General features: G+C 39.3%; 3 protein-coding genes across 13 annotated transcripts in view; 2 read left to right on the top strand and 1 right to left on the bottom strand.

Annotated features, from left to right (window-relative positions):
- The window catches only part of LOC108424044 (muscleblind-like protein 1), a 172,115-nt gene extending 159,747 nt beyond the window's left edge, over positions 1-12,368 (top strand). For 5 of the 9 annotated variants that reach the window (XM_037530909.1, XM_017691795.2, XM_017691794.2 and 2 more), the window contains 4 exons: positions 2,481-2,516; positions 4,964-5,055; positions 7,337-7,407; positions 8,496-12,368. In XM_037530909.1, coding sequence (XP_037386806.1) covers positions 2,481-2,516; positions 4,964-5,055; positions 7,337-7,393 — 185 coding nt within the window. In that variant the 3' untranslated portion in view covers positions 7,394-7,407; positions 8,496-12,368. The remainder of the gene's footprint in view (positions 1-2,480; positions 2,517-4,963; positions 5,056-7,336; positions 7,408-8,495) is intronic. The other 4 variants (XM_017691798.2, XM_017691800.2, XM_037530908.1 and 1 more) reach the window with 3 other exon arrangements.
- Positions 12,369-20,504: 8,136 nt separating this feature from the next.
- pcsk7 (proprotein convertase subtilisin/kexin type 7) lies at positions 20,505-61,681 on the top strand. Of its 2 annotated transcripts, none has more exons than XM_017691793.2 (16): positions 20,505-20,616; positions 27,196-27,665; positions 31,007-31,141; positions 31,730-31,895; positions 32,623-32,713; positions 33,048-33,102; positions 37,525-37,663; positions 38,614-38,714; positions 47,106-47,273; positions 47,923-48,027; positions 48,110-48,212; positions 57,954-58,110; positions 58,563-58,657; positions 58,758-58,866; positions 59,647-59,764; positions 60,676-61,681. In XM_017691793.2, the coding sequence occupies exons 2-16, from the start codon at positions 27,246-27,248 to the stop codon at positions 60,901-60,903; spliced, it is 2,190 nt and encodes a 729-aa protein (XP_017547282.1). In that variant the 5' UTR covers positions 20,505-20,616; positions 27,196-27,245; the 3' UTR covers positions 60,904-61,681. The 2 variants fall into 2 exon arrangements, with proteins under 2 accessions (XP_017547282.1, XP_037386997.1); XM_037531100.1 differs by lacking the exon at positions 20,505-20,616 and adding an exon at positions 25,966-26,114.
- A 1,204-nt stretch (positions 61,682-62,885) lies between these two features.
- On the bottom strand, positions 62,886-70,545 carry tagln (transgelin). 2 transcript variants are annotated; one of them, XM_017691790.2, is made up of 6 exons: positions 70,330-70,545; positions 66,374-66,416; positions 65,357-65,545; positions 65,055-65,226; positions 63,913-64,015; positions 62,886-63,646 (listed from the first exon to the last, which is right to left on the bottom strand). In XM_017691790.2, exons 2-6 carry the CDS (start codon positions 66,383-66,385, stop codon positions 63,499-63,501), a joined length of 624 nt encoding a protein of 207 aa, XP_017547279.1. In that variant the 5' UTR covers positions 66,386-66,416; positions 70,330-70,545; the 3' UTR covers positions 62,886-63,498. The 2 variants fall into 2 exon arrangements, with proteins under 2 accessions (XP_017547279.1, XP_017547280.1); XM_017691791.2 differs by lacking the exon at positions 66,374-66,416.
- Between the last annotated feature and the right edge of the window lie 1,364 nt (positions 70,546-71,909).

Here is a 71,909-nt window from a genome sequence, read left to right as displayed (position 1 = left end):
ATAGGCAGGGCTGAACTGCTGTAGGCCGGATAGGCAGACACATGCAAATACATTGTCTTTAGTGACATCACAAAAATCTCTGCATTTAAATGGGCTGTTTTTTTCAGCTAACTTAATGCATATGAACTGGTTTTGAAACTGTAATAGTGATTACATACTACATCAAACCTTGGTGTAGGAATAGAGAGGAGATTTCACTTTTCTCTGATATGGACCCTTTAATCTTAATGACTGAACCATAAGCTTACAGTTAAAGAGTTAAAACCTCCTTTCCTAAAATGACTGGCTGACCCAGTACCTGCTCTCTGCAGGCCTGATCCTGTCTTAATATTGCAGTATACCTCAGTGGGCTCAGTCAAGGTGAACCGTCACTATCCCTCCCCCAGTCTGTTTGGCAGCACCGGCGCCAGCCCGGCCCGACCCAGCCCCAGCAGTCATCTCACTCCAGCCCGCTGTCAGCCCTACCTGCCCTAAAAATAGCACCGCATCGATTTTCACCACACTGATACTCCCGTTCCCCCCACACCGCAATACACAGCACCCCCTGCCCCCTACCCCTGACTAACACCACCCCACCAGTCCTGTCACAGCCCGTTAAGAGCGTGCAAATGGACAGCACTCTGCAAGGACAGTTAGATCAGTAGCCTAGTTGGAGTTTCCCAGCAGCTCCTGTAAGAACTTTACAGTTTCTGCTTTGGCTGCTGCTGTTAGAAGGTCTATGTCAAATTCATTGCCTCAGTTTCTATGTATTGTGCATTATGTTCAGATGTAGTTTGTGTGTAATGTTTGATTGTGGTGCCCAGGGCCTAATTAATATGCAAAGGTGCATTAAAGGAGCTACACGTGAGTTTCAAGAAGTTACATTGCTTTTGTTTGCAATTTCCAATTGTTTCAAGTGACCTGTTCATACTTCACAGAATATTGGTAAATTCCCCCATTCGACAATAATAATAAACTGTAGTGCACTGTAGCACTGCTCGACCTTTAATACCCCTACAGCCAAATAATGCTTGACCTTTAATGCCCCTACAACCAAATAATGCTTGACCTTTAATGCCCCTCAGCCAAGTAGTTCTTTTCCATTAATACTCCCTCAGCCAAATAATCCTTAACTATTAATACCCCTCAGCCAATTAATCCTTAACCATTAATACCCCTCAGCCAATAAACCCTTAACTGTTAATACACCCACAGCCAAATAATATTTATCCATTAATACCCCCTCAGCCAATTAACCCTTAATTATTAATACCCCCTCAGCCAAATAATACTTAATCATTAATACCCACAGCCAAATAACCCTTAACTCAGTAATTAATCCTTAACCAGTAATACTCACTCAACCAAATGACCCCTAATTATTCATTCCCCCTCAGTCAAATAATCCTTAACCATTTATACCCTTAACCAGCCAAACAACCCTTAACCACAAATACCCCATAGCCAAATGATCCTTAATCACAAATACCCCACAGCCAAATAACCCTTAGCAACAAATATCAACATGCCACCTCAGACAAATGACCCTTAACCATTAATACCCTCAAGAGTCAAATGACCCTTAACCACGAATATAAACATACAATCTCTGCCAAATGACCCTTGACCAGAAATACCCTTCTCGGCCAAATGACCCTTAACCACAAATATCCCCAGCCAAACTTTATACAGCTTACATAGCGTTATTAGCTGGCTTTGTAGCAACTTAAAGTTAACTCACAAGCTGCCACCTTCTAGTCATTTAATTGAGTTAATGATAATGTGGTGGAAAATGTGCCCTTCAAATTCAAAATACCTGGTTTAATTAGCAACAACAACATAGTCCAGCTCATTTATGTAGCTTAATAAACTGCAAATATAATATTATGCAGCAACTCTAACAAAGTGTGCTACATTTGGAATCAAAAGCATTCTTGGTAAAATTGGTCTAACTTAGCAAATTTGCTGTAAAAACCTCATTTCTGGCCAGAGCATGTACAGGTCATTTATTCCACTTCATGCAAAATCTTTAAGGCTGTGCAATTATTCATTGGCATCCAATGGATTGATTGCAAAAATAAACAACTATATTAATTAAAATTGCCTCAAGAACCAGAACACTTAGAACTAATCTGAAGCACCACGTTGAGCTGCTGACACATGTTGACTACAGCTTAATGCTTTGAACTGATTTATGAAGTTAATGGGATTGGAAACACGATGATCTTACTTGTAGCTCTTTCAATGTGACTAATACTGTGCCATAATGGAATGTGCTATGAAAGAATACACCCCAGTTACTCACTGCACCTCCGTAACAACCATTAATTATCATGTATTAATTGTTCAGTGCCTTAGAAGGTTTATTCCCCTGTTCCCGTTAACATTATTATCCTGTTTTATGTTTCCATTCTAATGACACATGTGACGGGTTGTGTTGATTCTTCTCCCCCTCCTTCTGCCTTTCCACTTCACTTCCTGTTGCAATGCATGATGGGCAGGCTCAATATTGTGCATGACACCTGCAGCGAGTGTTGGTAGGTGCCAGCTTTCTTTCTTGATTATCTTTAAACCCTTCCTTTTTTTGTTCCCCAGTTACCTACACTCCATTTCAATCATCACTTAGTGGAGCATTGTGCATCAGAGGGGCTAGATGTCACATTATTGTGCCAACTGACATCAATTAACTCCCGAGTCATGACATTTACCTGACATTTTACTGAGAGGAAATAAAAACACAACAGCAATGATTTCTGAGCTCCTCGTAGTGTAGTTGGAATAAATATGCCGGCGAATTTCAGACTGGTAGCTGGTAGATTTCCATTCGTGAGGTTTTAAAGTAAAAGAGACCACAAAGCAAAGCCATAAAAGGTAAATATCTTTCAAATTAACAGAATATTTTGGTAAAATGTCTCATTTGCACATTTTTCCCCTTACCGAAAATATAGTCGATCAGCCAAGACATGTTTGGTGACTTAAGGCCGTTTCTTCGGCTTCGCACTGGAGCTATGAGGCTAATGTAGCTAACAATCATTGAATCCATAAACACAAGCCCAAATCCTCAAGCACTTGTCTCAAGCCACACCATTAAAGGGGAATTCCAGTCAAACCTTCTGCATAATTCAATGATTAAGATGTAATCAAAGTTATTCAGAGGGGTTGACGCAAAATGCGATGTGATCCAAGGAATTGTTCGGAGTGGTGGTGAATACATTCATGGCGGAGAAGTTCATGCAGGGGGTTTTAAGCCAAAGAAAACTTCATCATCATCATCAAAATTCACTGGTGGTTTTGGATCGTAAATAATCAGGTTCCTAAATTGGTTGGTGCCGATCCCTGGTTCCTAAATTGGTTCGTATGTTTCTCTGCAGTTAACCATGTCACGTCAAACCACTCTGAATGGCTTTGTTTACATCTCAATGCCGGAATTATGCGACAATTTTCAACATCAAGTTAAGCAGTCCTTTTTAAATAAACAAGGTAAAATGGCAAGCTGGGGTCTCAAATGGCATCCAACTCACTACACAGTGCACTGTATAGGTCCTAAAATAATGGCTTCTGCACCCAAACTGTACATTATACGTCTAACAAAGAGAAATTTGGGGTTCAGCCATATTTCCTGCTGAACATATAATACATTACAGGCGAATAGAAGCCAAAGTAACTCACAAAGTGCATGTAGGGAGGCTGTAGGGAGGCATTTCAGATCCAGCCTCACCGAAGGAAGTTTTTATAGATGTCAAGGATTGGCTGAGCTTTCAGCTTTGCAGTGAAGTTTTTTTCCTTTTTATAAATAAGAGCAAGTTACACTGTGGTCTAAACCACATAGGCAGGTCTGCAGGATATTGCTTTTGTGAAGATGTTTTTACCAGTAAGGAAACCTCAGGGCCTTTCAGGCCTTTAAAGAAGATATAATGATTTCTGGAGAATTTAAAAGTAACCCTTACAGTACCAAAACTGTATCAGTTTCATTTGATTTATTTGAATAATCTCGATTGTTTTATTTATTATTAAAAGTGGTTCAAATCTTGCTACGCTCAATTATTGAAAAATTATGGAAAACAGTGGCAGGAGCTCTATGGCAGGACGGTTTACTGAAAGAGTCCCTGTAAAACTCATCCATATGAAGAAAATTCTATATCTTAATGTCTCTTTAACAAGCTTAAATAAAACAGACAAAATTTGTTCATGTGCATTAGCATTAGCTTAGCACCAACATACTATCAGAAATTCTTTAGGGTGACCATCAGAAATTATAGTAAAGGTATTTGTTTCATAGAGTCTGGACTTCGGGAATGATGGATTAGCTCTAATAATCAACTTCATTGAGTCAGCAACTATGCAAATATAAGTTATGTCTAGATATTTTTTCTAGGTATTTAGATTTTTTGGGGAAAAATTCAGTTGCTTGCCATACCAAGAGCAAAAATTGGGCATGTATGGAATTTGGCAGACATCTCCTTTGAGACCTCACATCTATAAAAATAGAGATCACATTAAAAGCATGGCCCATTATTCTTGTTCTACTGACTCTATTAGGCACAAAGTGCTTTGACCCCTAGGACTGCCACTTGTGATGGAATTTGTGGTTATCCACATTGACCTCCAGTGCTAAACTAAAGGGGCAAACTCCAGACACCAAACATGTCTTTGCCATTTGACTAGGTTTGGGTAACAAAAAAAAGAAGAACGATTCAAGCCATTAAGTAAAAAGTGTAGTTCTAAAAAATACATGTTCAACCTTTTTCCCTTAATTTTGTGCTTTCATCCTCAGTGAAATGTTGCTTCCTCGCAATGGCAGCATGATTCATCACTAATGTGCCCTTGACCAAATGACCTGTGGCATGGCTTGTACTTTGTGTAACCCCACCCCCACCCCCCCACCTCGACCATGCTCATCTGCCTTCACTGAAAGTAATCAAATTGATATCACATCTGCACTATCCCCTGTTCATTTTGGTTATTTGGTTTTCCCTCCGAAAAGTTCCCATGATGCACGGTGCTTCGCCAGCCACTGTGTCAGCAGCCACCACATCTGCCACAAGTGTTCCCTTCGCAACAGCCACAGCCAATCAGGTTTGCTCCTTTACCGCTTTCCCTCTGCCTCCGTTTAGCTTTCTAGCATCTCACTCAGCTCAGTTTTCTTGCTGTGTGCGTGTGTTTGCATGTGAGAGAGGTTGCCGGACGTGTTCTTGGGTGTGTATATGTGTGCGTGTGTGCGTGTGTGTGTGTGTGTGTGTATGAGGCTGCATCATATTGTATGTGTTGACCTCTGTCCTGTCAACCTGCATGCGAATGCAATCATTAACCACTCAGTCAAAGACAAATACCACATTTCATGCTAGGCCTGATTTTCAGACTGAGTGGATTGCCGTGTTTACTCATCAGATTGTTGCTGACAGCTTTCAGCATCACGCCTGATACATATGACATTAATAATACATAATAATGCATCATTACAGAGGACATCACTCATACAGAACTTGGCTAGTAATTTAAAGGGGCATTCCAGTGTAAACCTAGCATTTGTTTTGTATATTCTATAATTATATATTTTGTATATTGTATAATATTCTGCAGTACAGCACTGCATCCATCTCTAAAGTGCTTGTAGCTTTTAAAAAGTTCCACCCACCTTCAAGATACATCATCAAAAGTGGGTTTTCTCATTTTTACACCAGAAAATCTCACTCTAGAGACAACTTTGGCACCTCTGAAGGAGGCCAATAAGCACGTTTACAGATGTAGAGATGGTTTCATTTTTAATGTCCAGAATGCCCCTTTAATTTTGCATATAACATTTAATAATAAATGCAGATTGCAGTTATTGTGTAGACTATTAGAAACACCTACCTTGTGCTACCACTCACCGACCACTTTATCATAAACATCTGCTTTGTGCTTCCACTCACTGGCCACTTTATCAGAAACACCTACCTTGTGTTTCCACTCACTGGCCACTTTATCAGAAACACCTACCTTGTGTTTCCACTCACTGGCCACTTTATCAGAAACACCTACCTTGTGCTTCCACTCACTGGCCACTTTATCAGAAACACCTACCTTGTGTTTCCACTCACTGGCCACTTTATCAGAAACACCTACCTTGTGTTTCCACTCACCGGCCAATTTATCAAAAACGCTTACCTTGTGCATCCACTCACTGGCCACTTTATTAGAAACACCTACTTTGTGCTTTCACTCACTGGCCACAGATAGATCTTACAGGTCTTTATATAGATGTACATCAGATATCCATCCGTCATACACAATTGTCTCCCTTTTAGTCATTGGTCAATTTCCGATCACAGGCCACTGTTATCCAGGTATTATTTGGGTAGTGATTCATTCTCAGCATAGCAGTGGCACTGACATGGTGGTGTGTGCGGTGTTGGTATGAGTGGATGAGACACAGCAGTGCTGCTGGAGTTTTCAAACACTGTGTCCATTCACTGTCCACTCTGTTTGACACTCCTACCTTGTTGGTCCACCTTGTAGGCATGAATTCATAGATGGTAGCTCATCTGCTGCTGCACAGTTTGTGTTGGTCATCCTCTAGACTTTCATTAGTGGTCACAGGACGCTGTTGGCTGGATGTGTTTGGTCAGTGGACTATTCTCAGTGCCACTGCGGTGCTCAGAATGATCCATCACCCAAATAATACCTGCTCTGTGGGGGTCCTGACCACTGAAGAACAAAGTATGCAGAGAAACAGATGGACTACAGTCTGTAATGGTAGAACTACAAAGTGCTCCTATGTGGTGAGTGGAGCGAGTGAGTGTAGAAACAAGCAGGTGCACTTCATGAAGTGGCTGGTCAGTTTAACATCTATATCAGGTGGCATTTTTTTTCTGAGCTGAAATGACATTGTAGCTCAGTGTACATCACAGTGACATAACGATGATAATATGACAGCTCTCCAAGTGGTTGGAGAAAGGTGTCCCTGAGCAAGTGTCATTTTACCATTTATAAAATTTAAGCTGTCACATCATCAGCATTATGTCACTGTGACAGGCACTAAGCTACCAAGTCAGATGGAATAACATACTGTCATTCCTCCACAAAAACTGTCATATGACATCGAAGATGACAAAAGCAGATGATGCTTATTGGAAAAAGCCTTCAGTAATGATTATGTAGATTTATGTCAGTTGTTATGGCAAGCCTATGTAGGTGTTATGTGGCCTTATGAGCACTGAAAATGTTTAAAAACAGAAATTTTGCTATGCAGACAGAAGAATAAGCTGGCTATGTATTGCTGTGGCGATAAAATTGTAAATGCAGTGCTAAATGCTCAATGATCTTGGCCTCACTGCTTTCAATTAATGTTTCTCTTTTATTTTGTTCTTGCCTCCAGATTCCAATAATATCTGCAGATCATCTGACTAGTCACAAGTATGTGACTCAGATGTAGGAGCATTTCAAACAGTAAGTTGTTTTATACTGATGTGCATGTAGTGTTTCATTTTTTCCCACAAGGCCCCCTTTTTTGACATTCGTGTAGGTTTATGTATCAGTTATTTTTATTATTTTTAGTGGCCTCTCTTTATCCCTTTGAAATTAAACCGTTTTTGTTACTGTGCCTTTAAGCCTGATATGTGTATCTGATTAACTGCCTTAAAATGCACAGAGATACAGAAAATGCACTGTTTTGTTTCTTGTCATCACAATGAATTCAAACAGTCCTCATTCCAGCCTTTCTTTATCACTTAGAATTAAACCAGCTCTTTTTCTTACTGTTCCTCTAAGACTGATATATGTAAATGAGCTCTCTTCTGATCAATGAGAAATTGCAAAAACTGATGTTGTTAGTTTCCACATTTGGGCCATTCATGGAAGTCACAACAAGACGACAAAACCTCGTAACTCTATTTTTGTCGTTTTTCAGTTTCTGACATAATTTGAAAATGTTTGTTGGCCTTTACACTGTGTGTAAATTTCATGATGAACGGACCAACACAAACAGCCCAAATTGACTTGAAAAAACGTCTGGTTCCATTGACTCACATTAAAAGGAAAGTAGGTTTTTTCCTTCTCCTGTAAAGTTACCATTTTGGAGATATGAGGTTTTGCTCTGACAACAGCATGGACATAACAATATTTACAGGTTTACTACACACTAAAAAATTATGGCTCTTCAAGAGTTTTTAGCAAAGAAAATGGGTCCACACAGAACCATGAACATTTAAAGAACCCTTGGCGTGATTAACGGGTTCTTCAGATTGGTGGAGAATGTGCTGTAGATGGGTAGAATAGAGAACCTTTTTGAAAAGCTAGACATTGTAGCAATACCAGCACCATTTTTAGTGCTATATATAATTCAAAGAAGCATTTAATCATGCAAAAGGGCTCTTTGAATCTTCATAGTTCTATCTAGAACCATTATTTTAACTAAAGAACCTTTACACACCATCATTTTTTAACTGTGTAGGTTTTCAACAAGCAAGGAAATTTGGTTTTCACTGATGTGGGATGTTCCCAAAGCTGACCTCGTATCTTATGTTTTCTCCCTTCAGATCACATCGAAGTGTGCTTGTGTGCCGTCCAGACTTAGGAACCACCCTTAATACACCAAGCAGAGCAAAAGATGATAAAGAAAACCATGCCACCATTCCCCGGAATGACGGAAAACACGCATGCTTAACACCGTTAAGGAGATTTGACATAGTTCAGTCGGAGTCTTGAAAACTCTTCACTTTGGTAAACCAGACGAGAAAAAAACAAAAACAAAAACAAAAGAACATCACTGTCTGCCTTTTTTGTCTATGGATGGTAAAAACAAAAGCATGCCAGAACCATTTCAGTGACGAGAAAAAGGTCGATGTGTGGCGTCTCTTGTCATGTTCTTTTTTATTTTTTTATTTTTATTTTTTTGGTACATCGAATGAGGAATTTTTTTTTTTTTTGGGTGGGATTTATTTCGATTTTTTTTTTTTTTGAGTTTCTTTTATGGTTTACAAACTAACGTAAAAGGAACAAAAAAACGAATGTCAATATTGAGACTAGATGTTGTGCATGCAGTGTTCCATTTGTAAGCCGATATTTTCTAGAACCTGATTGTAATGAGGTTTTTTTTGTTTTGTTTTGTTTTTCTTTGTTTGTTTGGTTTTTTTTTGGAGGGGGGGGGGGGGTGGGGGGGTTGACGAAGGACACTTGCAAAATGACAACAATGAATGTTCTAGTTGTACGACACAGCAGTGTTCCTTTCTAAGCACATTGAAGCTTCGACTCTTCATGTTGCCGACTCCACATCAAGTGCCATACACAGTACTTGCATCCAAAAAACATTAGACGTGTTCTAGGTTACGTGTGTGTGTTATTAATGCCTTTAAGTCTCTAATGTTATGTCTTATTCTGTTTTTTTTTCTTTCTTTCTTTCTTTCTTTCTTTCTGGTTATCATATGGTTTCAGTATTTTTGGTCAGCGATGGTTTAGTGATACTGAACGTTTGTTACTTGCCCTACCTCCTCCCCCAATATCCGTACAAAATAATAGCCAAAAAACACTCAAAGGGCCTCCCTTTAGCTTTTAAGTGCTAGCTTCTCTTTCCCGGCTTTGCTTTTCATTCTGTCCCACTCTAGGCCGAGCGTTTGAATCGGATTGTGCCCTCTGTTATGCAGAGTGGAAAAGTGGCGTTCCGCTGAGTATCGGACTGTGGAGGGGAGCTAACGGATGATAACACCGTCTTACTGAGTTACCAAATCAGCATCAGTCACGGTGGGGCAATGCATCTGTTTATTTTTTTTGTTTGTTTGTTTGTTTTTATTAGTGAATTTACTCCATTTCTTGTTCTGGGCTGTTTTCTAGGTTAGGTTTGTCTGAAATTCCATTGAACGGAAAATGAAAAGTGGGGAGAAAAGAAGGATTAGCTTTCCTTTCTTTCTTTTTGTACAAAAAAAAGGTGTTAGCTTTTGTTGCTGTTGTTTTTTTTTTTGTTGTTGTTTTTTTTTTTTTTTTTGCTATTTTATATTTTGTGATCAGGGCTGTGGGTGTATCTTTTTTTCCGCTCCGCTCGGCCCTGCGTGGGTGGACGATGAGGGCTGAGGTCACTGCAGCCTCACGGAAAAGAGCTGGATAAACAATGCGCTCTGCAGCACGTGGGCGTTTCACAGGGCCGCTGATGAGCGCTGTTCAGTAGTAAAGTACATCCGACGAGGGCATGATTTAATGATTGTATTATTCAACAGCAAACCGCCTTAGTCCACACGAGCTCGGCGCTGCACAGTACCCCATTCAGACGTATCCACGCTCAGCTGTTCCCGTTCAATTACGGCCGTTAACTTTTTCCGCCGTTTCTCCCTCTTCGCAGACATTTGTTGATTGTTTTGACTGCATTGTTTCATTTGTATCTGTTGAAAAAGAAAAACAAAAAAACAGTGGAATGTTTTGTCACATAACTAAGCTTGGATACCGTTCGTCGAGTAAGATTTACAGATAACTTTTGTAGTACTATTAGAAATCATTTTTTCCGTTGTTGTTGTGTTCTTCATACCATACTCAGTTTTAAAACTTGTGTAGTGCTGATTTGAGTATTAGTAGTACAATTGTAAAACTAAATGATTTTTATTTTTAGTGAAAGGTAAGACTTTTTGTTTATGATTTTTCCTTTTTTTTCCTTGTTTTCGAACATCTTTTATATGGATATATGAGGAAAATAGTTGCCAAGAGACAAACTGAGTTGCTGCTGTGGCATCAACTACATCTAATATTGGAATATTTTAATGATCTTCTGGTTTGTAATTAGTCATTCGAATTAGAAAAAAAATATAGTTCTTAGATGTTAACGTTGTTTTCTACTGTATTCATTTCAAATAGTAACTATTGTTTGAATATTTCCAATCTCCCTGGAAGTCAGGCCTTGTTAAAGGAGAAAAAGAAAAAAAAGAAAGAAAAGCTGCATATATGATCACTCAATAGAGCGCGGCGGGATTGGAGGATCAGGTCAGGTGGGTGGGCAGTACGACAAGAAACGGGTAATACCAAAAAGGAGCCCTTTCGGTAATGCGCCACGCGGCAGGAAGGCGAGGGGGGTGAAGGTTGACTTTTTTTGCACTTCTGTACATAGTCGAAAAAGAAAGAAATCGTGTATAATATTGAGATCTTATTTTGAATAAAAATGTCTATAAATATGAGGAATTTTGTTAACGATATTAAAGAAAAAAGAAAAAAGTCAGGCTGAACAAAACTGCTTGCAAGTGACAGAGGATAAAAAAAAAACACTCGAAAAAGGTGAAAAAACGTCGCTTTGCTTTTTTTGTCAGCGGCTCGTAGCTTGCCAGGAAAATCTTCGGGTGGAGGCGACCCTTGCCCTCCGAGAGGAAGGTCCTAGGGGACAAGCTGTCTCCGTCTCGGACCCCCCCAAACGGGTCCGACAACACGAAATACAAGTCTTGTTTCTTTTCCTTCATCCACTGAGGATTGCATGTTAAAGGAATTAACATATACCACAAGAAAACTTCACCGAGTAATACTGAATAAACAAAACATGTTATACAGCGAAACTTATTTACAGTATACATTGTAATATTAATGTAATGGACTAAAAAAAAGTGCAAAAAAACAAAAAGTGGGTTTATTAAAGGTTAAAAAAATTCGTAAAAGTGTACACTCACTGAGGTCGGAGCTCTCGACGACAACGACGACGTCGACGACAACATCTACAAGTGTACGTCATAGCTATAAGTAAGTTTTTTCTTTTCATATGTTGTATTTTAAGTAGATGATGGATCAACAACCAAATTCTTTGGCGTTCAGAAACATGGATACCTGCGGTATCGCATTCCGAGTCGCCAAACGGATTCTGTGTTACCAAAGTTGATTGTGCTTACGCATTTCTTGCTCATTTTTTGCGACTCGTCGCCGACGGCCGCAGAGGGGAGGAGTCCTTTCTTTTCATCGGCTACAGATGCACATTTGAGTTTATAACACATTGTAATCTCCTTATGGTTTGTTTCTGCTTGTAGTGATAAATAATGTATTCTGTCCTACGCTGCAATTTGTTTCAGCTAATTTTATTATTTAGTGCTTTCTGAAGACGAGAGGAAAAAATAAAAAAAGGTTTTTGTAATTTAGCCAAATCTAGTCGGCCTCCACTCTTGATTGCCTGCGCTCGAACCACCGACGCTACAGTCTTAAGCCATAGACAGTTTATGGACTCACATCTAATCTCAACACAGATTTGGATGAACATCATAAAAGCACGTTTTCTGCCAATTAACCTATAGGTCAATCTGTCATGACGACGCAGGTACATTATTGGAGTACGACGCTACATTACAAAGACCTTAAAATGGCTTTTAATGCTTGATTTCATTCTTGCTGTTATGGAAAAAAAAAATCTAATGAAAATATATAAATGAACTTAAATAAAAGTGGATTTGCAAAACAAACTGTCACTTGTTTGATTATTAGGCTGGAGTTACATCAGAGGTCGAGGTTTTGCTCCAGTCCACTCCTCTGAAAGTCAGTTAATTGACCATATCTGTAAACATGTGAAACTGAGGGTTCTCAGAGACCTAGAGAACATTAGAGAACGTACAAGCTGTTCATTAGAAGTGCTGGGGTGCAGGAAAAACAACTGTACAAATACAGTAATTGGCTGCAGGCTCACAAAAGATGGTTCGTCACACTCAACGCTGTGCATCGTGAAAGTGTTCCTCAGACTGAGAAAGAACATGTTTTATGTTGTTCTATACAGAATCTTTTTGAAAATGGTTCCAAATGTATGGCAACAAGGGTTCAGCTCTTGTATTCAGGCTTGACATTGCAGCAACAGCAGAACCATTTCTTGGTGCTATATAAAATTATTTTCAGAAAGATTTTATACAGAAGCATCTACAGCACATTTTCTGTCAATCTGAAGAACGCTTTCATGATCGCTTTAATCATGCAAAGGGTTCTTTGAGTGTTCATGGTTCTACACAGAACCATTTGTCTATACTAAAGAACCCATGGTGAATCATCTTTTTTTAAGAGCTTGAGTTTAGAAGGACTACACTCTAAAAGATGGTTATTAACTAAAAAAGATGGTTATTCAAGGGTGCAAAACACGTATTTGCATTTTTCATTTCTGTCCTGTGAGCCTCAAAGCCAGCAACTCTAGTGGCTTCACTAACACTGGGGCCTGTGCAGCTATGAGATCTCATAGTCGGTTAAGAATCACTTCCACACAAAACAACAGGGAATCACTTTTGACAAAATTATCCACGGATTGGTTGGTGAGTGTCACTAGCAGCTCTAGTAGCACCAAAGACTTTTCGTCATTTCCTCTTACGACACTTTCCACACTTAAAACTTAAAAAGTCCCTCCCAATGTGGCATCTTCAGCATTTGATTGACAAAACTGCCTCATTCACAGAGTTAAATACATTTTAATACTGGCAGGACTGGAGTGCGACAATGGGGAAGTGTAATTGCACATAGGCAACTGTAAATAAACAGTAAAGTGCTGTAGAAAATGCTGCATAAACAATGAAACCACTGAAATGTTTTACAGTGTAGGGATACACCTCTTTCACAAGACTTAAATACAGAGGGTTTATCACAAAATGTAAGCCTCAACAAAAATCTGTACAGCTCTGGAACAACATCGTATGGGCAGATGAGGAAAAGAAGAGTGTGGAGAAAGGAAGGGCTGCTCATTAACCAAAGCATACCACCTCATCTGCCAAGCATGGTGGTGGTAGTGTTATGGCGTGGTCATATATCACCTTGTACTTATTGATGATGTGACCACAGTAGGACACATTCTGAAGTCCACAGGGTTGCATTTCCTGCTTAGACTTGGTGGAAAGGTAAGGTGTCTGGTGATGTTATGGGTTCCATACCAATAAAAGCAGTGCGCCATTAAATAAATGTCAAAGCTTCAATCTAAGAACAGTTTCCAAATGTTAAACAGCGCTGATAACTAATAAAAGAGGAGCTTGTTAGGATTAGTTTAGCTAGCATGATAACAGCTCTGCTCACTACAGCACAGGTTTGACTAACAAAAAGCTTTACTGATGCAAGTTTAGATGATAATGACTCAAATCTGAGGAAGCGAAATCAGCTGGTTTGAGGGACATTAAGCTGATATTAAACCTGTTCTGTGATGTTTGGATCTGTAGCCTCCTAGCTAAGCTAATGCTACCAAGTTCCTACCTAACTAAGTTTAACTAACTAAGCTTAGCTCTATATCCAAACACCCCAGTGCAGGTTGGATTCCACCCATTTAGAGCACATAGACTAATTTTCTTCAATATTACCTGGTTCAGGTTTAGCAGCTCAGCACATGGAAAAAGAAACTGCAACCAGTCTCACACCAGTATGGCCCTGAGAACCATTTGGTTCTACAGTGGAAATGAGACCATTGACCGCAAAGAATTTGCAAGCAAATGTATAAAATGACCATTTAAAACATCAATTGAAAGGTTCTTTATAGAAATCAAAATGTCTTTCCTGTTTTTGGCATCTTCATTCATAACAGCATATTGCTCCCTGAATTAACTAGGAAACCCAACCATTTAGAGGTCACGTTCAGAGGCCAAGACTCATTTGTACCAAGTGGACAGCACAGTTATTTATATCTCACAGGCTTAGTATGTGGGGTATGTATAGCTTGTATGGACTTAAGGAGGAATTAATGTCTGAGCCAGTATCCAATATTGCGTAAAGAGGCTAATATCCGCTTGGCCTCTTATCAGACGTGGGCTAATGAAAACCTCTGTAAAATGTATGCATCCAGGTATCCAGTGTGCACAAGGGAAGCCTTAGTTCTATGAGCAGGCTTTTTAGTGTGGCAAACGCATATGCTCATGGTTTTTACAGAACAGGTGTTCGGTTGGTCTCGATAGAGGCCTAGCACATCAAACAGGGATTATATTTGAGGGCCACCATATGGACAGGAGAAGATTTCAGAAGGAGGACACAGTCAAGGAACATAAGGAAGTACATAATCTATTAATTTAATTAGAGTCAACTCTGCACCACAGCAAATCTTAATGCTGACATATAGCTGATGCCAACATACAGTACTGTGGCACAAAGGCACATTTTGCATTTGAATTTGAATTTATGGCTTAAAAAATGCACACTTACGTGGGAAATGCAATTGTAAATACAGAATGTTCAAGCTTTTCAAATATGCATTTGAATATGAAAGAAGTCTAGAGTAAGCGGCTATAAAATGCAGTATTATAATTGTATATAACAGTACGAATACTGTAAATAAATAGTAAGTTGCTGTAGAACATGCTGCCAGGAAATAATGAAACCATTGTAATACTTTAGGGGCTATCCATGTCAAAGTCAACAATGAAAAGAAAATTCCACCAGACTTAAACATAGAGGGACTATCACAAGATGTAAGCCTAAAAAACTGACAGACTACTTTAGAATAAAGAAAACATCTACAAAAGCCTGTACAGCTCTGGTATAACATCTTACAGAGAGATGAGGTACAGAAGCGTATGGCGAAAGGAAGGAACTGCTCATGATCAAAAGCATGTCACCTCATCTGTAAAGCATGGTGGTGGTAGTGTCATGGCATGGTCATGCACGGCTGCCAGTGGAGCTGGTCATCTTGTACTTATTGATAATGTGACTAGAGCAAATTACTATAAATAGATTGAAACATGCAGAACTATTAACCCCTTAAAATCCCAGGCTTATTACATACACACTCAGTAACTACAGGGCAAAGTGGCTGAGCTATTCTTAGGTTATAGAAATGAGTTATAAAACTTTGGGCCTGCCAGTGAGCCCATGGCCAATTAAGGGGTTGATCCTATCACCAGAAATATTAACAATTATAATGCAGTATAATAACAGTGTTGCAAAAAGCCTGTTTATTAACTTTATTAGCATTAGTTGCAACTCAGACCAATACAATTCAATACAACAACTACTTAAGTTGCTGTAAAACCTTTTGAGCCAACATACAAACTTATGCCTTTAGCAGCTGGCTTTAAGAAAGATTAAGCCTTCATATTTGGACTGTATGGGCTGCAGATGAATAGAGAATCAATAACCCATCTGTGGAGGTGTGCTCATTCATCACAGATTGCAGCTGTTCAGTAAACTGTGTGATTTCTTTATGCTTTGGGATCAAAATAATTATATTATTTGATTGGACTATTACAACACATACAGAGAGTCATTTATATACGCAGTAGAAGTAGTATATATTTGTTTGGTACAAATGGATTAGACACAGCAATACTGGAGTTTTTAAACACCTCAGTGTCATTACTGGACTGCAAATAGTCCACTGACCAAAGATATCCAGCCAACAGCACCTTGTGGGCAGCATCCTGTGACCACTAACAAAGGACTAGAGGATGACCAACACAAACTGTGCAGCAACAGATGAGCATATATATATATATATATATAATAAATAGTGATTTTATGAATGTTAGTGTGTTTGTTTAACCATTTCCAAGCCTCTCCTCGAGGAAGCCCAGTATTATTTGTAGTTAAAAAGCAACTCCTGGTTTGGCCAACCAGTGCTTCAGTAAACTGTGCTCATGATGTAATTGATGATTAATTAACAAGTCTCTGTGGCGGCTGTGAAGGTGTCCAGGAAAAATATGGACCCAAGAAATTCTTGTTACTTTTTATTGTTTTTATGTTTATTTGAATTATGAATACGACTTTATTCTAATGTATATTGTGATTAACTCACTGCTGAGGTACATTGTTTAAAAATTTGCTTAGATGTGTAAAAACATTCACACAGTACTGTACTTTGGCCATGTAATGTATATTAGTTCCACTGACAACAGGGGTGGGTGGCAGAGCAGCAGAGGTGTAAGGTGAATGGGGGCAGCATCCTCACCATTCTTCAACTGCTGCAGCTGCTCTCTGAGATGCCTCAGAGTGCTGAAGAGATTCTAGAGATATATGGTCATAATGGGCAGAAGAAAAGTAAATGAAAGCTCTTGCTCTTCTGGCAAGGCCATTTTTTTTTCTCTAGGTCTCACCTGCAAGTGCCCCAAGCTGCGCTTGGCGAAAGATGAATGGCTCTCCCATTGTTTCCATCACTGGCAAAGCTGAAAAGGCTGAAGGGACACATTGCAGCAAAAGAGAGAGAGAGAGGGAGGGGGGAGAGAAAGAGAGGGGGGAGAGAGAAAAAGAGAGAGAGAGAGAGAGAGAGAGTGAGAGTCATTTTCTGAAAGTATAAGGAAGTTGTTGCATGTAACTGAGATTTCCAGTTCCCAGGCATCAGTCCTTCTGCATAGTCAAGCCTCAAAATCAAAGCGCTTCAAACATACCTGGGATCTGTGATCCAGTCCTCCACAAAAGACATGATCAAATCAAGGCTCGAGGGCTGATAGCTGTGAAGTCGAAAGACCAGCGTGACACAAGAGTTTACGGATAAAGAGCCTGAAGCAACCGACTCACTAACTCACTCATGCAGTCACTCCATCCTTCGGCGCAGCACTGCAGGCCTCATCTGGCTTTCTTTCTATTCCCCCATTCACCTCCTTTAGCTCCAAAGTCTCAAATGTGCCTGAAGACAATCGGGAAGGCAAATAAAATCTATTACACACTCAGCCACCTCAACAACACACGCACTACATGTCCAAAAGTTTGCAGATGCCTGCTGACATCAAGCCTCTACTCTTTTATGAAGGCACTGCTGTAGATGTTGCAACATTGTTGTGATGATTTGATTGCATTCAGCCACAAGAGCATTATGGAAGTCAGATACTGATGTTGGATGATTGGATTTATGATCCAGAACTATGTATGGAGCTCCTTCACTCCACTACTCCACAGATTAATGCTGGGGGGATTTATACCCCTCTAGCTAACACTTGACATGGAGCAAGCTCAGTAGCTGTTAAGTGCACTAAACATGCTCATATTTATATATCAGTACTGGTGTCAAAAGAAATGATATTACAGAGCAAATAGGCAAGGTACTACAGTTAGTGATAACAGGGGGATACGGGGTAAATAGGGTAAAAACAGGGAAAAGTCATGAATTCTTCAGATTTGTTATTGTGCTTAACACTGTTTCTGAGCTCAAGCTGGAAGAGACCAATATGTGCGCCGTACTTTGCAGATGAAAAGTAGTCTTTAGTCCAACAGCACCCTCCAATGGCCAAAATGGGACGTGCTGGTAACTGTTAGCTCTGAATGACAGCAGAGGGCGCTACACAATATCTGCTGCCCCTATAGTTTACTTTTTTACTAGTGTGTGTGTGTGTGTGTGTGTGTGTGTGTGTGTGTATATATATATATATATATATGTTTATATACATATGTACTCTATCTCTACTGTTTCTCAGCTGCTGGCATCTATTAAAAAACAAATATATAAATAAAAATAAAATATATATGTAATTTTTTTAACTGTAGACTGATAATTATAATGATGTGATAATGATGACTGATCATGTGGATTACTAAGTAACTTAGTTGACAATTTCCTTATTTTGACCCATAACCTCAGTGGCAGGCCTTGAAATGCTGACCACATGTCATTCTCTTGAACAGCCTCATGTCTAATTTGAATATGTAATTGACTTAAAATCATAAAAAATGCAACCAATTAATATATATATATATATATATATAACATTGTTGTGTTGACAATTTTTTTCTTTAGTATATAAACTTTTAAAATAAATTTTTAAATATTTATTGTCGTCTTTTTATTAATTATTTTGAAACCAAGACACCCTCAACTGAATAAACAGACAGAGCAAATATTGTCACTTTCAATCCCCGCCTGGGCAAAACACCATATACTATACCAATAAGTGTCCTTGGACAAGACTCCTAACACTACCTTCGCCTACCAGTGTAAAAATAATCAAATTGTAAGTCAATCTGGATAAGAGCGTCTGCCAAATGCTGTAAATGTAAATAGATGCACATAATGTTTCAGTGATATTACAACATGCTTTTAATATGTAAAATATGACATTTTGAAAAAAATAGTTACAATATATATATAATTATCATTAATGGACATGGAAGATACCCCAAATTATAGAATGACTCTGGTATTAGTTTACTACAGAGCCCCTAAGGTGACATGCTGATTGCTTTGTAATAAGACGTGGCCACAAATTACGAAACACTGGTGTCAGAAGAGGGATTACCCCTCCCCTCAGTGCAGGAATGACACAACCCTGAATTTATAGACACATAGCAAGAAAAGTAGAGCCTGGAAAAAGGCCATGATGATGGAGACAATGCTGCAAATTTGTATGGGAAAGACGACCTGGCAAGGCTTGAGGGCGCAGTGAGGCTGGAGGTCAGCACCAGCGCAGGGAGGCCTGCAGTGAGGCCAATGAGGTGAGACACAGTAGTGGTGCAAGCAAGAGAGAGAAGCTGGTAAAAATGCAAGCAAATCCATTGAAAGCTTCAGCACAGTTGCTGAGTCAGCACTGCAGAGAGAGAAGACACCGCACCTGGTGGCAGCACTATCATGGGCTTGCTGTGCAACCAGAGCAGCACGTCACGTAGTACAGAAATGCTACCATGGTCAAGTCAGTCACCAGCAGTGGAGGCAGGGCCCCAGCATGTACGAGTGGCTTTTGGGACAGCGCTGCTGTTGCGTTGGGTAACGGTAAGGGCAGAAGGGCCGGGTAAGGCGTCGCTGTTGCTGCCATCATCCCCAGCAGCATGGGCCTTGACATGGCGTGCTGTGGGAAGTTCTACCACACACTGGATGAGCCGTAGTCCTGGGACAGGACTGGGGGCCCTTGACACTGAGGACCAAGTGCACCATGGCATTTGTTCTAACAAGGATTCTGTGTTGCCCCCAATGATTTGGCCCGTGCAGTTAGGTCACCAGCTGACCTTTGAAGGGAGGCTATGCAGCGACCTGCTACTGGCTGATGCTGCCTCTGAGAGACTCTGGAGACATAGCTATGCCAACAGCCACGTGCAAAGGGTCATGGTATGTGCACAGCCTCCAACAAAGTGATTTACTGTGTTGTTTAGTGTTGTTTGTTGTTAATTTAAGTCATGTTTGTGTGTTTATTGTGTTACACTGTGTAAGGGAGTGGGGTTATTTCGTGGTATGCTGGGTTTGGTTACCATCAGGGTGAAGCCATACCTGCATGTGCCTTTCTGGTGGTGTTTCATGAAAGTGTACTACTTGCAGCAGAACCATGGTCTTCTTGTGTTTCTTCTTCTGCTAAGGTCACAAGATGTCATTAGTTGCCTTAATATAGTAACTTGTGGTCTCAATATAGAGAATTGTGGACCTCAACATGTAATTTGTGGCCTTATTATAATACGTTATGGCCTCAATATACTAATTTGTGGCCACAAAATAATTACAATGTCACCTTAGTGGCTCCATTATAGCTGTATGGATTTAAATATTTAGGTCTGTTCAACACAACACCGTTTGCTTCAGCTTGGGAAAATACGGTTGGATGCCGTTCCAAACGTCAGTGATTTTCGACACCTACACCCTGCGAACCTCCGTTCCCTGCACAGCTTACGCATAACGCCGAGATTAGGGCGCAGGGAATACACTCAGGAATGGAACAGAGCCCAGCGTTAAGGGCTTTTCACACCGGATGTTACAAACTAGGCAGCCGTCGCGGAAACAACAAGGTAGTATGTGGGGAGTCCGCGGACGAGTACAGAAAAAATGGCCAGACTGACGTACATGAAGTTTACTATAAGGTAACATAAATGAACAGCTGTTAATGTTCATATTCAGCGCTGTCCAGCTGAACTCTTAAATCTGTAGCGTCAATCTGAGGAGAGTGAAACCGCTAGCGAGCTAGGTAAGCTAACTAGCTCTACTAGCGTTGTGGCGAAGGTGCGTTCAAGTAACGCTGGTGTCGAGAACTGAGAATTACACCGTTTCTCACGTGTGAATTGCGGTCGACCAGCCGACAAACTAGTATTTAAAGCTGATAAACTCGGGTGTCTAGACAAGGCTAAAGTTAACTTCTTATCTGCCAGCTTTTTGCTCGAATTCCCACGTTTCACCTTAAATGCTGTGGCAGTTCTGAGTGCTTGTCTTGCGCCTGTGGTTTAGCGCTAATCTGCCTGCTGCGCTGCTGCCAGATCAGTGTGCTTTTCAATACCGCAGAGAAAAACAGGACGCGTGTTTTCCGGACCCGCATGCTGTCTTTTTCCGTTCGTCGGCACACGTGTTAGCTTACAAACGCTGAAACTGAGCAGTAAAGGGGACTTCACCTAGCTTTCAGGTTTTTATAACGTCACTAGGAGCGGTTTGGTGTGAAACGCTCTGTTCTAGAGAAACTTACCGAGTCAGAATTGTTCACAGTGGTAGTGATAGGAACCAGACGTCAACCTCCAAAAGCGTCCTCACAGAAAGTTATTACTTGAAATGGTTATGAATACTCAGCCTGGTTTCTGAGAGAGGTTATTTTGATAAATGTTTGTCCTAAAGCGTATTTTAATCAGTATTTTTTATTTGTTCATGAAGAGTGTCCTAAGGCAAACTATGCAACAGTTCTGGTCACGCAGGCTGATTGGTTGTGAGGCGTTCTAGCGGTGCTGTTTTTTCACCATAATTTCACGGTTATTCACAAACACACTCAGTCTGCTGAGATGCTGTTGCTAACAGTGGGGGCAGTCGTGGGCTGGAGGGAACTGGCCCTGTGACCAGAAGGTTGCCGGTTCGATCCCCAGTGCCGACAATCCATGACTGAGGTGTCCTTGAGCAAGACACCTAACTCCCAATTGCTCCCCGGGCGCCGTGGATAAGGCTGCGCACCGCTCCGGGCAAGTGTGCTCACTGCCCCCCAGTGTGTGTATTCACTAGTGTGTATGTGGTGTTTCACTTCACAGATGGGTTAAATGTGGAGGTGGAATTTCCCAATTTGTGGGATCACTTAACTAAGCAACGACTTTGACAGCTGTAGGAGATGCTCGAGCCATTTGACCGACAGCCGATGTGGTCGGACTCTGAAGATGACACGACACTAAATTCTCAAACTGTCAGTCAGTCTGTGTGGAGCTAGAGAACAAACTGCCGGCTGTGCAGCGAGTGGGCGAAGCTCGTTAAACTGACGTAGCAACGAGCTGCTTGTTAAGGAACTATAATTTGGGGGAAGGAACTGAACATTAAAACATATTAAATGCTGCATTCAGGGCCCAGTTTATTAATTTCTTACTTTATTTATTTAACTGTTGTATAAAAGCAATAGAACACTCAAGGTTGTGTGTTATCACTCGAGTTCAGCTTGTGCCTGCGACCAAATCACAGCTGTGATGTTATCTGGAGATAACGCACTCTTTCTCGTGTTCTATTGCTTAAATATCCCTCAATAGACACCTTATTTTTTCAGATTCACCACTATTTTATCATCGTCAGTATTATATATCAACACTCAGAAGACACATGTATGTTCACTGGTAGTTGTGGATACTAAATAAAATGGCTATATTTGTGTTGCAGTCAACACAGTTAGGTGAGCCCTGACTAGTTTAAGGGGTGTTCCACTGATTTTTCAAAATTTCTGCATGTTCACATTAATTTATGCTGCTTTTGAGTAGTAATCAGCTTTCTGATGATTACTGAGACCCAGGAACAATGTATATTGCGTTTTTAGTTTAAGGTAAATTATCTTAACATTGTCAGTTGCTAATTCCAAAAGTATTGAAAAGAAATGTGTCTCTTTTTGCAACAAGTTTGTTTGGTCAGTCTGCTAGACCATGTATTAATAGTGTTGAGCGATGTGTCTTCAAACTGTGTTGTGGTGTTGCTTTTCAGTATTAGCAACATTTTGAGTAGTATCTCTGTAATATCTCCGATTTACGTACCTTCTATTTCCAGTACAGAGGTGGGTAAAAACCTGTTTTGTGTGTGTGTGTGTGTGTGTGTGTGTGTGTGTGTGTGTGTGTGTGTGTGTGTATTATAGATTTGTGTGTATATGTATGTAACTATATATAAAATACTTTTATATTTTTTCCTTTCATTGCTGATGTTATCTGCTGGAATTCTGTGAAGCTGCTTTGTGACAACATCCGTTGTAAAAAGCGCTACACAAATAAATTTGATTTGATGATCATCAGTAAAACGTGAAAAAAACCATTGAAAAGCTGTAAAAAAAAAAAAAAAGAGCTACATACTGGAACATTATATATTATAAAGTGTGTTAACACAAACTTTGACACTGCTAATTCTTATTTATTTTGAGTAGTTACCTGTTCCATACTTTGATCACTGGGCTTAGTAACAGACACATAATCAGAGATCTGCTTGTATTAATTTGTCCCCAGTGCAGCTTGGTTTTCACTCTGGTCAGTATTTTAATGGAAAACGCATGCAAAGCCGGTGACGCTATAGGTTTTATATCATGTTCTCATACTTTGCAAAATGCATGTTTTTAATCTGGCTTTTATTTCTCAATACAATTGAAACAAACAGGCCATGTGAGAGAACTGTCTGTTGTACTGTTTGAAGTGCTGGTTCATCTTCCTTTAGTCCATTATAGGAGCCTATAGGAGTCTGCAAAATCAAGGGCCGTATTACAGAAACTTCCTACCTTTTGTCGTAAGTTAAGATCTGACAGGCCAAGATAAGATTTCACTAATTTAAATTACATAAACAAATCTACACTTTTAAAAAAGAGGGTGCTTCAGTTGTTCTTTAGCAAAGACAGTGGTTTTATACAGAACCATAAAAACCTTTTGCATTATTAAATTGTACTTTGCATCATGAAATGGTTCTTCAGCTTGATGGAGAAAGTGCTGTAGATGGTTCTATAGAGAACCTTTTTGAAAATGGTTTTATGTAGCATCCAAAAGGGTTCTTTCATTGTTATGTTGTCTATATAGAACTATCTATAGCACATTCACGCACATTTTCCATCAAGCCAAAGAACCCCCCCAGAACCCATCATGATACAACAAACCCTTTTATCATGCAAAAAGGTTCTTTGAGAGTCCATGGTTCTATATAGAACCATTTTCTTTACTAAAGAACCCTTAAAGCACCATCTTTTGCTAAGAGTGTATCTTAATTTCAGAAATAATTCCTAGTTGACAGCATTATGTCTCCAAAACTAGAGCTGGACAATACGACAATATTTATTGTTGTTGTGGTAAATTGCATTTATCGAAATATGCTTGTGATCTTAAAAGCCTCCATTTTTTGTTTGTGGTAAAGTAATAAGTAAAAACGTTGAAATAGCTTGAGCGTCTCCTACAGCTGTCAAACTTGTTGCTTAGCAACAGCGTCTTAGTGGAGTGATACAGTGTTTGTGAAAAACCTGTGATGTTAAGGTGAAATATCAGCACAGGTAGAACGACTCTCAACCAATCAGCTTGCGTGGCCGGAACCAACTGTTGAATAATGGATAGTAGCTAATTATAAGAAGTAATTGATTGAATACAAACATTGATTAAATTCTGTGGCTAGAAAACTGTGAAGCCTTAAAATGTGTTTAGTGAAGCTGTAGGGAAGTGCTCACTATACTAATTATCGAATTTTGTAGTTGTTCAGATAATATTTAGATGCAAATTGTTATACTGTCCTCTCTCAGTGGTTAAAGTGATCTGTATTTGTTAGTGTTCTTGTTGTGAATTGTTGCTACTACCATCTGAATGCCACACCGACATCCTGTTCTCTCTCCCTGCTCTGCTTGTTGTCCTAAGTGTTCCTCACGTGTTGTGGGCCAACATCTATCTGCCCTTGTCTTTTTCTCTTGGGCTAGTGTCTGAGTACTGCCTGTATCCACCAAAGCATTTTCTTGCTGACCATTTATCAGTACTGCAATAGTTGGCCCTATCACCTGTTCATCTACAACTTTTGGTTCTGGTCTGGGGACTGTACACAGAAGGGTTGACTTAGTTGTCCAACGTTGACAGTAGGGTTTAGTATGGCCTAATTCTCCACAATAGAAGCACCTAACTTCTTTATTGGTTCTTTTTATCGGCTTGTCACTTCGAGGTGTACTAGTAGGTAATTTAGGTGGAGAGTGTCTACTCTGAAAGTATGTTCTGCTATAAGCATGACCAAGGCCTGACCCATTTTGAGAATAATTCTTTTAGGCGAACATACAATTCACGTGGTGTCTCCCCAGGATAAACCTCTAGTGCACGAAATCTCTGGCGGTAAATGTCCTGTGTTATTTCATACTTAGCAAGAATAGCAGCTTTGACTTCCTCGTAGTCCTCAGCATGCTCACTGTCCATGGCTACATATGCACTTCGGGCTTTTCCGGTAAGCAGCGGAACTAGCCGAATTGCCCAATCCTCTTTGTGCCAGCGGCAGACCTTTGCAATACGCTCAAAGGTCGCCAGGAAGTGCTCTATGTTGTCCTCTGGAGTCAGGGGATACAGTTTGGGCTCCCTAAAGCCCGGTGGTACTCTCTGCTCCTGCTCTTCTCCTGTTTGGCCACTGGCTCCTTCGTTGGCATCCTCCTCAGGCTGTCCTCGCTGGTCCACCTGCTGTTGCAGTTGTCGGAATTGGTGCTGTAGGCTCTTCCATCGCTGCTCCTGTCGGATGGCTTCTCGCTCCGCCCGCTCATCACTTGCAGCCTGGCTCTCCATGAACCCCTGGAGCATCTCAGCTAGCTCTTGCAGTGATGTGTCTGATGCATTGGCTGTTGCTTTTCTCTGCTTTACTTCACTGGGACTGGAATCTTTGCCTGAGCTGTCCGCCATACCTCGACTTCTCAGGATCATACCACAACACCTTTAAGTGGCAAAATCTCACGAGAAACAGTTCCTGATACTCTGAGAAATGCCTGAAAATGTTATGCACCCTTGAAAAACTGTAGTACTTCTGACACCACTTGTGATGGTCCGACGGAAAAGACACGTGGGTACGTTCCAGTTTGGGGTGCAAAAATCTGTGTTTATTAAATCCCAGTGAAAAACCAAACAAAAAAACAAAAAAATGCAATTTATCCAACGCCAAAAAGAAAAATATTTACAAATATATACAGCTTAATTTGAATAGTCAGTTATTCAATCACAACTTGAGAGGGTTTTAGGCTTCAACCACATTCCATTACCTCTCTCACAAGACTGGCTCATTCTGGTCCATCTTTTTTTTTTATTGAGCTAAACAGGAAGTGCTATGACGTCACTTCCGGTTTTTGCACGGGAAAGTTCACTATAAAAACGCAGCAAACAAAGGGTCCTGTTTTCCTCCCTGACTGAAAACACGGCTACCTTCCTCTGGAGTCTATTCACAGGTAAGTACTTGTTGCCTTCCCCAAGTGTTTCAATAATGTTAGTTTATAATATATGTTTCATTACATCACTAAATCAATCTAAATTTACAAATAATAAAACATTCACATTCACCATTAAGTTTTGTTTCTTTTCTCTGCAGGTTTGCTCTTGTTCCCCAGCATAACCACTCAATCAATAAATGCTATTTAAAAACAGTTTGTGTCTCTGAGTATGAAATGTCCCCATTACCTAGAAAGTTTAAACATATGTACATTGTGGCGGAGGGCAGCTCCGTCACAGTCCTCTCTCAGTGGTTAAAGTGATCTGTATTTGTTAGTGTTCTTGTTGTGAGTTGTTGCTACTACCATCTGAATGCCACACCGACATCCTGTTCTCTCTCCCTGCTCTGCTTGTTGTCCTAAGTGTTCCTCACGTGTTGTGGGCCAACATCTATCTGCCCTTGTCTTTTTCTCTTGGGCTAAGTGGCCTAACTTGGGGTATAAAACTGCAGGCCCACAGGGCTGCAGCACTGCACAGTTCAGCCTAATATGTTTCTCCAGTCTAGCACACCTGATTAGCTGTTTGGGGTGAAGTTTAATTATTCACTTTAATTTCTAGATAACTTGTATCCTGGTTTCATAGTCGATAGTTAAGAACAGATTTTAAAGAGTATGTTATAATAGCTGGGTAACAAGTCAGTTTGAAGGTTAAACTTTTTTTGGGGGTTTGATAATTAGCTTGTGAGTTGACTCAGAAAACAAACTATGATCCCCACTGATTAAATTAGCAACTGAGTAATTTAAAGGTGATTATTCAAGTAATCTGAGTTTTGTAAAAAGGACAAACAGTCAAAATGTGTCTAACTGGATAATAACACACCTTGCACAGCCTCTCAAACATAATAACACACCTTGCACAGCCTCTCAAACAGTACAAAGCATGCCTTTGAAAAGACTGTGTGTATAGATGTAAGCACTGTTTGACTGTAAGCAGGAAGAACAAGATTTTTTTTACTGTGCGTCATTACAGGACTGGCAGTAACTAGTCTTTGCCTTTTCATACATCAATTGAATCTAATTCCATCCTCTCTCTCCTTTTCAGGCCATAGTTCTAATGTGGTGCATCTGCATTGAGGGTCCCACCCGGTTGCTATGGCATCATCCCCCTTCCCTCCCTTCATCCCCCTACTACTCCTGACCTTGCCCACCCTGCACTCCCTTTTTTCCCATGGCCCTCTCCCTCCCTCGCCAACCTGCAAGCCGGGTCGCTCCTGGGCAGTGCAGCTGAGTCAGGGCTCAGACCTGCATAGAGGCTCCCTGGATGAGCTGGCAGAGAGCGTGGCCCAGGAGGCAGGGCTGGAGAACCACGGACAGATCGGGCAGCTGGAGGGCCACTACCTGCTCTGCCATGCGCCAGCTGAGGAAGGGAAAGAGAAGCGGGACCATCAGGCAGCTAACCAGGCTTTGGCCGCCCACCCTCAGGTGCTGTGGTACTCACAGGAGAACATACTCAGCAGGTCCAAGCGAAGCATGACCTTCAATGATCCAGAATACCCCAGCCAGTGGCACTTGGTGAGTTAACCCTTTAAGGCAAGAAAGCAACTACACCGATCAGGCATAACATTATCACCACCTCTTTGTTTCTACACTCATTGTTTTATCAGATCCACTTACTGTATAGGTGCACTTTGTAGTTTTACAGTTACAGACTGTAGTCCATCTGTTTCTCTGTATGCTTTGTTAGCCCCCTTTCACTCTGTTCTTCAGTGGTCAGGACCCCATGGACCCACACAGAGCAGGTACTATTTGGGTGATGGATCATTCTCAGCGCTGCAGTAACACTGATGATGTGGTGGTGTTTTGGTGTGCGTTACGAGTGGGTCACACACAGCAGCGCTGCTGGAGTTTTTAAACACTGTGTCCACTCACTGTCCACTCTGTTAGACACTTCTATCTTGTCAGTCCATCTTGTAGATGTGAAGTCAGAGACAATAGCTCATCTGCTGTTGCGCAGTTTGTGTTAGTCATCCTCTAGTCTTTCATCAGCGGTCACAGGATGCTGCCCACAGGAAGCTGTTGGCTGGATATTTTTGGTCGGTGGACTATTCTCAGTCCAGCAGTGACATTGAGGTGTTTAAAAACCCCAGCAGGACTGCTGTGTCTGATCCACTCAGACCAGCGCAACACGCACTAACACACTACGTCACCAGTTCAGTGTTACTCCATGGGGGTCCTGACCACTGAAGAACAGGGTAAAAGGGGGCTAACAAAGTATGCAGAGAAACAGATGGACTGCAGTCTGTAATTGTAGAACTACGAGGTGCACCTATATAGTAAGTGAAGCTGACAAAATGGACAATGAGCGTACAAACAAGCATAATAAATAATGTTATGCCTGATCGGTGTATTTCTGCCTTTTAAGATCAAATAATGTGATGAGTCACATTAGCCTTTATATAACACAGGGGTGAGAAAGCCAAAAGTTAATTGATGTTTTTTTTCCTGTTAGAAAATTGTCATTTTAAGCATAAAAAGAAGTGCACACATATATAATTCACTTTCCAGTGTGCTTTTTATTGTATTGTTTCTGTATCGCAATCCAAATTGCGTTTTGAATGTTTGCGCAGAAACAATCACAGTGACTCAGTGGTGCTTCTTTTCTGCAGTTATTGAAAACATAGTACCAACACAGATCCAACTCCACATGCTTATCAATTTTACTATAATACAGATAGAAAGAAAATAGTCACATCATAAGGATTGTAAGTACTGACAGTGTGTAGTAGTTACTTGAGATTAATAAATGAATAATAAGCCTGTAGTTTAAGAGGTTAAATTAAAGGTTCTTTCAGACCAAAAGCAGAAAACTCTGTCCTTCAGTGCTGCTTTTAACAGCTTCTAATCGACCATCATTTTAATCAATATTTCCTTTCAGGCCAGCTGCAGACATTAAGTGCTTTACCAGCAACTTCATACGTTGTGTGTTCGTTTTTCTCTCTGGCTTCTAGTCTTTATTCAGGCTTTGTTTAAGAAATGCACATATTTCTATAAATATATACAGTCAAGAATAAACTTTGGTTTTACTTCAGATGATCACTAAACCATACAAATTACCTTTAACTTCAGAGCAAAGATTGAATTTCACTCTCTGTTAATATAAATAGACAAGTTTATGCCTAAATCGAATCAATAATGAGGGAGCTGTGTTAATGTAATTGACATAAGGCCCATACAGCTGACAACAATAGCCTCCATAGCCCACAACATTTTACCGACCAGATCATTTAAATTGCAGATGAATATAATGCAATAATCAATGTAGCCTTCTCAGTTGGGTTTGAATTCATAATATATTGCAATACAATAAACAAACAAACAAAAAAATGTTTTTCTTTTTTTGCTTTTGTTTGTCAGCCACCAAGGTTTGAAACTCACTGCTGCATTTTCTTCGGTTGTTATTACTAGGTTTTAGTCTGAGATATGGTGGCTGTTTCATTTGTAGGTGGCCCAGCCTCTGGATCTTTCTTTTTGAAAGGCCCTGTTTATAACCATTAATTAATAATGGATTAGTTCCATATCATCAAAAAGAGAAACATTTTACATTGACTTGTGCATAAAATGTAAACACAGCTAGTATTTTGCCAGACTAATGAATGAGGCTGAATGCCAGGCTGAAGAATTGAAAGCTGCATGAGTAGGTCTGGCTCAGTAATTTTAGATGCATATTCACTATGTTTAGCCTCCAGTTTACAGTATAATTTCTTTGGTTTCAGAGCCTCAGTAGAATAAACTTTGTTATATTTGAAAAGACCTCTGATCGTACCGCATATAGGGGTAGTCACTCAATCTCTGTTCTCAGAATTGTGAAGCCTAAAGGCCTTGCACCTAATGTGATTTATTTGTGCAGTGTTTGAGGACAGTACATTAAATTAGAGCGTATTTGGAACAAATAATATTTTGCATGTCAAATACAACTTTTCAAATGGCAAAACTATGACCATAGTTTATTCATGCTCTGATATGTTTTTGCACACTCTATCGGCGACCTGAACTCTGCTGTTGGCATGACAACAGCCAAGCTGATGAAGTAGTTGTGTCTCATCAACTGGAACTTTTTGTCGCAGAAAACTCCAAAGTCAACTCGAACAAGGCTCAAACTAAGATTGAACACGCCTTGAATTTGTATGTGAATGCTCTCATAAAGTTCCAGCTCCTAAATGAGGTGGTAAAACTCTCCATGCTTCTTTTACTTTCCCAAAACGGGAAGTAGCCCATCTAATATCATCATTTGTCCAAAGGAAAGGACATCTTTGTCATCTGAAGACATTCTCCTTGTTTGTTTTTGTTGCGGCATAATAAAGTTCACTGCTTGTTGTGCTAGATTTTAGTCTGTGAACGGTGGCTGTTTCACTTATAGGTGGCCCAGCCTCTGGACCTTTCTTTTTGAATGGCCCTGTTTGTAACTATCAGTCAGTAATGGATTAGTTCCATATAATCAAAAAGGGAAACATTTTACATTGACTTGCACAGAACATACAAACATAGCTGGTGTTTTGCCAGACTAATGAATGTAGTCAACCTAAATATGATGTTCTGTTGTTGCAAATAATTCGTCATATTTAAAATAACATTATATATCAATTAATTCCGGCTACGCAAGCTGATTGGTTGAGAAGCGTTCTATCTGCGCTGTTATTTCACCATACCTCCCTCTCGTGTTCTATTGCTTAACTAGTTAAATGTCTAACTATTGTATAAAAACGCTATTAAAACATTGGTTGAAAATCACTGCGCTAATGCATTGGTTCAGTATTGGAATGACAGGGAATCAGATTCAGTGTGAACTTTTCCCATTTAATTGGCATTATTTTGTCGCTGTGTATCTGCTTAATCCTTGCTCCTTCTCTCTATAGCACAATGATGTGAAACATGGTATGGACATCAACGTGACAGGGGTGTGGGAGCGGAACATCACAGGAGCGGGCGTCACTGTGGTTGTAGTGGATGATGGGGTGCAGCACACATTGGAGGACATTCAGCCCAACTATGTGAGTGGACCAGAATTTTTTTCCCTAAAGTCTCCCATGTTGTACACCTGTACAATATAGATGAAATTCTAGTTTTGTAGTTATTTTACTACAGTCTGAGATTGCACTGTGCCTTGCAGCATTTATATAGATTTCATTTTAACATTGGGGGGACCCAGTTCATACCACCTGACTCTTCATGTGATAAGGGTTTTATGCTAATTATTAGCATCAAGGTTATGTAATACTAGGAATGTGCAGTTGCACAATTATTGAGCAGACAAAACTTTCTTACCTTGAATATTTCAAATTCTAATATAATATATGCTAATTATATTTTATATTAAACTATAATAATTATGTTTAAACAAATATACTAAATTATCAGTTATCATCTCTCTGAATTATTTAATTATAAATTATTTATTTTGATGAGCAATAGTTGTTTAAAAATCTATTTTATGTAAGGCACCCCACCTTTTACTTCTGCCATCTAACTATTGCAAGTGATATTCCCAGTTGCACAATGATGTTGAGCCTTATTGCACACCTAGCATGTTGTTAAGGTAATAAAAAGACACACACTCATTTCACCATATGCTGATTTAGTGTGCAGAGGGCAGTTACGACTTGAACTCAAACGACCCGGATCCCATGCCTCACCCTGATGCCCGCAGCGATAACCACCACGGAACTCGATGTGCGGGTGAAATCGCTGCTGTGTCCAACAATAGCTTCTGTGCTGTGGGTGTGGCATATGGCAGCAGAGTGGCAGGTGGGTAATGAGAGGCTTGTATGAGTTTCAGAAGCTCTCCTGAAGGTGAGCACAGAAAGAGAACTTTACTTAGCCAGTGAATGTAAGTGCTAGCTGGTGCAGATCAGTTTCAGTGACCTGTCTTCTTGAGAACTTCATGAGAACACCTGTGCTATTTCAGACATTTCAAATGAATTAAGTTTTATGTGATCTAGGGCTGAGTGGTTTTTCTGACCAGTATTGTGACTGTAATTTAAATTGCAGTTCTTTTTTAGAATTGCTATTGCAGAACACATTTACGTTTTTTGGCTTGAAGCTTAAATGATAAACACAGTGTGAATGACTGCCCATTATTTGTGGATGTATCGTCGTGTGCACAGCACATGAGTGTGTGATTTGCTTCTGATATATTTCCATGTTATCTCTTAAATGAAATCTCCCCAATTAAGACTACTGTGCTGTTGGTAGTATAGGCTATAATTCAATTGGCAGCGCTTGCAATTTGAAAAATGTACTCATTCAAATTGGGATTTCAATATAGAAATTATTCATTTTACAGCCTTAATTCAGTCCCACATAACTGTGTAGAGGTTAAATTGCAAAGGTAGCATAAATGACCCCAAATTAGCAGTAGTAAATAAGTAATGTAGTTTGATGATTGTTCTGCCATGTCCTGCATGAGCTATTCTAGGAGGCCAGCAGAATGCTGCTGAAAAAATGTTCTTTGTCTCACTGTTGGCTTTTTTAGGGATCAGAGTTCTGGATGGACCACTCACAGACAGCATGGAGGCAGTGGCTTTTAATAAACATTACCAGATCAATGATGTTTACAGCTGCAGGTATTTATTCTAATCAAGTTTAGTGTAAAATTACCTGTAGGTCACGTTATACCTTATTTCTTTCTTTACTATTGCTGTGTTACTGATTTTATGCAATTTAATTGGTAGCACAGCTTCTTACACTATAGCAACTCTGTAGTCCTCAAAAGACCAATTTAGTTTCTCTTGCACTCTGAGAAATTTTTGATGTCCGTGGAGATACTAATTTGATGATCCTGCATTTGAAGAAGATATTACTAGTTTGTGTCATTTCTGAATGAAGACATTGGGTAACTTGTAAGCCATGATCACAGCAGCTAAGACTCTGAAATACCTGATGTCATCTCTGTTGTAGTTGGGGTCCAGATGATGATGGACGCACTGTTGATGGACCTCATCCTCTGGGCAAGGTCAGTGCTGGCGTTTACATTTTTGTCCTAACAGTGTGGAATTCATGGGCTGTTCCAGCATTATTGTTTGTTCATCCTTTCTTCTCCTGCAGAGGGCACCGTCATAAAGCACTACCTATGTTCTCTCATTACTTGTTACATATTAATGGAGCTTGCAGAAACTACTTTCTCAAACTCCTTAGGGGGAATGAAACAATAAAATACATATTGTTAGATGCAGGAGATATGACTGTCATAATCAAGATAAATTGTTATATTAAGGCACATGCACTTTTCTGAGAATATTGTAGATTTTGTCAGTACTTAAAGCTATACATACTTAACTAAATGTACTTAAATCAGCTGTATGTTTCATTACAATGAGCACATAATTGGTATTGTATAACTGAATGAAGTGCAGACCAGGATGTAAACGATGAAGACGAACATCGTGTTCTTAGTTTTTGATTTTTAAATCTGGCACTGCTGATGCTTTTTTGTCTGTTTCAACATATCACAAAAATAAGAAAGGCTAAGCATTGTGAAATTTCAAGATAGACTTTGTGTTTTTTGGCTGGATCATCCTTGTGGTGATTTTGGTCTCTGTCAAATGTCCAATAACCCAGCTCCAAGCCCCAGCTGGATTAGTCTAGGCTTTATTTCACTGATTTTCATACTTAATTATATATGTGCTTACACAAAGGGAGAGATGCATTAGTTGATCTACAGGAAGACTGAAATATTTTCAAAAAGATGGCTTTGAGTACTTTTTTCCAAGGTCCTTGTAGTGGAAAGGACACTGTATAAGATGAATAGTAGTAGTAGATATTCACGTTGCATTTATTTTGTTTTGTAGCATACATGAGAATCACCATAAATAGATTGACTGTGCTTTTCTTGGTATATTTATGTATTTATAGGGATGCACCAACATGGGTATTGTGAGTGTCCAGTATTTTAATGTACATATCTTCCAGTTCCGATATGTAAACATTTACAAAATGTCGAAATTGGGAATAGATCTCCCTGATTTAGCATTATGGAGAAATATAGTATTTCTTTCTGCAGGGTTACAGATTCAGTAAAGTTAATAAAATGCAAAGATTTTAGCACAATAACTCTGCGTCACCTAAATATTCTGGAGTACAGTAAATGCGTCATGAAATAAAGGTTTGTCAAGCTGGGCAAAACGACAAGAAATGTAATAAGATATTTAAAGATCTTTACAAGATGCATGATGTATCACACTATTTCTTTTTTCTGATATCTGAACAGTTGGACCAGACAAAGTAATGTGGCATTTTAAAAATACTATCAAATTGAATCCATTGATTTAATGTTCAACATTTCACATACAATACTTCACTAAGTCACTAATTATACACTTTGCAATCAAACATGCACTTGGGAGCTGACAAAATGCACATGCTCAGAAAAGCATGTCAGGATTATGGCATTTTGTGGGTTAATTTCTCACAATAATGAATGTATTTACATGCACCTAATATTCTGATCATTATAATATTTCAGCATTTGTCTGATTATTCAATTGGTCATGTAAACAGCATTCTTTGATTCTTTAGATGAGATTAAAGCCTAGAAATCTGATTAAGAAATCTGATAAAGAGAGCTTACTTTGATTTCTTTCGTTTTTCTCAGTCTGCACATGTGCGAAAAGAAAATGCTCTACCAGAAATGGCATACAGCTTTTGGAATGGAAGCCAACTACATGCTTAATTAAATCAAAAATTCGATTATACATCATCTTGATGATGCATATTCATATTTTCCCTATAAGTAATTCAATGTTTTATGGGGTTTTCCCCTTTTCTGATTACCCAATGTGTGTAAAGATGCTGAATGCATTCTGATTTTCTGCAGTTATTATTAGGTGCACGTAGACACACTTAATGATATTGTCAGATTGCCCAGCTGTATCAGTTTGAAATATCACTCCAATCTAAACATCTGTCCAATGCTGCTGATTTGTCTGTCTGATGCCAAAACGCTACAGTCCCAGACAAAGAACAGGTCTGATTACACCTTTCTGTCACTCCAACACCGTTTACTCTACTTAAACTCTCAAATATGAGCTTTTATCATCTACATTGTTTCAGCAGAGCAGCAGGTAGTCAGGAGCAAGCCTGTACTGTGGTGGGTTGCGCTGGCTCGGTCTGTTAGCTACTCGCTAAGCTAACATTAAGTTCCTGATCAGGTTACACATCCAAACACCACAGAACATGTTTAATATCTCATTTCTGTCCCATCATCACTGGCTTCTCAACTTCACTCCCTCACATTTGAATCATTATCATCTAAAGTTCTGTCAGCGCTTTGGTTAGCTGGAATCGAATGCTCTTTCTTAGCAGCAATGTTTATCATTTAGCATTGTTAGATAGATGGCTTGAAAATAATGCACTGCGTTCACTCATTTGGTAGCCATGTATGCAGATATGTAATGCAGGACTAGACAGAGCAAAAGTGGCATAAATGATTTATTACACTTTCTGTGGTCCATAGTTGTGTCTTGGAGCTTTTGGTAGGTGCCATACAGCATTGATTTCCTCATGAGAGAATCGCTGAAGTCAAGCACTTTACTTTTTCTTTTCTTGTTTTGTTGTTACTGGCTTTGTTCAAGTATTTTTTTCCTGTCAGTCAAGAATTTCTGGATCCCCATGGATCCTTTGCTGTTGAGAAGCAGTCCATTCAGTTACACAGTGAAATTATAGCAGATCCAGATGTTTTTTGCATCTGAACGAAGAAGTTTGGAAAGAAGTTCTTTGCTAAAAATGTGTTTAATTTTACTAGTTGGGGCAGCATTTGAGTCCTTTTGGTAATTTATGTGGTTGGAACACATTGGCATATTGAGGGTTAAGATTTTAATTAGTCTTAAGAATGAATAATAAATCAGTCTAGAGATTGGCGAGAGATTAGAAGCTGCGCTTAAGCCGCCGTGTCTGTGCTTAGGCGTGCAGCCAAATCTGATTTGTTTCCCTACATTTCCATCACGTCGTATCTTTCCTTTGTCTAAACACATGAAATCTGATTGTTTCTGTCCTCATTTGCCACATCCATGTTCCACCAAAATAAATGTGAGCCTACACAAAACACTTGGAAGAGTGTTTGGTTTAAGCCTTACAAGCTGCTGTCTTCTTAACATTGCAAGGTTTATAATAATATTTGTGCAGTTACCCCACACCACCCCCCACCCCCCGCCACACACACACACACACACTAAAAGATGAGTATGCTGACATAGTCGATGCTTTCCGTCGAAACTACGCTTTAAGTTAGATGTTAATACTTCAGCATGCCATCAGATGCTCGTTTGTTCCTCCTGCGTCCCTTCCTCTGCCTGGCAGGCACTTTGGAAACTTCGCTGAAGTTCTGTAATGGTTATTTCAGTCTCTCTCAGTGGCCCAATAAGCTAAATCCCAATAATTGCTGCGCTCCAGTAGATATTTTTACAGAGCTAAGGAGGGTTATGAAATAAGAAATAATTTGTGGAGTGGCTGCATCTTTATCAAGTTTTAGTGTGCATTTGGATGTGAGGAATGTGAATCAGTGGAGCCAGTGGGCAGAGGTGCCTTATGAAGCAAGACTCTGAAGCTTTTTAAAGGGACACTGCAACCAAAATGAAAAAAAAACACCAATATCTGTGGTAACCATGCTAGCCTGCTGCCTAGGAAAACTCCCTTCTGATATATCTTGAGTCTGGGAAGAACCTTCAAAAAAAAGGACTGCTTTGGGGTGAAATTTTGGGGTGCAGATTATTTTGCATTCATTCATTTATTATTTTATTTATGTTAGCTGGTAAATGCAAAAGGAAGGCAGATAGCCAACGTTACTGCTAGAAAGACTGTTTTTTCCCCCCAGACATATAACTGTCTCATTTGAATGAACAGAATAGATTAGTCAAATGAAAGCCACTCGTGAGTTGAGGAAGGACTTCAAAATACAAGTAAGGTGATCGCCAGGCTATGTTGGCTGTGTATCTTTACTTTCCCTGTAAAATAGATAATCTGTCTTGAAGACAAATGCCTGTTGACCAGCAGAAGAAAAGAAAGAAAATCACTGACCGAACTGTTCGGTGCTACCACTGCACCTCCTCCATAACCATTAGCACAGAACACATTCCAAGGGAAAGGAAAACCAGGAAACCATTAAGGAATGCCTCTTTAATATTATAGTAGAGCTAACAGAGAATGGTCCTTAGTTTGTGTTCGACCTACATGAAATAATACCCTGCAGCTTTGCTTCGCTTTGCATGTTTTAGGGTAATAAACAAAATGACATGTTTACAAGTTTCAGAACAGTCCTGAAATGTCCTTTCTTCTTAATTACAAGCAGGAGTGATGGTCGTCAACTCTGGGTTTTCTCTGCCTGCTTGTCTCATCCTGCTGAGGTCATTTTTTAACCATGTCCTCTGTCCACTCTTCACAGGCAGCCCTACAACATGGTGTTATAGCTGGCAGGAAAGGCTTTGGAAGCATTTTTGTTGTTGCAAGTGGCAACGGCGGACAGTATAATGACAACTGCAACTACGATGGCTATGCTAACTCCATCTATACTGTGACTATTGGTAAGAAGTGCATCCTTTCTTTCTTAATCTTTCATTCAGCTGGACTACAAACTTCATTGTTTAAATGTCATTACCATCAGCAAGGGCAGATTTTAATATGAAAATTGAACTGAATAAATATGCGTTATTGCCCATTAAAAACTCAAAAAATGTAGTTTGGATCAAGCAGTTTACAGCTGGAAAATAAATGGAGTATTATTGCTGTATATGTTAGTACCACTTTACTATTATGAGTATTGTACATTGGCACACTGTGCACAGTACGCTAATTTTGTCTTCCTTTCCCATCAAAACAAAAGTAGTATATGATCAGCTCATGCCAAGTATCACTTTAATGAAAAAATAAATTAATAAATAGAAAAAAAGCCTTAGTTCCACTTTTAATTGAGAAATATTTTGACACTGTACAGGGTGACCCAACAAAATTGAAAAAGTGAATATCTGAGTAACTACATGGCAAGCAAAATTTAAATAGGCTTGAACAATACAAGATTTATTTATCAAAATCCTAACATGAAATTCAGAGGGATGTGAATTTTATAAACAAATGTGAAGTATCTTCCGATACTGGTGGTCGTCCAGATCCCTTTGTCCTGCACAGACTGACTTTTTTGTGCCATGTCCAAATCTGCTTTACAGTTGGTGCATTGTTATTGAATTTTCTTGAAAATGCACGCTACACACTCTTATTTGACTGTGTTCGAGCGTACTCTAACACATGAAAGGCCTTTTCATTTCTAGTGAACTGCATTCTTCAAGCGGAAAAAAAAATGTTAGTTTGAGATCACTTGAGGGAGAATTGGCGATGTTATTACACTACAAAACATTTTTCATACCCTGTACTTTACCTTGTATAGTAGTTTCTCTGTTCCACCTGTTCCACTCCTGTTAGTGGTATATTAACTGTTCACTGAGAGTGAATGGACAGTTTCTTTGTGTCCACGTTTTAGGAGCAGTAGATGAGAACGGGAGAAAACCATTCTATGCAGAAGAGTGTGCGTCTATGCTCGCTGTCACTTTCAGCAGTGGAGGAAAACAACAACGCAGCATTGTGAGTAACTACATCCTGTTGTCATGATGTTTGATGCTACCTTTGCTTACGTTTTATAATTTTTGCTGAGTTTGTGACCTTACAGTCTTTCCAATCTAAGTGATTTGCAGCTCTCTAACCAAAACTGTTTAACTGTGAAGCAAAATATAAATAAGCAATGACAAAATTTCAGTGTCCGTGGAGAATTGTTAGACCTAGGCTTAACCAGGGCCCATTGCTTACTACATTTTAATGCATCAATGTATTTGTATGTTTACTGCAGTACCTTTCTGCTTGTGCTATATTCCAGAGTTATCACTATATCACTATTTAATAAAAAGTAAGTTAATAAATAATAAGTTGTGGCCAGAAATACTGAGATGTGTAATGCTGTGCTTTGAGCTTGCTGTAGGAGTGCTGCAAGACCTACAAATCAACAGCCAGACGCTTCGCATCTTCGTTTAAGGAGACTGGAAGCTTGTCATTTTGACACCATAATCAATTTGTAGTCAAGCTTTTGTGCAACTTCGCCTGGTAATGTGTGGTCATGCTGAAAGGCAGGCAGCAAGTGGTCACAGTTTTTGAGTATGTTTTCGTCCATGTCGGCTCCCAAGTGGCAGTAAAGTGTGTGCTCTGGGCCCCTTCTGACATTATCCAAGCTAAGACGTGTCTAACATATACCTTTAGAGTTTTGACACTGTTATGAGTTTGTATGACAAGGCTGATATTTACACATTTGCCCCAGGACTGTAGACTGTGTAGAGTAGCTTACAGTAGTGCTGATGGATCATGCATGTCTGCTAGCCTGGAAAAGTGTATGTGTTTCGAGAGAGGACATTTAGATCATTATTACATGTGCACGCACAGAGCCAGGCGAATAGCTGTGGGAAGAACATTAGAAAAGGCATGCTTGAAAAGCTTGTAATGTAAGGCTCTGTTTGGCATTGTTTACCCTTGTGTCCTTGGTGACATGGTTTGGCAGCTCAAATACATCGACCTCAAATGTGTTCAAGCCACTGCAACTGTCCAAAACCTCAGCCAGACTGAAAAATTGTATTCAAGATTTCCTTCTGCCTTCTACTAATCTTCAATAATGAGATTTATTTTACAAGACTGCTTGGCTGTGTTAGTCTGTCTTTCAGAAAACAGAGTTTGTCCTTTAGAACTTTTGTTTTTTATCATTTTTTGCAGGTTCCATCTATTTATAGTACTGTTCAAAAGCCTTTTTATTTAATTTCCGTTCACAACAGCCATTAAGTACAAGTTTCCAAAGAGTACAAGAGTCCAAAAAATTATACAGAGAAAATGGGACTCTTAACAACTGTACAAAACCTGGTAGGCCATCAGATAAACAGCACTTAAATTTCCACTCTTGCTTCAGATGTGGAAAATCTGCAGGTGTTTCTGTCCGTCCTTCCACTGTGAGAATACAGCTCAATGCTGTGGGTCTGAAAGAATGTGTAGCTGTTTATAACTGAGAAAAAGTTGGGGGGAGAAGGAAAAAATTTGCAAATCAAACAAAAAAGATGGCTGATGTTCTCAGAACAGTGTGCTGACCACCCCAGAGTCCAGACCTCAGCATCATTGAATGTGGATTGCTTGAATCATGAAAAGCAGAAAATGCAACCAACTTCTAAGACTGAACTTTGGAAGTGTGGAAAAATATCCCTGCAGATTTCTTTGACTGAATTTGATTTCTTTCATTGAAAGCAAGTCTCCTTAAAAGAATGGAAGTTGTAATAAAAGGTGGAAACACAAGATCCTGAAAAAATGTTGATATATTAAGTTGCTGAGGCTTCTGCATAATTTTCTGTTACATATATTTTTCTGTTTTTCTGCCCAGTGTTGTTCTGACTGGAATCTAAATGAATGAAGGTCTCTTGATTTTTGTGCAGTATTGTACACAAGACATTTGTTAAAAATCTGTTATTGCTGTGCTAAACACTCTGTATGATGAGGCTGCTTTACACACAAACCTTGCAGTGAGTTGATATATTGGCAAAAAGTATTAGAGGACATGTATGCCATTGCTCTAAGAACTCTGTTTGATTTATAAGAGTAAACTTGTTTTTAATAGAAACCAGTGTGCAGATGTTGAAGCAATTGCCCTTTGGTTTCTGTTGTAAGTGTGTTTGGAGCCAACAGATTTTCTGTTCCTTTGCTGAGTTCAGGAAAATAACTCAAACTTATTGTCCATGGTAATTGGCCATGTGCTATAGATGCTGCAGATAGAGATTTAGTTGAAAAATGTCAAGAGTGTTCTTTTAAGGCATGTAGCTTTACATGAGGAATGACCATTTGTTCTTTTTAAATGTCTGACGGACAGTAGGTTCAAACCTTTGGATCCATGTGATATGTCAGCAAGTTGCTGGGTGGCTGATTAAACGCAGAAAGACTGATATAACAGAGCAAGCCAGAGAACTGGCAATTGAAATGGACCTACATGAAGAGAGGAACTAACATTAGCATAGTCTGAATAGTTGGGAGATTAATTTCTTGTTTTGTTGCACATTTAAAAACTTATTGAGTCATTACACACCTAGCATTGCAGTATCAGACGTTATTTAAGTTGACATTAATAAAGTTAATGACACCATGCTTCATGAGTACTGCTGCTCTATGCTCAGGGAATGTGTTGCAGATGTGACATATCTTGTTTGATTCAGCTGTTTTGTTCTGTTTTCTTCCCTTAAAATAATACCAAGGGAACCTTACTCAGCATTATGAACATTAACCAGACACAAGCCACATTTCCAGAATGGAAGCTGGCTATTTATCTAGCTTTTGTGTGTATTTTGGACTGGTTTTTCAAAACAAGTCTGAAGCACCAAACGACATACAGTGCAGTTAACTTCAGTTAACTAAGTAAGCAAGGTCCCGGATATAATAAGGAAAACTGCTTCAGCTTCAGGGAAACTGCTACTATATGAGCTTAAGATCATGGAAAAAATACCCGTCATCTATCAGATATATAACAATAACATAATATATATATTGCTAATAATACAGAGAAAACTAACAACTGATATCATTGTCTTCAATATCAATGTCATACAAACCAAATAAATTAATGTAAATAAAACTAGAATGCATTGATTTGCAAATCTTATAGACCCTTATTATATTCACAATAGAACATGGAGCACATATCAGATGTGGAAAGTGAGACTTTTTACCATTTCATGAAAAACATTAACTCATTTAGAGCTTGATAGCAGCAATGCATCTCAAAAAAGTTGGGAAAGGGCAAAAAAGGCTGGAAAAGTAAGTGGTACTAATAAATGCTCCTTCAGCTGTTTTTTTTTTTTCACAACTAACAACTAACTCACATGACTGGGTATCAAAAAAGAGCAATTTAGAGAGGTAGTCTCTCAGAAGCAAAGATGGGCAGATTTTCACCAATCTGTGAAAAACTATGTCTAAAGGTTGTGGAACAATTTGAGAAACATGTTCCTCAATGTAAAAGACTTTGGACATCCCACCATCTACAGTACATAATGTCATTAGAACATTCAGAGAATCAGCAGAAATCCCTGTGCACAAGTGACAAGACCGATGGTCAATATTGGATGCCTGTGATCTTCAGGCCTTCATGCGGCACTGCATTGAAACAGGCATGATTCTGTAGTGGAAATTACTGCATTGGCTCAAACACTTCCAGAAATCCCTGTCTGTGAACACAGTTCACAGTGCAAATAAACAAATGCAAGTTAAAGCTGTATCATGCAAAGAAGAAACCATATGTCAACACAATGCAGAAATGCTGCCGTCTTCTCTGGGCCCAAGATCATTTAAAATGGGCCAAGGTGAATCAAAATTTAAAATTCTTTTTGGAAATGATGGACACTGCATCCTCCAAACTAAAGAATTCCTTGCTTGTTATTAGCACACAGTTCAAAAGCCAGTATCCGTGATGGTATGAGGGAGCATTAGTCCACATGGCGTAGGTGTCTTGCACATGTGTGAAAGCACCATTAATGCTGAACAAAATATACAGGTTTTGGCAACATATGCTCCCATCTAGACAACGTCTTTTTCAGGGAAGGCCTTGCATATTTCAGCAAGACAATGTTAAACCACATCCTGCATCCATCACAACAGCATGGTTTCACAGACAAAGAGTCCAGGTACTGAACTGGCTGCCTGCAGTCCAGACCTTTCACCAGTAGAAAACATTTGGCGCATCATGAAACGAAATCCAGCAAAGACGACCCAGGACTGTTGAGCAGCTAGAATCCTACATCAGACAAGAATAGGACAACATTCCTCTCCCAAAACTGCAGTGATTGGTGTCCTCACTTCCAAGACATTTACAGACTGTTGTGAAAAGAACACAATGGTAGATGGCCCTGTTCCAACTAAATGGTAAAATGTCTCACTTTCAACATCTGATGTGTTCCTTGTTCTGTTGTGAATAAAAAACAGGTCTAAAAGGTTTGCAAATTATTGCAGTTTGTTTTTATTTACATTTATTTACATTTTACCCAGTATCCCAACTTTTTTGGAATTATGGTTGTAAGTACATCAGCCAGCATTACAGTAGTGTGCCAAAGTCAGAGACCACCGTTTTGTGTTTGTAATTTCGGTCAAAATGACAAAGTACAAAGTATATATTTTCAGTGTCGAAAAATTAAGCAGGAAATATATACACATAACAGAAAATTACAACACTATATCAAATCTATCATTGTTTAAGTTGTCCACTGTTTTACTTTACTGCTACTTTAACTCTTATACCTTTCCATTAAAGAAACCATTACTAAGAAGAGGAAATGCAGAAAAAAGATAAGAATTTGCACTTGAAGTCTGAAAATGGACATCTGAGATGTGAGGCTTCATTGACTGATGAATCTGAATTTGTTATTGGGATTACTTGGATCATGTTAAGCAGGAAAATGCAACCAACTTCTAAAACTGAACCTTGGAAATGTGGAAAACATTGCTGTACATTTCTTTTTAAAACTGAAAACATACTATGAACTATTTTACACTATAAACTATTTGAACTATTTTTTCTGATGCTTAAAAAAGAAGTATCTTGTACTTCATAGCTGTTTTGACTGAAGGTTAAATAAATAAGAGAGTGGTCTATGACTTTTCACAGTACTGTACTGCTTTTGACCCCATTATGCCTTGAGGGACTCCTTTTGAACAATATGATGCTTGTTTTGTAACAATAGAATGCATAGTTTTGGATTTAGGTCACTTACTCTGATGTGGGCAGGAGCCCATAACTCAGAGACTGAGACTGCCATTCAGGCAGAAATAACTGGAAGTGTAATGTTATGCTCTCACACCCTTAGTCTTTGCTGTATGTGCATGTGTTCAGCTGAAAGAAATCTTCAGACTTCTTAGTAATCTAACACACGGCATTTTGGCTCCCACTCATAAACATAGCACCCCCAGGTCTGTGCAGTTGTTTAGACATTCTTCATGTGCCAGGCTCTTTTATTTGTTTGCATAACCTCCCAGCTGCTTCACTTAATCATATGCTACTGTAAACCTGTAAGTGCTGTTTAACTAATCACAGCTTTACATCCTCTTGATTTTTTTTTTTTTTTTTTTTTTGGTTTCGTTATCTCTTTGTTACCCTGAGTCTTAGTTGCTGCAGCTCTTTCCATCAGGCTTCATCATTTGAGTGGAGCATTTCTATAGGATAAAAGATGTCCGCCTTACCCTTTTAAACTCCGTGAGACCACCGGTGGTTCCAAAATGCACTTTATCATATTCTTCATAACTTTCATATTTCATAAGCTACATTCAAAAGGTGGGTGTGGTATGAGGCTGTAACTGTCTTCTTTCCAGTCAAATAAATGGGTGATGGGATTTTAAACCTTTATAACAAAAGAAGCTGAACAGATGTTATATATATATAAAATAATACAAAGAGTGTCTAAGATTTTTGTGTATGATCTGTGTACGTTCTGTTAATTTCAGGAGAGCTTTAAAAAAAAAAAACTAAATAAAATGTTACATTTATTTCATGCAGTTACTGAATAATTTGCCTTACGATTTGGTTGTGTAAATTCAGATGTAAAAACCAAAATAAAAGAGAATTCAGCTAGAATGTTTTGTTTGTTGAGACTGATCAGAATAAAAAAAGCTTTTGCAATTTTTTACAAATATCTCAACTTTTGTTTGAATAACACAGTCATGTTCTTTGCTTTTAGATGCTTTCAATGCTGTTTATTAAATGCTTATACACTGCTCAAAAAAATAAAGGGAACACTTAAACAACACAATATAACTCCAAGTAAATCAAACTTCTGTGAAATCAAACTGTCCACTTAGGAAGCAACACTGATTGACAATCAATTTCACAGCTGTTGTGCAAATAGAAAAGACAACAGGTGTAAATTATTGGCAATTAGCAAGACACACTCAATAAAGGAGTGGTTCTGCAGGTGGGGACCACAGACCACTTCTCAGTACCTTTCTGCTTTCTGGCTGATGTTTTGGTCACTTTTGAATGTTGGTGGTGCTTTCACACTCGTGGTAGCAGGAGACGGACTCTACAACCCACACAAGTGGCTCAGGTAGTGCAGCTCATCCAGGATGGCACATCAATGCGAGCTGTGGCAAGAAGGTTTGCTGTGTCTGTCAGCGTAGTGTCCAGAGGCTGGAGGCGCTACCAGGAGACAGGCCAGTACACCAGTAGACGTGGAGGAGGCCGTAGGAGGGCAACAACCCAGCAGCAGGACCTCCACCTCTGCCTTTGTGCAAGGAGGAACAGGAGGAGCACTGCCAGAGCCCTGCAAAATGACCTCCAGCAGGCCACAAATGTGCATGTGTCTGCACAAACAGTTAGAAACCGACTCCATGAGGATGGTATGAGGGCCCGACGTCCACAGATGGGGGTTGTGCTCACAGCCCAACACCGTGCAGGACACTTGGCATTTGCCAGAGAACACCAGGATTGGCAAATTCGCCACTGGTGCCCTGTGCTCTTCACAGATGAAAGCAGGTTCACACTGAGCACGTGTGACAGACCTGACAGAGTCTGGAGACACCGTGGAGAGCGATCTGCTGCCTGCAACATCCTTCAGCATGACCGGTTTGGCAGTGGGTCAGTAATGGTGTGGGGTGGCATTTCTTTGGAGGGCTGCACAGCCCTCCATGTGCTCGCCAGAGGTAGCCTGACTGCCATTAGGTATCGAGATGAGATCCTCAGACCCCTTGTGAGACCATATGCTGGTGCGGTTGGCCCTGGGTTCCTCCTAATGCAGGACAATGCTAGACCTCATGTGGCTGGAGTGTGTCAGCAGTTCCTGCAAGATGAAGGCATTGAAGCTATGGACTGGCCCGCCCGTTCCCCAGACCTGAATCTGATTGAGCACATCTGGGACATCATGTCTCGCTCCATCCACCAACGCCATGTTGCACCACAGACTGTCCAGGAGTTGGCGGATGCTTTAGTCCAGGTCTGGGAGGAGATCCCTCAGGAGACCATCTGCCACCTCATCAGGAGCCTGCCCAGGCATTGTAGGGAGGTCATACAGGCACGTGGAGGCCACACACAATACTGAGCCTCATTTTGACTTGTTTTAAGGACATTACATCAAAGTTGGATCAGCCTGTAGTGTGTTTTTCCACTTTAATTTTGTGTGTGACTCCAAATCCAGGCCTCCATTGGTTAATAAATTTGATTTCCATTGATGATTTTTGTGTGATTTTGTTGTCAGCACATTCAACTTTGTACAGAACAAAGTATTCAATGAGAATATTTCATTCATTCAGATCTAGGATGTGTTATTTGAGTGTTCCCTTTATTTTTTGAGCAGTGTACATCCCTGATCATCAGTGTTCATGATCATTAAAGAATGTGTCCTTTTGATTGCCTGAATGAATCTCTGCCCTTCCAGTGTGTTCAGGAGTTTTCACATGTTTACGAATATAATTGGGGAACTGTTACGTAAAAGCCCATGTCATGGAAAACTGAATTTTTTTAAATAAGAGTTTGACGTGGTATATAATCACATGTAAATAATGTGAAGCCATTGTGAACAAGAGAATAGTGTTTCGCTTATAAATATTTGTTTGGCTGTTTAAATGGTAAACAGGATCTCATCATGGCTGTAGCTGGAATTAATTTTGAGAGCCATAAAAGGAAAGCGGTGTTTGAACAAGAAGGAGAAGCCTCACAGTCAGTCACCAACAGTGCAGGAATTGGCCTGGTTAAAAATGATTACTTTTTGCATCACATAAGACTGTTATAAATGTTATAAGTGGACCTTCTGTGAAAGAATAACAGAAAACAAAAAATGTAAAATATCGGCCCTTTAAGCCTACATGCTGTTATTTGACTGCACAGGCTTGCTTCACAGCATGAGACTGATCTGAGATTAGGTTTGGAGCCAGTGTTTTGAGGGCAGTATAGTAACCGTTTTTGATTTTGTATATTTGTGTTTGCAGGTGACATCAGACTGGTCGCTGCAGCACGGAACAGGTTGTACTGATGCACACACAGGTACTTCTGCAGCAGCTCCATTGGCAGCTGGGATGGTGGCACTGATGCTGCAGGTGCGCCCTTGTCTAAGCTGGCGTGATGTTCAGCACATCATCACATACACAGCCACAAAGGTATGTCTTTCCTTCTGTGACATGCACATGCATGCATATTACTCCTCTCATGACAGATGAATAGCAAGTTTTAATAGCAGATGTCAGGCATTACCATGCAAAAGGGCACGCGCACACAGTACTGTGTAAAAGTCAGAGACCAGCCTTCATATATTCTTCTAGCTTCTAGCCAAAACAGCCATTAAGTAGAAATTATTCATTTTTTAGGAGATTTTGAGGAAATTAGATACAAGACAATCCACAATAAAAAGTCCAGATCTCATCACTGAATGTCTTTAGGATTGCTTGGTAAGAAGGAAAACATGCGACCAACTTCTAAGACAGGACTTTAGAGGTGTGAAAAAATGACTATGCAGAGCTCTGGGAGAGAGAGTACACACTAAATACTGAAAATGTTATGTTTAGTTGTTGAGGCTTCTGTATAAGGTTTTTGTTACATATGTTGTTTTTTAAGTCCTGACGCTGTTATCTGAATTTTGCACAGTCCTGTATGTGCACCAAATGAAGAAACCTGTTAAATTGACATGTTAAAGGTGGCATCTTTACAAACTGTTATACAATACTGTCTTTTATGTCACGACACAATCAATCATGGATTTCATGCCTTCCTTATATGAATATTTATATACATGTGTACCATTGTTTTAAGGATGACATAGAAGCAGATTGGGAGACCAATGGAGCTGGATTTCACCACAGCCACAAACATGGCTTCGGCCTGCTCAACGCCTGGAGAATGGTCAATGCTGCAAAGGTATAGCCTGTCTTCATCACTGTACTCTCACATTCAGAGATACATGTGGTAACTGTCTGTCTGTGTGCGCTGTTTGGGGCAGGTTTGGGAATCTGTGCCATTCTTGGTGTCCTACCAGAGTCCACTTTTAAAAGAAGAGCAGACAATCCCGGCCTACCCAGACAAAATCATCCTCACCTGGAATGGTAAGAGCAGTGTGTGTCAATGTTCCTATTAGATCCTATCAGTTTTTTGTTTTCTTTTTGTCTGTTGTACCTTAGAGTGTATCATGGCTAAATATTTTCTTTAGTTTGGTTATTTTCCATAAAAGGATTTATTATTTCTTGTCTTTCCTTAATCAGACTGTTTGCCTAGCATGCCTATGTTGACCACAATGGACCAAGTATTTAGCACTGAATGGAGGGCACAAAACCCAATACTACTGACTATCCTTAATAACTAAAAACATCCTACTTTTTAACTCTCTGTCTTTTTCTCTTGGGTTTTTTTTCTGTGTACCGTCTCCACTCGCCTACTCAATGAACACTTGCTTACTCTTTGCCCAACAGCAGTCATAACCCAATTCTTTCTTTGACCAGTAGATAGAAAACAGACTCGCATTCTGCTCTCGAAACAATGGAAATTTCCACTTTTCTAACCATTCAAGCAAGTATATTGCTGTTTTTGTGTCCAAAACGTCTGTCTCCAAAATGTTAACTTTACGGGAGAAAAAAAATCCTACTTTACTTTTAATGTAAGTCTGTGGAACCAGACCAGAGTTTCTTTCGGTCCATTCATTATCAAATTACACGCAATGTAAAGGGCAACAAATGATTTTCAAATTATGACAAAATTGACGAGGTTTTATTCTGTCAGCAGCAATATCTATTGCTCTGGTGAACATATTCAATTGAGCAGCTGGGTCCATCAAATTTACATATTTGTCAGTGCATAGTCTTGCTACATGGATGCAGAGTGTTTGGACCCTGGTCATTGCTGCATGCAGCTGTTAATAAAAGACCCAGATTCGACCTTTTATTTTTGTCCTGTCGTGATGTGTAGGTGGTTTTATGTATGTAAAAACAGTCATAATTGATATTTACATGACCATTTTACAACCTCTCTTTATCTCTTAAAATGACCAGGCTGTTTTTGTTACTGTGCCTTTAAAATTGATATATGTAAATGAGCTCTCTTCTAATTTGGTGCCCGGTTATGCCTCATTCAGAAAACCAGTCCTGTGTATATCTTCCTATTCAGCTGCATGAATGGGCGGGGCTAAGCTGCTGTAGGCTGAATATGGGGCTATGTGTAGACATGTGAATATGTTGTTTTTTGTGACATCAGAAAAACAGTGAATTAATAACAGCCTGTGTTTGGAGCTTAGTTTTCGTTGATTGTCGAGTGATTCGATAGGTTTTGAGACACTAACAGTGTTTTGTTTAGAATGTCAAACGTTTATTCCCAAAAAAGTGGAAAGCTTTTTTTCCCTTGATGTTGGCCCTTTAATATTGGCAAGTATAGTCTGATTTGACCTTTAGTGTAAAATTGATTTGATCTCTTTCTGTCATCCAGAGCTACATGTTACTCAGGAGGCTGGTTGCAGTGCAAGTGTTTGTTTGAGATTAAGAGAGTGGGAGAGAGAGAGTTTAGTAGGACCTTGCCAACTGGCAATCAGCGATCTGCCCTTATTAGGCAATGTTTTGAAACATTGAATGCACAGAGAAACCAAGAGATCTCTTCCCTCCCTTTTCCTCTCTATCTGTTTCTCTCCATTTGTTCATTTCCCCTTGTTGTTAACCACTGCTATCACAAAACAGCTCTGCTATCAAATGAGGAGTGGCTGTGTAGTTATATTTCTCCTTATTTCTCCCTCTGTCTCGCTCTCACGTTTGTTTTTCAACGCTCTCATGCTGACCTCCTTCTAAATAAGACTTCAGTGGATTGTCTCCATCTTGGGACATCTAATTATCCTGTTTTCTGGATAATTAGTAGCTGTGGAAAGAGTGGTAGCATTGCCTGTTGTTCTGCAGTGCTGTGTGTGGAGAGAGAGAATATGTGCCTGTCTTTTTTCTCTAATCACTAGCCTTGTCCTGTCTGTGTGTGTTAATATGAGGGAATACAGACACACATTTCCCTTTGGTGGGCTCTGGGTGTTGGTGAGAGACAAATACACATTTCAGTACACAACATTTCCTTTTTAGAGCTTTACTAAACCTTAAATGACCATTTTACAACCTCTGTTTATCTCTTAGAGTTTAAACAGGCAATTTTATTTACTGTGCCTTTAAGACAGAACTCCCTATAACTTCAGTATCGATGGGTGGTTCTGAACTGCCTTAGGCTGGATAAGGAGATGTATGTAAATGTGTTTTAAACTTTTTGTCTGAACCCAAATACAGCCTCCTCGAGTCTAACTCGAGACGAAACATATCAGGATATTTTCAGTCCAAACCTGACCCACATCACGTTTTCAGTCTAAACCCAACTCAAGCCCATCAAAATTCTGTGTGAAACCAACCTGTTCCGAGCTGCATTCGTAAGTTTTTAGTCTGAAACTGCTGGGTAAATTACCACATAGTGTCATTAGATCATATACATATGAAATTAATATCCATGCACGATTCTATAATTAAACAATTAGTTGTTTAAAAAGTAAAAATTCAGATTTATCAGATTTATTCATCAAGCAGTGCTTTCAAACATCATCCCAAATTTTTTTAGTCAGGATGAACTTCTAGTGTGCTGTCCCCGCACTGCACTGTGCTTTTGCCTGTTTAATCCTAAAAAGCTTTATGTACTTAGAACATATAAATACATTTACAGCCAAATTTAAAAAATTAGCTGAACTAAACTGGCATTCCTTGAATTACTCTGCATTTAGTTTACTTTGTAGCCAGTTTCTCAGTGTAGGCCTATTATAATGGGAGGTGGGCTGTGAGAACCTGAGATTTGTACCCAACCCCAGCTTATATTTGCAAAAAACAATAAAGTTTATCCATTTGAACATTAAATATCTTGTCTTTGTAGTGTATTCAATTGAATATAGGTTGAAAAATTTGCAAATCATCGTATTCTGTTTTTATTTATGTTTTACACAACGTCCCAACTTCATTGGAATTGGGCTTGTAGAAGACAGCTGTCTTATGTAGTTTCTCACTGGCCTAATGCAAGAGCAAGTTACAAAATAAAGATCAGTTGTGTTTACTTATTAACTGCCATGCAGATAAAAGCATATTTGCTTAAAATAACAGGGTTTTCATGCTGGACTGATTCCTACTACAAGCATGGGTTCACTGCTTTTCAACTCAAAACAGCAACAAATTGATACCTCTTTACTATTATAGTAATTGTGATATGTTAAAATGTGTGAAGAAAATAGTTATGATAATAACACAACTTTATTCACAACCACTGGCTTCACAGGTAGCGCAAATCAGTCTATCCCGCATAGTGGACAACCTGGTGGACAGCTGCCATATGGCGGCACATGAAATTCATGAATATGTAGGTGTATTGTAGAATTTTGCACAATAAATATTGCTCAAAGCAGATTCAGAGGTGTTGATCCACAAAACCCCAGTGAGTAAAGCCAGAGATGAAGAAAGAAAGAGAGACCTCAGGAGGAACGAGGGCTAGAAGAGGAGCCCATCCCCTTTTAGCTAGCTTCAGTTAGCAGGAACTAGTGAGACAGAGATGTTTTGTCATTAGAAGATTAATGCAAAACAGTGAAGGATAGAAAACACCTTTTTTTGGTCGGTCAGTCTGTCTGTCTTGGACAGCTCTAGGCTGCTGATCACCGGAAAGGTGAGAAATGGTTTATAGAGTCATCATGAAAAAAACAGAAATGATGCATATGGTCATCAGAAAAGTCAGAACTGGTCCACAGGGTAATCATAAAGTCAGAACTGGTGCATAGAGTCTTTACAAGGAAAGTAAAACATGCTGCAAATCCCTGCATGCACTCACACCTCTGTCCATCTTCTCCATAGACCCCAGCATCCCTTTTCCGAGCATTACGAAACATGAAGCAACGCGACAAGTTGATCCAGTCAAACCATTTGGCACGCAGCCTCAGGAGCAGAGCGCTTTCATACATAATACAGACTGCACCTGGGCTTACTTGAAATGAATCCCAGGCTACTGTTTTCAGGAGCACCAGGGACATATTCGCTTGACCGCACCTGGGGTTTAGACAGATTTCATACTGTACGTAACGTACTAAACTTTTTGTGGAAGACGCCCTGGGACCAAAAAAAACTTGTGTGAAAATGCCATATATGGATCGTTTTACTGAACAGGTTCAAACTCATTTTGGACTTTAGACTAAAATCGTTTGCTTTGAGTAACCCTGTACTTTGATTTGATGTCAAAAATGTTAGCCAGTATATGACTAGCAATTGTAGCAACAACAGTTGTACGTGCATAAAATAACATTTTTAATTGAAACACGAAAATGTTTACTTAATTATAGAAAATATGTTTCGGTAGACAATCCTTAGTGTTCCACACTGATTTTCAGACTTTGGAACACATTTACTTCAAAATAATAGAATCTAACTGCTCACATGTGGCCATGAGGGACAGAGATGCAGTCTCACTTTCTGCTCTAAAATATGGTGGTGTGGCTAAATAAGGCTCCGCCTATGGACTAAATATCTTTGTGTTTTGGTATTGAAAAATGTGGGATAGCACTTTTTGATTGTTTTTTTCCTGCTGGAAATTACCCTATGTGTTTAGCTTATTACCATCTCAGTTGATGCCTTGAGTTTAAATAGGCCATAATAATTCCTGTATATATCTATGGTCTGAATACTTAACTATTTTTATAAAGTTTTATTATAACTCTGGGACCGCAGTTTGGAATAATTCTGCAAAATGGTATATATAGACCTCAGGAACAGAATCCACACTGGGACTAGAATGACACTTGAGATCAGAGCGATGAATAAGTCAGTAGGAAATTATGCTGAGAGAAAAAGTAATGGAGGATTTCGCTGTGGTATGTTACATCTTGTTGACCAAAGGCGAATATTTACACTTTCATGCAAAAATGTAAGGATCCCCAATCGCATTACACATTTTGTTGATTTTTGAAGTAAAAATATGTTAAAACATGTTCTACAGGGAACAAATTTAAATATGACATTTTGCTCATTTTAGTGCAGGTTTCTATTAATTTGCTATGGTTAAAATATTTAAAAAAAAAAAAAAAAAACCTAAATACAAACCCCAATGTTTTTGACATAAACAGTAAGTGTGCATTTAAAAAATGTGCAGAAATATACTCTCTGCAGAGAATGTGTACTTATTCACATTTAGAAAAGAAATAAAAGCATGTCATTTGACCAGATTTTTGTATTTGGCTGTAGGATTACTGCACACTGCTTTAGACTAAATGAAGCAGGTCCAGCAGTACTAAGTCGGTGGTGGTTGGTCAGGTTTTCCTTGGGAGAGCTATGTTCAAGAAGAGGCACAGAAGAAAACAGCAGATAAAATTAACTGAAGGTCTGAAATGTCAAGTAATGTTAAGTAACATTCTGGGGGGAAAAAAAAAAAAAAGATTGAAATGCAGCCTGGAGATGCTTAACATCCCTTTTCTCTCAGCAGCCGACATGTTTACATGTGTTGTTTGTGTGCTAAAGAGAGTCTAGCACACTGGCAAGAGCCTCAGGGGATTTGCAGTATGCAGTTAACTGCAGTACAAGACTCCTCAAGGAGTTCTGAATTCATCAGAAGCTCATCACTTGTTTATGCTTGGTTTGGTATGTGCACTGTGGTTTATATTTTGCCTGTTTTTTTCCACAAAACTGTTGTTCTTTTGTGTGGTATACAGGGCTGTAGGCTTAGTTGCAGAGCTTTTATCTTTGCAAATTTTATTCTAAACTTTTTTTCCTTGTCTATTTTGTGACCTTCCTTGAAAATCATTGGCCAAAATTCAGTGGCCAAAAAAGAAAAAAATAGCTGGGCCAAAAACTGAAATAGGCTTATAATAGATACATTACATGAAATTAAATTAATGCAGTGTATAAAGATCCAACATTCACAGCATCAGAACTGGCAATCTAATCCATCCAAGGTGGAAGGATTATTTCTATTTTTTAGTTACACTTTACACTTTGGCTTTTGTTTGTCAATTTTTTTCTTGGCTGCAGATGGTTGTACTCGCAGGGCCTTTCTGCTTGTATTGTTTTGCCTATTGTTTTCAGATGGAATCGAAACTGTAGTATCTTCTCTTGATAATTAACATGAACCGCTGTTACAAATTGCTTGTCTAATGTCCAACATAGAAACCAGAAAATAGTTCCACACAGCTGACATTTTTACTGTTGATCTGCTGCTGCTCAGACTGTTTGAAAGGCTCTGCACAGTGAAAGATCATAATTTTAATTTAGTTTAAATTTTTCATTTTCATTACCATGAAAATGTATTGCAGTTAAATTTAGACTATTCCTTACATACTTATTTATGCTTTTTAATTTTCGGTTAAAAATTTGGTCAAATGTACTATTTTTTTTTTTTTTTTTTTTTCCCCTTTCAATTTTCTGATGCTGAAGTTTTGTTACATGTCAATATAGTGAACAGCAAGTTTCAAAGTATGCTATTCGGCCTGTACTGCAACCCTTTTGTATACATTCTTTTGTTATGTCATCAAAAACAAGGCTTATTCAAGGGGTAGGAGGTGTAACAGTATAAAAGTGAATGACGTTCTCTCTGAGTTTTGGATACCATGGATACAATGATAAGCCCAAAATCGGTGAACCACAAACACCACCACCCTCAAGATAAACTAAACATGAGCATGTGTATAACTCTTAAGTTAAAATCAGTGTAGTGTTTACACGGCACAAATCTATTGTTGAGCATTTTGTTTTGTCAGTCGTGCCATGTGATGTTCGCACAGATTTCTACTTTACAACAGTTTCCATTTTTCCACTGTTTTTCCACTTTGATTTAATGAAAACAGATTTAACAATGGAGAAGAGCAAATCAACAGCTAAACTTAATGTGATAAAATTATCAATAATACAGCAAAATATTATTTTATACACCAAATACAACATGCAAAATGGAACTGAGGATGAGTGAACTGGTGAAAACAAACATCAGGAGAGGTTGAAATATAAAAAAACTGAATAAACATAATAAACTTAATAAAAACCGGGAACTGAAGAAGCTACTAGAGTGCAGGGCAGCATTTACACAATGAAGAATATTTTTCAGTTACAAACTGTTGGTTTTTTTTAAAGAATTTTAAGAAGTTATTATTGAACCTTGTATTATTTTTTTAAATTTGAAGCGAACATAGAAATTCCTATAGTAATTGTCATCAGTTGCAGTTATAATAATAATAAGAGGAGCAATAATAGGAATAAGAAAAATGATTATTATTACTGTTTTTGTGGGGTTGTTTTCCTTGGTTTCATGGTATTGTCATCGTCCAAGTGGTAAAAAATATAGTGATGGAAATTGAGTGCATTTCACCCACCTTTACTATATACATAAAAATAAATTCCCCTGTTTTGCCTGTGGCAGTTTAGCCCTGCCTATTCATTTTGAAGTTATAAGAAGTGCTTCAAGAATTGCCTCTTATCACCTATTAATGGCACTTTGAATCCTATTTCAAGTGTATATGTAGCCAAATATTGTGTCTATTTATTATAAAATCTAAACCACATAAAACCTATAGGTCTGATGAAGGAAATTATACATTCAGAATGAAGTATGTAAAGATACGTAGTCTTTATGCATCTCTGTGGTTCACCCTCCTTAGGGAAGACTACTTCCCTATATGGTTATGCTGTGTGGGAGCACATTAGCAAACAGTGTTTGAGGAAATGCCAGGGAATTATAGTGCACTGGACACCGCTGCAGGAATTCAGAAAGGAGAGGAGGGGCAGACGGCCTTGTTCTCTACTGCAGTAGCCTTTTACTGTGTGTTTGTGCAATACCTTCAGACCCATTCACCAGGAGGGATTGGGTGACGCGTATGTTTTTGATTGTTTCAGCATCACAGTTACGCAGTAAAGAGGAGTAATTCGTTCCATTTAACAGTTGAATAGGGTAGTACCACATGTAGTTAATTTAGCCTTTGTGATAGTGACCACTCATAAGGCTGCTATGGCTAATGAGCTCTCTGCCATGCCTACCATACCGCAGAATTTATTGCATGTCTGTGAGCATCCTAATGAAATCTTGGACATTCCAGATAAATGTGATGTGGGTGTTTTTGATGGGCAGTCAGCTGCTCCAACAAAAGTTAATACTTTTTGGTCAAAATAATACTGGACCTCAGTGCAAATATAACATGTACCAGTATATTTACAATATGATTAAATAGATTAACTGTTACGAAATATTTCACAATTTGAAACCACTGTTTTACAGTCTCATATTTAGCATATCTAGGGCAGTTTCCATGTGAGCCAGAGGGTAGATGACATTAAAGGTTTATATCTTTCACATTAGAGCTCATGGCTGCTCTTGTAGTTTATTTAGTCATTTTAATGCATGCAGGAAAGAACAGATTATATCTCAGAGCCGTAAGCAATACAATACAAATCGATATGTGGTCCCAGCCCTAACACACTGTGCATACAATCATATGACTCTTGTCTGCCCTGCGGTTCCCATAACCCTTGTCCTCAGGCAACTTGAGCCAGATCAACTTGGCAATGCATTTTTCCCAAACATACTTTAAAGTTTGTGTTGGTTCAACCATCCATAAATAAAACTGTATGAATTGAAAAATAAATCTAACTCTTTGTGAAAGTGCAGTTCTGACGTTACAGAACTAAACTGATATTTTTCGGAAACAAAGGTTACAAGCTAGTCAGTGTTTTAGCCAGCTGGCGAACTGAACAAGTATAGATAGTTGTGTTTGTATTAGTCTCTGAGTTCAGTATGTGCTGCAATGTGCTTGATGTTTGCACAGACATTCAGCAGTATATTGTAATTATAATAGAAGTTAGCCATGGTAACCATGAGAAGGATTGTCAGTGTCTGGAAAAATACACATATAATTTTGGGCATACTGACAAAAAGATTAGGGATGCACTGATATGAGAACTCTGGGGCAATACCAGTATCTGATATGTTTCAAACATACATGTGAATGTTGTTGCTGATGTATATAGCTGCTATCAGAACAAAACCTTGCGTCTCCAAAATGAGAAGCAAAAAACAATTTAATTTTAATGCAAATCAATGGAACCAGAATTTTTTCCAAGTCATTTTGGGCCGTTTCTTTTGGTCCATTCATTGTGAAATGTATACACATTGTAAAGGGCAACATGCAGTTTCAATTTATGTCAATTTATGTCAAAAACTGACAAAAATGGAGATTTTGTTCCAACAGCAGTGATATGCAATTATACAATCTAGGGTTAGCACTTCAGGAAATGTAACATGAATGAGATGCAGTAAAAGTCATGACTTCTTAGCCGGTAGCCCAGCAACGCCTAAACATTCTGTTCTTCCGAGATGCAATAAATGCGTCATCAAATATTGTTTTGAAATATTTGCAAATTAGTTTGATCCCAGTCTAATTTTTTTAGACTGTTAGATGCAGGTAGGGTTGGGCAATATGGCAAAAATATCATGAAACATAAAGATGTTTTATTCAACTTTTCACATTATTTATTTCATTAAAAATAAAACGGGCCTAATTATGCTGTTAATGAAACATGCAGCTGGTCGTTGTTAATGTACCATGGTAACTATAAAATAATGTCATATTGCCCACCTTTGCCTACTGACAGTGGTGAGACTCTGATATCATGGTGCATCCCTAAAATAAAATATACAACAGTAAAAATCGATATGAATTATATTTTCCTGGGCACTGTGAACCTGTAATACAGCAGTGATAATATTGAGTTTAATGGTCATTCATTCAGAAGTTCTAACGCTTGAAATTACATAATGGAGATCTCTGTATCTTACAGTCACAGCTGCAGACCTTGAGCAGTCAGGCATGCAGACCCTAGAACATGTGTCTGTTACCGTGATGGTAACCCACCCTCGGCGTGGCAATGTGGAGATTGTGCTGTTCTGTCCAAGCGGAATGACCTCACTGATTGGGGCCAGAAGAGTCTTGGACATGTGAGTAAAGGATCTCTCTCTCTCTCTCTCTCGCTCTCTCGCTCTCTCTCGCTCTCTCGCTCTCTCGCTCTCTCTCTCTCGCTCTCTCTCTCTCTCTCTCTCTCTCTCGCTCTCTCTCTCTCGCTCTCTGAGTATAGCTCTGCTTCAGCTATTGCTGCTGGCCACTGATTACACTCTTATCACCTACTGATGCCAGCTTATTTCAGCACATTCAAATAATGACCACTTGTCCCTTCTGGACAGCAGTAGTGCATCTTTGGGACCTCAGGAAACACTTTAGGTCAGTAGATTTCCAAAAGTAGAGTTGGGCCCTCTTGGGCAAGAACTCCACACATTTACATAAAAAGGCAGTGAAACACACACAGCCCTCGTCATTCATTCTTCACGCTTGCTAGAGCTAACTGATTATTACAGCCTTCCAGCTCTGAGTGCATCGTTGTTGTTTTGAACAGAGACGCAACCGGCTTCACAGACTGGACGTTCTCCACTGTACGGTGCTGGGGAGAGCGAGCCGAGGGCCAGTACAGCCTCCGCATTACTGACCACAGTAAAGCTTTTTTTTTTTTTTTTTTGCATCTGTGGTTTATGAAATATATTTTTTCATTAATTCTTGGGTTTATGAGATTGTATTACTTTTGCTGTCCCAGGAGACGCTGCCCCAGGAGAGCCTGTCCTTTCTCTGGGCACTCTGAAGTATTGGAAACTCACTTTGTACGGCTCATCTTTGTCCTTCCAGGAGGTGTTGCACAGACAGAGGTGAGTTACTTCAACCTTCAGTCATCTTCCCTACTAAAGTGACACTTCATAACATATGGATTGAAGTAGGGCTGCACAGTATATTGGTTATTCGTTGTCAAGATTAACAAACCTTGTTATCGGTCTTTATGATAAACATAATTGTAGTCAGCCTTCACAGTAATAAATGTTGTAATCATTTGCCATCATAATACTGATGTCATAGAAGTGTGCTTTATGCCAATGAACTTTGATGAATTTAATGAATTAAAATTAAAATTTTGATGAATTTTAATGAACTGTGTGTTTCATTAAAAGCTGTTCTGTTAAAAACCTAAGTTGGATTTAGTGCAGTATGTAAAACATTGAATAAAAATCTTAATTTTTTTTATTGTATTTTTTTTATATGTGGAAATGCTGGTGCATACAATCTATTCCAAGTCATCAACCCTCTGAAAAACGAAATATTATGCTGCATATTGTATGTTGAAAATATCTTCAAATATCATGATATTGTATTTTTTCATGTCGCCCACCTCTGCTAATCACAATATGTCAATGTGTCCATATAGTGCAGCTACATTGAACATGTCAAGATCTAAACCTTAAAAAATGTGCTTGCTTCCAGTCACAGCTTCATGTCAGAGTAATCAAAACAGTGTTTTACCACTGCAAATATTTGACCTGTTTCCAACAAGTCATACTTTCAGATCTGTTTTCTTTGCATCTAGACTAGAAGGAATGTCTGTGTGGAAGTGTTTCCCAGATGGACCCTGATTGGTTATGTTTTTTGGTTGACAGGCTCGTGGAGGAGGCAATGAATGGCCAGTATCTGCACAGCAATTTCTCACTTCCCTGCCCTCCTGGTTTAGACATTCCTTCTGAAATAGTGAGCCCTTTTACTTCCAATAGCCTCAAGGTATCTCTTTCTCTTTTGGAATTTTTCATACGTTTTTACATCTTTGAGTTTAATGTTTTTAAATATTGCATTGGCTTAGCATTTGTAATATTGTTAGCAACCTTAGCACAGTCAGCATTAGTGACAGAAAAAGTAGCCCTTTTCCCTCAGCCTGTTCATTGAATTTCAGTGCATTTCATGCTATTGCTGATCTTCACGCAGACCAGGGCTGGGCTTTCTTTGTGCTTAAACCAGACTAGGGGACCATCCCTAATCAGTCTTGCTCATTTCATCTGTACTTTGAGAAACTTTGAAAGTTTTCCTATGTATAGAAATATATTGCTGTGGCCAGAAACACTTTGCACATTGTAGTGTTCAGGCAAACTGTTGATCTGGAAGATATCAAACTATTGGTGTTTTAAAATAACATGAAACACTAAGTATATCAGTGGAGAAATGAAAGGCATGACCAATTACTTAGTAAAAAAAAAAAAGACCAAATGCAGCAGAACTATTTATGAATGAGTCCGTTTGAACATTGGTGAAGCTGAACTTTCTTTACAAACGCACTAATGCAGATACACTCTAATGCAACAGAATCATATTAATACTGATACATATTATTATTATTATTATTATTATTATTATTATCATTATCAGCATATACAGCCCATATGGATGTCTACAAAAGTTTGTAGACAGTTGCACATCCAGCATTTGTTCTGAAATCAAGGGTATTAATAGGGAGTTAATTAATAGTAATAGAGTCCCAATAATTAGTAATTAATAGAGTCCCATTTGGTTGCAAGTATTTGGTTGCATTCAACCACAAGAGCAAATAAATATATAAAATACCTTTTTGTAAGTCACCCTGGATAAAATCATCTGTCAGCCATTCTAAATGTAATTCTGTTCTCTGTACCACGCTTCAGTCTTTGCTGCTCCTGGGCTGTTTCGCACTCTTCTGGTCACTCTACTATACCCTGGAGGTGACCCTGGCCCACGTAGACTGGCGGGTGCTGTTGCGAGGCATTCGAGGGACCAGCAGCGGGGCTTGGGGTGGTGCTGTTGGCCTAAAGGACGGCCAGTTGCTGGAGATGCAGCCTGTGATGGACACAGAGGCCAAAATGCCCCTCATTGCAAACAATGAGGACACATAGCACTCAGGGGAAAAAAAACAATAAACTGGAAGTGGACCTATAACCCATGCACCTTACTCAGGCTGAGCTAGCACCTCTTTACAAGCTGGCCAGTGTTCAAGTGCTCACTCTAGAACGAAAAGGTGAGTTCTCTTAGCTGTGATTTTTATTAGAGTTTGATGTGATGGACCTTTGAGCTGATGTGTGGAACGCTCTGAGCATGGCTGGTGCACTGTCCCATGGGATATGTCTAGACTACACTTAACAATGTATTACCAAGGAGAACAATCGAAGGACCATTTGTTGTTTTCAGGATCAGGAGCCTGCTTCTGAGGTTGACAAATGGTGCTGGTGGTGTGGTGTTTGTGTGTGTTATTGTATGTGAATGAGGAAGGGGAGGGTGTATGCGTACTTTCCGATATGAGTGAGTAAGAAAGAATGCTATATTTTTTATTAAATTATATACTTTTTTGCAGGGTTTGTTTTTTTGAAATATATACTTATATAAATATATTGACTGGGTGAAATGCATCCAGCACTTTCGGTTTTACATTTTCTTTTCCCAAAAGTTTTCCCCCCAAAACCTTTAGGCTGAAAATGTGGAATGAGGCACATAATTGAAAATAACTGTTCTACACAGCTGTATCCTATATATAAAGGCATGATTTCTATGAAAATGGATGCATTTTGAGACTTAAGTCTTTTTAAATGAAGTGAAGTGTACTTGTATGAAAATCCAAAGATTGAAATGTAATTAACAGCTGGTCTGAATTGAGACAATAAAAATGTGTCAGCTGAATCTTTTCTATTTTGATGTCTGGTTCATCTGCTGCAGTGGAGCCTAATCCTGGTCCTGGAGATCTACCAACTTGTAGAGTTTAGCTCCAACTCTAACACACCTGATTCAGGTAATGAAAGCCTTCAGGGGTATCTGAATATTAATAACAGGTGTAGAAATGTCCAGGCATCTGCCGCCCTGTTGATAGACTGATTTCCATCTGATCTGAGTATTTTACAGGGATCTTCTGAGCGTGTAGGGTTTTCTAAAGGTTTGCAGCATTTTTTTTCAGTGGGGAACCCTCAGGGTCTTCAAAGAAGGCCTATTTATTTCTGGCAGGTATGGAAATGTAAGTCAGTAGTTTTTAATTTCTTTTTATTTAGTAGAAGTGTGTTGAAGCCATGCAAGTATTGTAGTAATATTTCATTGTTTTGGTTAGAAACAAAAGGGTTCAAATCTTGATATGCCCCATGGAAAATTGTCCAATCAGATTTTCCCTGTAATATCTCTGTAGATGCAGCCAATTGGACGTCAGGAGATAAACAGTAGGCCTTGTAGGAAGTGAAATCAGAGTCACAAAACATCACTCTAGGCCTTCTAGAAGTTCTTGATATGTCAGTGATCACACATATGAGCCATAGTCTGACTAGGTTTCAGTCAGTTTTTAGGAATGGAAAAATAAAATTGCTAAGGTGTTAATGACCGTTACAAACTTCAAATAAAACAAGAAATGTTTTTTTTACAAGCTTTGTTTTCATCTTTCTGACGAATTTCCAAAAAAATGTGCAAATTAGCTTAATGCTAACATACTACTAGAAAACACATAGGGGTGCTAACAGAAATTGGCCTGAACTGAAGGCCTGCCTCTAATAGTTATGGTTCACCACTTTATTTTCTGTTCCCAGCAATTTTTTTTAATTGTTCAGAAACACTGCGCATCTTGCTGTGGCCTTTATGGCACATACTGTGCAGATGTTTGACACTTTCCTGGCAGGAGGCCTCATAAACTTCACTTTGACCTACAGTCCTGGCCCAGCTTGTTGCTAATTTGCCTGTGAAAATTAACTGAAGGAAAAAAGAAAAACAGAAAATTGGTCTCTGCCACTGAATACAGATTGGTGGTCGTCCTGCTGTGTTGCATTTCCAGTTCTATGACAGAGGATCTTCAAATCTGTACTATTGCTTATCTGTAACATCCCATCTTAAGAAAGAGCAGTGAAGCCTCTTTTTGTGTCATCCTTTAATTAGACAAAATACAAAAATACAAGGCTGCTCCTGTGCTGTGTGTCAGAGAAACAGCCTCACATTTTAGAAATTACAAATTCCAATCTTACAATAACTTTTTTTTTTTTCTTTTTTTTTTTTTGCTGTGTTTAACTTCAACGCCAAATAAAACGTTCCCCTAAAATAAGTGTTATTACAGACATCCAAATGATTGCAACCCTTTAAATGATGTTCTGGCAGTCATTGAGTTCCTTTATTATGCTGTTACCAAACTCGTGTCGTTGTTGAGAACATCAGGACATATAAGCCACAACCAAGGTTTACAATATTCTTGTGCTGCATTGTCAAGCCGCAATTCATTCAGCATTTGCAGTAACAATCATTCGTTAAGACTTGCAGACTTGCTCGTTGTCGCAGACCTACATAATGATGGTTTAGTGTACGATTTTGCATGAACTGGATTATGAGTCGCTGTATGAGTGGGAAATGCTGGTTCTGTTCTTGTCTCCTCTGGGTGAGGTTAAACTCTAGACTCGCTAGGGCAGGACCAAATTTAAGTAGTGGGGGGGTGTAAAGGGGAAACGAGGGGGACAGCTTTGGAAGAGGAAGTGGATTCAGTTGTTTATGATCTGTCTGGGTCTACCATAGCCTGTCATGCCAGCTTGGGAGGCCCCTTTGTTGGAGCCCATCTGCAGGCCGATAACATGCTTTCCTGACTTCATCTGGTCGTCAGAGAAGTCCCGTCGGTTCTCCTGAGCTTTCCTGCGATGGAAACGGAACAACGTGATTATTCATCATTTGTATACTCAAGTCCTGCTTGCCTGCAAAACCAGGGGTGCCTGTCCCTGCTCTTTGTGATCTGCTCAACCTGCAGAGTTTAGCTCAAGCCCATGAGGTATTGCATTAAGTAAAGGTTGGAGCTAAGCTTCACAAGAGGGTCAATTTCCAGAAGTTTGGTTAGGGCAGCCCCTGGCTAAATTGAATTTAACAGGTAGATGAGGTTAACAGAGAATCCAGGCACTACTCACTTGAAGAACCAATCAGGGTTACCACGGAAAGTTCCATCATTCTTTGTGACCGCAAGGCTGCCGAGAGCCATCAATGTTCTCTGCACTGCAGCCAAGTCTTTCCCTTTGGGCAAAGAAAAGTGGAGTTATGATTGAGCTAAAACAAAGAGGCAGTGATAACAGCAAAGGGGAGCCCCCAGAGCACACGTTTCTGTAATTTGTAGTCCATTTTCTTTACTTCATGTACATGATTTGCAACCTGCCCTAGATATAGTCGATCAGCAAAGACATGATTGGAAAAAATTTGCTTTAGTTTAGAACTGGAGCTGCGCTGCGAGGCTAACACTGAACTCAATAGTCACCAAAATGGCCCAAAAGATTCTGTATAAAACTTCTCTCAACTGGCCCAAACAACATCCAGAGCTTCATTAAAGTTGTGCAAACTTCATCTCTACGGACAGCCAGCTGGTGTTTATTGTTTATTTATTTTTATTTTTTTTTAATGTTTATTTTAAAGCAATGTTTGCCTTGCTGCTCCAGCTGCAGATGCAGAATTTGGACTCAATATGTTTTGGCAAATCAACCACATTTGGGATACAGAGGAAATTGTGTTGATTTTTTACCAAAACCAAGTTTTGATTGGGAACAAAAGGGTTACATCTTGAAGTAACCAACAAAAACTGGTTAAAATATATATGTTAATATCACTTAGAACACTCAAAAAAGGGTTTGTGTGTGCTCTGTTAGCTTGGTTAGTGCTAACATGCTACTAAAATTTCCATATGAGGTCCAGTAGAAGTTAGCTTTATCTTGGAGGTGCAGTGTTGTTTTTGACATTTTAAGAAGCTCGAGCTGAACTCATGATTCACCATTGAATAATAGTGACCATAAAAGGTGACGGCTTCTGGGCCATCTTAATCTTGCAACCATGAGTGGCTCTTTTAAAATGTGATGGCCTAGATCTGTGGTTCCCAACAACCCTCCTCCTGGAGTTCAACCTTCCTAAAGGTTTTCCCTCCAACCCAAATCTAAAACGCCTCCTTCTGAAACCAATAATTAGATGGTTCAGGTGGGGTTGATTAGGGTTGAAGCTAAAGTCTGCAGGAAGGTAGATCTTCAGAAGCTGGGTCATTGCCTACTGGCCTAGATGCTGGTTCACTTACCTTCCCAGAGGTCGACGGTCTGAAACATGTCGGTTTTGGTCACACCATATGCCTCTGCAGCGTTGAGGAACTGAGACACCTGCTCCATCTGTTTGAAGGCCATAGGTGAGCTTTGGATCTTCTTTACAGGCTTGTCTGCATCATGGAGACTGTTGATGAGCTCGCTCAAGACCTGAAGGACACCAGAAAAGTGATGCTTTGTTGAGGATTTCAGTAGAGTGTTAATGTAGTGATTGACGGTGTGTCATAATGTCAGAGGTGATATGGTCAGGTATAGGAATCCAAAATTGAGGGACACTCACGCATCCATCTTTTAGCCAGTCCTGGAAGCCCTGCTTGCCTTCTGCAGGTTTCCCCACTCCTGAGCCACACTGGGCGATGATCCACTCCACCAGACGCTGCTCCAGCTCAGGGTCATACTTCTTATCGATCTTGTCCTGGACCTGGCGACTCAGCCCATAAGATGGACCTTTGTTGGCCATGCCTGCTCCCTGCTCCACACAATATGATGCAAAAGGAGATGATGAGTGAAAGGAAAGCCCACAACAATGGTTCTTGTCTCACCTCTTAATACTCCTTGTTTGTCTACACTGCAAAGTGTATATCTTGATTTTCTTTTGCTGTTCTCAGTATAATCACATACAATTATGATTCTAGCATCATCACTGGTCTTTGTCAATCTATCAGTCAAAATGGCATGAATTACATTAGTAGTGACGCTGCAGTGCTATTTAAAGAATGATGATGAGCAGTCTCACTGTCTACATAAGACATTTGCATCTTGAGTTGCTTATATAAACAACTGTGAAAGAAAGCATTCAGTTAGCAGTGTTGGAACAGTTGCATCATGAGTGGGTCCCCCATCCCAGGTTCTCTTCTGCTGAAAGTCAATTACCCTTGAGCCACAAGCCAGTCACAGTCTAGTGAAAAACAGCCAACAATGCAGACACAAAGTTGCCACATAAAAAAGATAAAGCACAAAAGCAACATTTTTCTTCCCCACACATACAGCATCTGCACACAGATATACAAATCATGCATGGAACCAGGTGTGGTCTTGCAAAACAAAAAAAAAGTGACTTTTGAAGGCTTCATTACATCCCCAGCATCCTCCCTAGCAAGAGCCTTCAACTGCACACCACTCTGCCCATTTTTTGATTCCAAAAGAAATTCAATCGAATTATGATCGTCCAGTGAGGAGCTGAAGGGCTGTGCAGTGGAAGCTCTAAAGGCTGCACAAACATTTGTACATCTCCAGATTCCCACTCTCCAGCCAAGCACACACGGTAGCAACTCTGTACAGTCAGCAGCACTGTCACCTGTGCTGCCATCTCGATGTCTGGACACCACCACTCTCTGGGCCTGGAGGTTAGAAGGGGAGGTTGCAGGAGGTCAAACCTTTTAGAGGTCACACCATGGAAGCCCATTCCCAGGTAAAGGAGGTAAAAGTTCTTTTTTTCTCATCTGTCAAAATGTTTACTTATTTACTTACATTTTGACTTATGTCAAAATATGATTTATTAGGTCAAAGTAAAAACTCATTTTCTCAAAATGTTAACTTACTGTGTCAAAATAGTCTCTTTTTTTAAATATTGACTTCTAAATAATGGTATTTCCTTGACATGATGGACTGTCTTTTTAAAAGCTTAAATTATGACCACACCTATAGTTAGTAAATGTTGTACTGTTCAAGAATGTCAGAAAGCAAATGGATTAGCCATCAAAAGGAGTGACTAATGCTTCGTTTTACTACTTCGTTTAGTCTGCATTCAGTTTTGTCTGTACATTTTAGCCTAGAGTCCTATTTGCACAAATTTGACTTTCAAAAAATTTGGACTTTCTAAAAATCATAGTCATTCTTTCAATATAACATGTCAAAACTTGATAGACTGACAAAAGAAAATTATATTTCAAGAAAATGTCAGTATAGCAAGACAAAATATTGAGGGAAAAAAGTAATTATTTTTAAATAATAAGTCAACATTTTCAATAAATAAGTGATTACTTTGAGATACTAATTTTTAAAAATGAGAAAGTATTTTAAGTCACTAAGTAAACATTTTGAGTCATTACTTTGAGGTACTAATTCAAACATTTGTAAAAAATAAAATAAGCCAACATTTCGAGATGAGAATGTAATGTTTTGAGAAAATAAAACATTTTTTAAGACACCAAATCTAGATTTTGACAAACTGACAGAAATCTGGAAGGAATGGACTTCCATAGCATACAGATTCTAATCAGATAAAAGCACTCTAAAACATGCCTTTTCCCAAAGTCTGAGACAGTTTTGCCCATACGAATGTTCATGGTTAACACTAAACTCTTCAAAATAAAGGTTCCTGGGCTTGGACAGACAGTTCTAAGAACCTTTGAATTGTGTTGAGTTTCTTTAAACGTTTGAAAGCCTCTTCAAAGAGCTCATTTTCAAAAATGTCTCATGGGCCGTCCTTTGAAAGGATTCTTTAGGCAACTGAAAGTTAAGCTTGTTGGCACCTTTATTTTTGTATAAAGTTTGTATATAAAACTACAGTGATATCATTTTGAGAAACCCTTGCCATCCCATTAAGTGTGCAACTTTCATATAATATGTGATGTCATAACCATGAACACATTTCCATATAACTGCTCATTCACAATGGGGTTAGAAACGTCATTTTAACCATACTTACCTCAAAAGTCTTTATCATAAACTTTGATAAATGTCACAAGTTCTCTTCAGACAAACATCCCTGCTGATTAACAGATCTAGAATGAAGATAGTCAGTAAGGTGGGATGTTCAAAGGTTTTTTCCTGAACGGTTTCCGTTTGTAAGGCTTTTTTTTCCCACAGATGTAATCGTTTGTCCAGATGTGAATGCTTGTGCTTGCATATAATTAACTGTTTTATGCTATATTCCTCTCATTTCCTATGGGCATGAGCGTCATGTTGGGTTTTCAGCTCTTTTGTGAGAAGGAGAGAGACTTTCTGAGTTTTGACCCCTCCCTTCCTTCGGACTTTATTGCTTTGTTTTTTTTTCTTCTGCTGCCATAGTAGCAGACTTGGCAGCTCCCAGCCGTGCCAGAGGAGGGTGGAAATATTCTAGATTTCCGAACTAGGACTGAAAACATGACGTAACCACGTCATCCATGAGCTGCTGTTGGAACGGTAGCCTTATCTTCAACCCCTACTGCACAGTAGGCCATTGTGACTGTCTAGCCGCTGCCCACATAGCTCACTCCAGGTATTCATGTTCCTGCATGTACAGCCACTAGCACCACAGTTTCTGCTGATGTGGTGCCACCAGCATGCTTAAAAAAAAGTTTCCTCCGTCCACTGCTGGCGTATAACCTAGTAATTTGAAGTCGATCTTCAGACGGACGTCTTAAAAACTCCAAAGTAGCTCCTCTAAAAACTAGGACACTCCCTGCTTCTTGTACTCATGTTCTTGTTTGTTCTTTGTACCTTTTAAAGGGCCCATATCATGAAGAACCACATTTCTATTGCTTGTTTTATTGTACATGTCCATACAGTACATATGTGGAACAAAAGCGGTGAAAATAAGGCTGTTTTGAATAAATTGAACGTTGTAATGTTCATGTCTGTCAGAAAGCAAAGGATTAGCCTTGTAAAGGATCTGCAATCTTGCAAGGAGTCACTAAGGCTTACCTTCTCTGGTTTTTGCACCAGGCTCAATACAGGTCTGCCAATCAAAACAGAGATCATTTACATATTAGCCTTAAAGGGCCCATGTACTACACTTTCTCTCATGTTGGTGTGGTTTGATGCATCGAAAAAACAACCATAACTCACTTCTCCATGAACTTTCTTTATCCCTTTTTAATCACTTTGCATTTAAGACTAATATATGGAAATTAACTCTGTTCTGATTGGCTGCCCTGTATTCTTTCAAAAAAGCTGCTTGGGCTGAAAGACTCCCTATAATTTCAGCGTGAACGGGTAGGGCTAGTCTGCTATAAGCTGAATAAGCGGATTCATGTAAATGACATCACCAAAAGGTAAATTCAGAACGGCAGAATAATTTGTACATATGGACTAAATAGGCTGGTGCATTTGGAAACTTTACTAATGTTTATAAAACTACATAAAACTCCTTTATTAAAAATAAACACAAGTAAAATTTTGTCTTCCAATATGTGGCCCTTTTTAAAAAGTCACAAACCGGTTTCTCCTTTAACAAAAATGCTGTAAAAAGAACAAAAAACAAGACAAATGGTGATACAGGCCCTTACTTTTGTTCTTCTAAATGGCTATAAAGTGTTTACAGAGGACGATAAAAGTTAGTACAGCTGGCCTGCATTAATCCTTGGAGGTCTGCTTCTCCCAAGTTGTAAAGTGTTCTAAAGGTTTACTTTAGCTAGGCCGTTCTGTACACCGAATGTCCACCGGTGATGATTGAGTGCCTGTGAGTATTCGTGTGTGTCTAAGCATCAACACTGTTCGTCAGTAAAGTGGATCGGTCCTCGGTGTCAAATGAATTCCTGGTCAAGGCCCTTTTATGGCAGTCATTTGCATCTGTGCCGAAAGGCGTGTTTATCACAGTAGCTGCCAAAGTGTAATTCTAACATCGGAAAGCTGTCAGTGTTCCAAGTATTATAGTCTGTGTTGCATACGAACAAGAAGATGGAAAAAATTGAAATACAAAGAAAGATATAGAGAAAGCAATGACTAAACAACTCTTTAAAGAGTCTAAAAAACACTCTTTAAAGTTTAGCAAAAATGTCCAACTCTGATAAGGAACACAGAAGTTAGAGGTTTTGCTCAGACTCAAAGTTTTGTGACTGTTCAGAACGTTCAAACTGTCAAGTTGTCCCAAAAAAAATGACACTTTTTATGTTAAATAGTAAGAGTTCATGTTCAAAGAAGGTTCCTTACATCACTTCACAGTGCAACACCATGTTGAGGGGAGCGTATACATGGATCATCAACAATTGCAGAACATTAAAACCAAAATAAAGGAACCAAAAAAGGTTATTTGGAGTGATACAGTGAAAGAACCATATTTCAATGGATGGGTTCTTTAAAAAAGCTCACCGAAACCCATCAATTGAAATGTTCTTTAGGAAACCAAACTGGTTCTTCTATGGCATCATTCCAAAGAACTCTTCTCATGTGCCCTTAGAATGTATAAGGCTGGATAGGCAACTGTCAGACCAGACATAAATCTCGACAGGCATGGCTTAATGAGATCCCATGGTTTTTGATCCAGAAAGTTTGAAAAGCTTTGAAGCATCTCTATCTGGGAGGCTTTTAGAAGATGAAAGACATACTCACTGTGGAAAAGGATTAGGATGAAGACTCTGTCCTCTGCGCAGGAAGGTGTGTGTGTTTGTGAATATGCGTGCGCGCGACTCCGGGCGTGAGTGTTTTATGTGGCCGTAGAGTCCTCCCTCCGAGAAGAGCAGGCTCAAAAGTAGGAGAGCCGCAATGACTTCACCATTAGAGAACTAGTAACAGAGCGGCACTGTGGATGGAAAGAGGGAGAGAGAAAAGGAAACCGTAGCCTTAAAAGGACATGGCCTTTTTCCTCTAACCCTTCCTCTTCTGCGCTCTCTCCCTCCCACCATCCGCCCTGCGCTGCTTCTTTTTTTCCCCTCCTCTGTTGAAGAAGGGAAGCCTTATTTGGGAAGAGCTTTGGGAAGTAAGCGAGAACTTCAGCCAAGAGACTTTTGGTTTGGTCAGAGAGAAGAATTCTCCAAATACCTCACTGCAGCACTTCATCAGCTTAGGCAAGAGTAGAATGGAGGCATGCAAGGCCTTGGGATGGATGGAATAGGGCAAAAAGGAGAGAGAGAAAGGCAGCTGACAAAGAGAATGACAAAAAAAACTCAGAGGTTTAATAGCATTGTTGAGGACTGTAAAGTTCATACTGGCAACAACAAATAAACATCAGAGGCTTGATGACACTGTGGAGAAGATAAAATTCATACTGGTAAAGGGTTCTCTGAAGGAGCCGAATAGGAACAAAAGATGTAAGAACAAGAGAAGTAACAGCATCAGGCAGAGACAATCAACAAAAACACTCAGAAGCTTGATGACGTGGTAGAGAAGGTAAAATTCATACTGGAAAGGGGTTTTCTCAAGAAGATAAATAGGAAGGAAAGATGTTAGGAGAGAGAGAAAGAAAGCCACCTGTCAAAGAGAAAACAAAAAGAAACACGTCATTGGTTTAATAACACTGTTGGAGGAGGCCAATATACTGGAGTAAGGTTTCCTGAAGGACGTAAACAGGAAAGAAAGTTGTCAGAGAAAGAAATAATGGCAACTGACACAGAAAAAAACAAACACTTCAGAGGCTTGATGATGCTGAAGAAGGTAAAATTCATACTGGGATGGGGTCCTCTTAAGAAGATAAATAGGAAGGAAAGATATTGGGAGACAGAGAAATCAGGCCAACTGGCTGAGATAAACCCAAGAAAAACACCCCAGACATTTAGTAACACTGTTGGAGGAAATCAAATTCATACTTGTTAAGGGGTTTTCTGAAAGCTGTAAACAGGAAGGAAAGTTGTAAGAGAGAGAAATAAGGGCAACTCCCAGAGAAAAAGCAACAAAAAAAATAGAAAAAGAGAGAGATAGGGTCAACTGGCAGAAAAAGAGAGAGATAGAGAGATAGAGAAGGCACTTCAGAAGCTTGACAACAATGTAGAGAAGGTAAAATTCATACTGGAAAAAGGAAGAAGGTGAATCGGGCAGATCGGATGTCAAGGAGAAAGAGAGAGAAATAATGGCAACAGGCAGAGCCACTCCAGGGGCTCAATGACTGCTGCAGAACGTAAATTCATACTGGTACAAGGTTCTCTGAAGGAGCTGAATAGGAAGGAAAGATGCCAGCAGATTAGTATGTGAGGAAG

Source organism: Pygocentrus nattereri, chromosome 19 (genome assembly GCF_015220715.1).
Source record: "Pygocentrus nattereri isolate fPygNat1 chromosome 19, fPygNat1.pri, whole genome shotgun sequence".
In the NCBI taxonomy this organism is placed as follows: Eukaryota; Metazoa; Chordata; class Actinopteri; order Characiformes; family Serrasalmidae; genus Pygocentrus; species Pygocentrus nattereri.
Note: the sequence above shows the minus strand (reverse complement) of the source record. Positions and strands in the feature narration are given on the sequence as shown.

What these genes read in the sequence shown, in the direction of transcription:
- pcsk7 (XM_017691793.2), top strand. Translation starts at nt 27,246, where the DNA reads ATGGCATCATCCCCCTTCCCTCCCTTCATCCCCCTACTACTCCTGACC. An exon ending in AGGACATTCAGCCCAACTAT is followed by an intron (nt 31,142 to 31,729) that starts GTGAGTGGACCA and finishes ATGCTGATTTAG; the next exon opens with TGTGCAGAGGGCAGTTACGA. An exon ending in CATCTATACTGTGACTATTG is followed by an intron (nt 37,664 to 38,613) that starts GTAAGAAGTGCA and finishes TCCACGTTTTAG; the next exon opens with GAGCAGTAGATGAGAACGGG.
- tagln (XM_017691790.2), bottom strand. An exon ending in ACTGGCTAAAAGATGGATGC is followed by an intron (nt 65,227 to 65,356) that starts GTGAGTGTCCCT and finishes GGTGTCCTTCAG; the next exon opens with GTCTTGAGCGAGCTCATCAA. An exon ending in GACCGTCGACCTCTGGGAAG is followed by an intron (nt 64,016 to 65,054) that starts GTAAGTGAACCA and finishes CTTTGCCCAAAG; the next exon opens with GGAAAGACTTGGCTGCAGTG.